The sequence below is a fragment of the Amphiura filiformis genome, chromosome 19 (genome assembly GCF_039555335.1).
Source record: "Amphiura filiformis chromosome 19, Afil_fr2py, whole genome shotgun sequence".
In the NCBI taxonomy this organism is placed as follows: Eukaryota; Metazoa; Echinodermata; class Ophiuroidea; order Amphilepidida; family Amphiuridae; genus Amphiura; species Amphiura filiformis.
Window position 1 is genome coordinate 38,829,996 of NC_092646.1, and position 72,089 is coordinate 38,902,084.

Below are 72,089 nucleotides of genomic sequence, written 5' to 3' on the forward strand. Positions count from 1 at the left end.
CTCGATCACTACCATTCGCAAGATGCTGTGAACTACCAAATTGCAACAGTTTAAAATAGTTGCTAACCTTAAACACCAGTTTTTACACCCAAACAACTAAAGATCATAATCGTACACCCATCATTTGCGCTCGTTTTAGTGACATTAACCCACCACCTTGCCCGCGGGTAGGGCTGACCGTCAAAGTCGACCCTATGGGGTGTGGTAGTTACCCAGCAAACACAAAACGTTTTCGACATCATTTGCAAATTGCTATAAAAGGTTGTCAGAAAACGTTTAAATGTCGGGTTATGGAAAGAGTACATTAATGGTATAAAACGTGTTCATGACATTAAATAACATTTGTTGGTAATTTACTGCACAACAAACACAAATGTTTTACAGAAAACATTTAAATGTCGGTTATATAAAGGGTATAAAAACGTTTTAATAACATTCCAAAAACATTTTTGAAAACTTGGTACAAATCATTCTAAACGTAATGTTATTGTGGGGTTGAAAAATATTTTGCAAAAATGTTTGCCCAAAATATTTACAATAACGTTTTTAAAATGTTTTCACGACCTTTATATAACCCGACATTTAAATGTTATTAAAACGTTTTGTAAAAACATTTTAAGAACATTTCTGTGTTTGCTGGGTGCAAATATTTTAACATAGTGTTATTTAAGTGTTGACAAAATATTTGGCCAAAAGTGTTTGCAAACATAGTTTACAATGGCATTTCAAAAACATTTTAAAAATATTGTTATAGTGTGTTTTCATACAAAACGTTTTAAAACGATTTCATGACCTTTATATAACCCGACATTTTAATGTTATTAAAACGTTTTTACCTTAACCAAAACCCAAAATATAACTTATTTAAAACGTTTTAAAAACGTTTTGGTGTTTGCTGGGTAGTGAGGCCCACCATCGGGCTCTACAGAAAACTTAAATTCTGCTCTTATGCAATTATGCTAAGGGATATAGAATTTAAACTTCTTTTCTGTTTAGCAGAAATCTGGTAGAAATCGCATCTACGTGGTAATTTAACCGAAAATCGCTTTTGCCTATACTTTTGTAAAAGGTGTCCCAATAAAACTAGAACCCTCATTGTGCCGACTTTTTCTCCTTTTTCAGGAAGTTATTCAAATATACTTTAGTATGTTAAGAAAGCTTTAATCATAAACTTTAATAAACCGAAACAAATATTTCAATCGACTCTTTTGAAGATATGCTCTTTTAAAGAAATATACACGTTTTTCACTCTGTCCACGGAGGAGGTTTGGCTACTCCAAAGATTGAAAAAGGAGTTTATGTACCATGCAGGAATATCAAACATTCCTCAATGATAAATTTATAAAATAACAACTTTATTTAGGAATGGGCTATTTACCGGTGGGATAATGGGCTACGGATTTTGTTAAGTGTCATTAAATTTTTGGTAAAACTGATGGGATATGGGACGTCTTTTCTATACTTATTATTTTTCTTGGTTATTTGTGCCTTTTTCTTATTACGTTTGTTACTTTTTTACTTTGTTGTTTCCTTTTATTTACAGCATAAGTCATTTCTTTTTTTTGGATAAAAGGTAGCCCTGAAAAGAGCTGTTTGGTTTGTCTTTGATTCTTCTGAAGTGAGTTTACTGTGATCCTCTGCCACCTACCTGATTACCTCCTTGACGAATACAGGTTTCAGCCCATTATCAGGTCATTATTGCATCAATTGCGTTACGTACCATACCATCCTTGTGCGCCGGATACTTGCGAATGCATCAGTAATACGGTTGCGAAGATCTTGGAGGCTAGCTAGTGAATGCGTTCCGAAGCCTTATGTTATTATCTGTCCATATGTCATTAACCGTGTTTTTCATAATAGTCTTTGATGTAGCCAAACCTCATCCGTAGACAGAGTGAAAAACAGGTACATTTCTTAAAAAGGGCATATCTTCAAAAAGTTGTGAGCCAATTAAATAATTGTTTTGGTTTATCACTAAATGTGACTTTATTGGACGAGAGTTACCTGCGCCCCAAGGGAGTAATAAATCTAAAGGAAAGACAAAACCATATTTTATGCACCTTCAAATAATAACACTATTCAGATGAAACGTTTGTTTAAACAAATGTTTAATATGATGTTTTCACATTATCGCTCTTTCTTGGAATAAACATGGAATTAGGAGACGGGATGAAGAGGAAAGACCATTCACCAACAGGCAAAGTCCTGCATTCTTGTTATTAAGTACCAATCGTTCCATGAAGCACACACACACGAAAGCGCTACCCCAATTCTGCGCCCGGTCCGCGCCTCTGTTACCACATTTGAAGAGCTTATTTCCAAACCGTGTTATGTCCACAACCATACGTTTCTCATTTACAATCACAATTTATACTTTGACAAGTTTGAAATTAGCAACAATGAGTTGGACCATCAACAAGCCATTATTTACCACAACAATGGTGGTTAACAATATGCAGACTATTGTTCTCATTTGGGAAACAAAGGCCTCAAAGGTATTGTTACTATTGTTACCTATAGCATCACAACACATACCAATATCGCACAGGTAAATCAGCAACATGGGTTTGTGGATGTAACACGGTTTGGAAATAAGCTCTTCATTTGACATCTTTCGTGTAAGCGTAATAGTAGGCATATCACCTCAAATATAAGCGCAGCAGAAACACGTTATTTAATAATTCTACATTATTGGGCTTTTTTAAAGCATCACAAATCAAAAAACAGAATTGAAATCGGTCAATGCATTGTGATGTAGTGTCAATTTAAAGATGCTCGTAGATGGAATGAAATCCTGCCACAAATGCCTGTAATGACAAAATTGGCACATTTCGAGATTTTGAAGGTTTATTTGGACGCTTGCTTGAAAAAGCAGCATAAATTTAAATATCACATGTTAAATGCCTATCTTTCCTGACTTCGTTAAAGAAAACAAAATTAAAAAATATATCACTGAATAATTATAATAAATTAACCAAATATACAATTTTAGCAATTTCGGCCAATCTGCAGACATATTAAACCTGAAATAATGACCAAGTTCAGCTAATAAATATACAAAATTGATGCCAATAGAAAACCGTCCATGATATAAAGGTGAGGTTTTTTCCCCACATATATGCCTACAAAGTTCTTTCAATTGATAACAAAAAATACACAAAACGTAATTAATTATGCAAATTAGGTAATTATGTATTCATGATATTATTATGCAAATTAGGCATGAGTAATTTTGTGTCTTTTCAATATTTAATGAACGTCTATTCATTCATCATAACTTTGTCAAGTATGAACCTGTTATGAAGTTGAATAAATGAACTGCAGTTAATTACTTAAAATAATACAAAAAATACAAATTTTAACATTTTGACGGTGTCTGGAATATAATTGTATTATTTTTACTGTAAACATGGTATGTGTCACCATTACTCAAAGCCAAATCCGAAAAGTAAAAATAAAAATTCAGTTGCAATGAGACATTATTAACATTTTGTTATCTGGATTAACATGGGAGGACACTCGGTAAAAGCAACCGCGATTACGCTGTACCGCGTATACAAAAATAGCGTGGCCTTGGGCTTACAGCAATTGTGGTTTGAAAAACTACTCCCTGAGAAATATTTTTGATAACGGTTTGTTTCAAAGAGTTTTCCTCAAGTGCTTCATTCGTTGTCGACTGAAATAATTTACATGCTAAGAAAGATTAGTATTTCAGCTAAATGGTGGTAGGTCAGACTATTTCAATAGGCCTATATTTACTGATTTATGAGCGATCTTCAAAAATCCAAAAAACAGGCAGTAGCTCTTAAACAAAGCAATATTTAATTTTGTCGGACTCGATGGTAGCCCAGAAAAGGCTTCACACACCATATATTAAAAATTCAAACAGTTGAGATAAATGAAGCATATGAGGAAATTCATTTTTCGACATGGATGTTTTCTAAAATTGACCAACTTTGAAGCGCGCGCTTTTCAATTCACTGTTATGCTTGCATGCACAGTGCGGCAGAATTATTGTGCAGTCACTGTGATATCCCTAGTAATAGGCACTATAGATAATAAACTCCAATTCGCAATAGAAGTGATGATGTAACAGGATTAACTCCCATAGGAATATGTTGAAACAAGTTTTGAATATATTGCCCTGCACTACAAACAGGTTGCACTCATCACATCTGTATGTCATAAATTGAATACAATACCAGGTCAGCATGATATGAATAGTCCATAATATTTAGATCCAGGTATTTATCCCTGTTCTTTGACATCTAGAATGGTTCAAGAGGTACCACGTGAACGTAATAGTGCTGTGCGATATATTCAAAAATTGTTTTTACCTATTGCTATGATAGTTAATCCTGTTAAATGCACCACTTCTATGGCGAATACAGCTCCATGGTATAGACACAAACGGGGTGTACGTGGAGTTAGACGCGGACCGCGTGAATATGCGAGAATTCTCACCAAAGAAGCACGGGAACTTTGTTTGTTGGTAAATAGTCTACATATTTTTCAGTCTATGCCAAGAATATTGATCGTTTAAAGACAAGTCGTGTTCACACGGTCGGACATAAGTGACTTATTACTGGTAATACGTGACTTACTACCGGTAATAAGTGACTTATTACCGGTAATAAGTGACTTATTACCGGTAATAAGTGATTTATCTTCGACCGTGTGAACACGATTTCAGTGTTCGTTTATAATCATGCTGATATTTTACCGTGAGAACGTTAAATTCAACCTCGCTATGTCACCTTTGTCCATAACAGCGGTCGCCTATTCGCACTAATGGTACCCGGCTCATTCATTCATCATCATTCATATTTATTTTCTCTCAATGGTCAATCCAAATTATTTTCTCTCAATGGTCAATGCAAGTTATCGTGTGCGATAAATCACCGAATAGGACCAGGGAATAAGATTAGATTGAAATTTGAATGTGGATTAGTTCGTGACGAAAATGCGTGACTTAAAATAATGACTTATTACCGGTAATAGTGACTTATTACCGGTAATAGTAACTTATTACCGGTTATAAGTCACTTATGTACGACCGTGTGAACATGACTTTATATGACTGTTTAGCACTGTTTAATAAGGACTGTCTCTATTTTGTTTTTATTGGTTGTTAAAGTCAATATATTTTGCATTAAGTCGACTTTAAATATTTGTCAGTTGTCATGATCGTGTTTCTACTTTTCATTGCTGTGGCTGTGGCTGCGGCTACGGCTGTGGCTGCGGCTGTGGCTATCACTGTCGCTACTAACAGGCAACTTTCTGCAAGAGAGAATGCAGCAGAAACTGTTAATAAAGTATGTACATAATGTGATTTCTTTCTTTTCTTTTTACATTTTTTTACAGTGGGACAGTCTTTAAATTCGGGACAAACTATACCAAGAATACTATTCCAATTCAAAATGACTAAGACTTGAATAGCGAGGTCACCGCCGTGGGTTAAGGATATGGTTCGAGATTACACTCACATTGATACGCATTGGTCACGTGTCATGAACATTTTCCCGTGAAAATTTACCCATTAATGTTGACTGACAATTATCTGTTAAAATATATAGATTTTTATGCCAACATTTTACTCACAGACTATCTTTTGAATAAAGTGCTCAATCCCAAAAGGGAGAGCGTATGCCAGTATTAATAGGCCTTGACAAAAAAAAATTGTGATCAAATAACCTTAACATAATATTACTTTACTCAAACTGAAAAATGATGTATGTTCTGCCGAATCATAGATTTGTTATCGTCCGAGTGGCATAGGTAGTACAGAGATTGTATTTGTCCCTTAAAGGTTAGCAATTAGAGACCCCTCTTGGGTTTTAGTATTCACTTACATTTCATTTCCATGTCCAACGACTACAATCGGTTTGTCTTCAAGAGCGGCCCTATCTTCGGCGTTTAGAGCTGCGTAGGAAAGAGGTAAATTGTTCATGCTTAATATAATAAGTTGTTATCTTTGGTAGCATTAAAGAAATAATGTGTGATTTGCATAAAGGATAGATTCCTATTTAAATGTTAGTTTTCACTGATAGTTACTGATCACATTATCCCCTTTTAATTTGGAGCCAAGCAAATGACACAAGACGAATAGCGATATGCATACAACTTATACGGTACGTCAATGATTCAATGATTCAATGGTGATAATTGTTTATCCAGGACTCGATCAGTGAGCTCAGAATAAAACCGGAGATATCGGAAGTGTAGTCTTACTTTCAGTATTTTGAAGACTGGAACTAAGACTACACTAAGATTTAGGGCCTCATACTGGCGAAGTGGCGTAGTAAATCGGAGTAACTACTATAGCAATAGGTGAAAACAATTGTGAATATATCGCCCTGCACTACAATCAGGTTGCACTCATCAGCTGTGTATGTCTGCAATCATAGATTGAATACAATACCGGTCTTTTCAAAGATACTAATCTTACTTACAAGTGCGAGTGATCAGCATGATATGGTTCAATGCAGAGGTATCGCGTGAACGTACCAGTGCAGCGCGATATATTTAAAAATTGTTTTCACCTATTGCCATGTCAGTTAATCCGATTATTACATATTAACTTCGCCAACGTGGTATACACGAATCCAATTAACGAGGCAAGTGATGGTCAGAATTCAGTCGGCCATTACTGGGTCCCGTCTGCACCAAATTGGTGTTGTTACTACCCAATTGGGTGGATTAAATCCGCTTAAAAATCGATGTTTAATTTTATTGTATTGTAAACTTTCATCATTCTTTTGTCCACGCGTAACACGGGTGATAGAATGCAGTTTAATATCCCGCCAAGGCCACATCATTTCACATTTTAGGTGGGATAGACCTAAGGGGGACCCAGCTATGGCTGCCATTGAGGTGTAGGAATGCGTGAAATTGAATTCGTCTATATGCGTGATAGAATTATACCGTCTTCTCAAGGTCAGTGTGATTCAACTCACATAGTGAGTGAAATCAAATGAGCGTGCTGCAAACATGCGAAGGCGGTGGAGACTAAAGTTATAGTTCACGCATGCGTCAGTAATATATATTTGAAGTTTAGCATTGTTTGTAGCCACTCAGTCGTCATCGCCCTTATGTATTATCACTCTCCCGATATGAGTAGCAAATAAATTAGCAACTGCAATAGGCCTACAGCTTAGATTTATCATAAATTGAACAGGGCACCTGTCTCATCATACTATGGTAGAACCTCTTAAAAAACGCACGACAAAAACTATGGGTGAAACAAATATGTTTTCCTACCTTGAGCCGGATCCGGATATGACGGAGTTTGTTCATCTTCAGCGCTGGCCAAAATAGCTAGAGCCGTTACCAAAATGGCGGCACAAAGTTTTGCGTTCATTATAAACAAAACTTGCTTGGAAGAAAAATTATAGCGACTTTACTCTTTAATTATCTCGATATTGTTGTATTATAGTTTTCAGCAGAGAACTTCAGCGGTCTATAAATTTGGCGCAGTTTATGGCGTATACGAAAGTGGAATTCTGATTGGTTAATTGAATGACGTCATCATCACATCGGCACCTCATTCGCTGGTCAAGCTGCGTAGCAACGCGCGACCCTGTTCTTTTTACGCGGTAATCAGACAGGGCGGACGGACACCGTCAATGTAATTTGCTGAATGGTGTAGTTCTCAACAAATGTTATAAAATAATACAAAAGGGCGGGAAAATGGTTGCCTATATGGAGACAAATTATTGATATTCACACAATTGATAACCAGCTGGTGGCAATCTAACCAACGGCGTAATAAATGAAAACCTGAGCGCAAGAAGACCGTAAGTCCATTTGGCCCCTCAACATGTATACACTAAAGTTACGTATAGTTTCTTAGGATGGTTTTATAATGTTTAATACATGTTCCAGGGTGAAAACATCATGTAAGGTTGTGAAAGATTTGTTTTGGCCCATGAACATGTATAAAACATTACCAAACTATACGAAACTATACGCAATTTTAGTGTATACACGTTGGGGGGCCAAGTGGACTTACAGTCTTCTTGCGCTCAGGTCTTCAAATGTATAATAATTACAATTAAAATGCGAAAAACGATTCTAATGAGTTGTTTATAAAGGTTTTAAAAGGGTGAAATGGTAGTATTTGACTATTTCTGAAAAGACAGGCTTATAGATCATTCCTACAATTGGCAATTTCCTACCTTTGATAGGACGAATGTAACGAAAGCGGGGACAATACGGATCTCAAGTAATTATAAAATATCGAAAGCGATGACAAGAAGGGTATCACGTTATTAATATACGGGTAAATAATCCAGTGGCGGCGTCAGAGGGTGGCAAATTTCCCCAGTTTGAACTTTTGCCCCCTGTTTCCCCCATTAAAAACCCAAAACTGCGAAAATTACCACTTTTTACAGTAATTTTGAGGAAAATTTGTCGATTTTGCCCGCCCCTCCCTCCTGAAATTCACTTTGCCCCCCTGCCCCCTAAAAGATTCCTGGCGCCGCCACGGAAATAATCACTAATCACGTAATTTCGATTTTCATTCCAAAGACATGTCATTAATTATACGCACAAGTACTAAATATTACAAAATTTTAGGGCAAATTTATAAAAAGTTTATCTAGTATCTACAACAAATGTCTGCCAATTTTACGCTATACTGACAACGCAAATAGTGATAGATTTATCCTGGTTGCAGCAGTTATTTTATATATTGAGACCGCTCGTAAAGTCGGCAAATTGTATTTGCATTGTAAATATATGACCATTTAATATTTAATACCAGCAATGCGGAAAAAGAGAAATAATGTAGCACCGAAATAATGTACCTTTTTGCTGAAGGAGCAAAGTCTTTAAAACAAACCATAACCCAGCTTCTGGATATCGTTTGAAGTCAAATGATATATCATTGTAAAGCTTATGATATATATTTTCTAAACACGGAAGAAAACAAAATTAACCAGGGGTCGACTTTACGAGCGTTTCGTGGTGGACGGTCACAATTAAGCATTATCATGATTACATAGAATTCTACTTAACTTTGACAGATCACGACACAACGCACAGATAATTAAACACATGACATGTTTCTATATTGTTTATTTTCTCCTGTGTTTCATATATTCAAGACACAACTTCTTAAAGATACCACAACGATGGAGTCCACACTGCTTGGTTGTAACATTATTTAATTTGAAAAGTAAACATTACTTACTTCTTAACTTAAAGCCATATTATAACATTTGCTGAGGAGAACGCCCTCAAAAATTTTAAATTCTGGTTTTACAGGATTGTGGTGTACTTTAGTAAACAAAGATACTCTGCAAAAATCAAGACTTTAGGTGCTGTAGTTTTGTCAAAATCCGAGATTTTGAATAAAACGGCGCCGGAACCGTCGTTTTATTATTACGATGGAAATATTAGTCGAACACGTATACAGAGTACGTACATGGCGTGTGGAACACACATACACACACCCCAATGAGAGGGTCGTACCGTATTGCAACCGCTGGAGTAACTATTGGCACTAGTAGTAAATTCCAATTTTCTATGCTTTACCTCACTTGTTCGGCTCAAAATTAAAAGGGGACATATCTGACAGTAAAAGCTAACAAACATTTTATGGAAAATAAATATTAATCTATTTTTACAGAAATGTTATAATATGGCTTTAAATCTTTGGTAATGATAATATGTTACCTGATATTTTAACATTATTTCTGATACTAATATCTTTTTTCATTTACACATTAAGCTTCTATCTATTTATATTATACACATTATTATTATTATCTGTGTAGGGCGCTAATAATTGAGGGCGTTCATTATTTTGATTAAAACATTAATTTTGTTATTGTGGTTCGCTTGTGTCATGATTTAGCAATTTTTTTTGTTTGTGTTCTTCATCTCATTTATAATTTTTCCTTTTGTAAATGGACCATTCAATATGCAAATTAAGCTTAAAATAAGTAGCGCCCTCAATGTTCTAATTTAGTTAATAATGACACACATTTCTATTGAACCAATGTACAAATGTGTACAAATTTGAAGTATAACAGTGGACATATTATTGTAAAAGAATTTTTTTTTGGCTTATTAATGAAGGTAAATGAAGGTGATGTGGTTTGCTGGGTAATCTTTATATTTGGTTGTACAAAATGTTTGTTTCAAATAAAGTCTTAGCAGATAATATTGAGTCGTATGAAGAAAAGACACGTATTTTCATGCAAATGTAAATATCTTTCGTCGTTGCTGGTGCACCAAATCTTATAAGGTATATTTGCCCTTATTTGTAGGTGACATTCCAATGTATTACCATGCCGTGTTTTGAGAAGCTACCATTTATAGAACCGAAGAGTTGAAGCATAACTTGAATAATGAAAGACCTTCGTAGTAAAATACAGACGTGACTTATTTTGCGAACTTTGCTGTACACGGTATAATATAATATGAAATTAATTTTATGGCATATTTGTAATGTTTACACATATCCCCACTTACACCTAAACGGAATAAGTCAAATTAGTTGTGTTTGTCAGGTCAAAAAAGCAATTACTTGTTTTTAGCCAACAACCTTAGCATTGCTTAGGGTGCTGTATACAGGACAAAAAAAGGTTCTAAGTTGCACGTTTTTTTCTAAGAGTGAATATTGAAATCCATTTGCAAGTTAGTTGCCTCAGTCCTGCGGGGCTACTGGCATTTATGTTTTTAGTATTATGGTCCTGGACCACTAGTTGCGGACGAAATTAGATACTTGCATTATAAGTGAGCAAACGTTTTTGACCAGATGCACTCCTAGAAAATACGGTTCTTGGGTGAACCTTCAGGAGAAAATGGTTCTTGAAAATTGAAAGAACCCCGAAATGGTTCTCTCAGGTTCATCATAGAACCATTTAAGGTTCTACATACAGTACAGCTCAAGTTAGGTTCTACTTTATAGGTTACAGTTTTTCTAAGAATGTGTGTCTCATTATTTAACCAGAAAATATACATTTATATTTTTATTATGTCACGAACTATTTAAATAAATCACTATCACGATGGTGATCATCATGCTTGTCTTCGCATTCAATGGTTTTCTTCACGACTTTCCTGAAATAAATAGAACAAAGGCATAATAAAATACGATGTAATCATGGATTAAAATTCAAAGTTGGCTCACTCTTGACCAGATACGACTAAGTGGCCATCCAATAATAATATGAACCTCGCAAGTAGGGGAGAGTGTTTTGGCAAGCCAAATAAGGAGGGTCGGGGAGGGGCAAGAGATAGAATATGGCGCAATATGAATAGAACAGTAGATCTAAATCATTAAAAATTCATTAATGTTTATTTCCATGTCATGTCATCCTTGAAGTCAGCCCTCCATGCCCATCTTGGCTAGCCAGTTCCTAATTGTTTTGGTGTTTGTTTTTTCTGTGTTTTTGGTTTAAGTTTTCTTTTTATTTTGCTGTTTTGATGTTTGGCCTCCCTTTAATTTATTGCTTTTGCAATATTGGGCTGTGCCAGGCCTACGGGCCGAATGGTATAAATAAATAAAAATAAAATCAATAAATACTCCCGATTCCAGAAAATACAGCACCAATAATTGTTTGCAATTTAACAAAATATTAACTTGTTTGGTCAAATGAGACATTATCTACATCCTAATCCTTTAGTTAATTTTAACTGGCAATTAAAGTCGAATTTTAATATATTTTTAGGGGGGAATAGGTCAAAAACATGCAATTTTGTATGTTTTTTGCCATATAGTTATCACAAAATTCTAAGACTTGGCACAAGTCAAAGCATTCATAATCTTTACTATAGGCTAAGAGTATGCACATTATTATAATATTTTTGCGTTATTTTTGATCGTTGGTTAGGGGAAATATTAGAAAAGGTGTTTTACAAGAATCAGAATACATAACTTGAAATTAGTCTCTGTACAAAGTATGGCGTTTTAACATTTGAATTTAAGTGTCAGTTAGAACTAACTAAAGGAGTATAATTGGGTTATTTTTCACTTGTCAAAAGAGGATAATATTCCCAGAAACTTAGTGCTGTATTTCTCTGGAATTAAGAGGGGCCAATGCATACATTATATTGATGCTGTCCTGCTCTTGACATCCCAATAACAAGTCATCAAAATCACTGCAACTGTCTAGCTCCTAATTAAATCTATACACTACTTGCATGGTTCCGCCATTATGCATAATGTGCGAGTAGAGCCTCGAACTGACAGCACACATGAATGAGAATCGAACCAGTCATATTACATTGTGTGTAAAGTTATGCAATTATTTCTTTCATGTGATGTCTGTTCGAATAGTTAATTGACTGAAATTAGTGCGGAACACGTGTACCCAACTACCAACAGTCACGCCATTAAACTGATTGCAATTTTGGTTTGTCACCGATTCGTATTCAAATTGGACTAACAAAGCAAGCGAATGTAGGGTAAAATAATAACTTCAGCTAGCGAAAAAAAACGATGTTTTGAATTGAGACAATTGGAAATGTGCTTCGCTTACTGAATCGTATAAAACTGAGCTAATTATTATTATTATTATATTATTATTATTATTATTATTATTATTATTATTATTATTATTATTATTATTATTATTATTATTATTATTATTATTATTATTATTATTATTATTATTATTATTATTATTATTATTATTATTATTATGTCTTTAAATGATTCTCTTACCATTCTATGTTATTATTGTTGCCAAAAATAAACACCGGTGCCATTCCAGGGTCGAAAAGATCTGCAAACTCCTCTCCCGAACCATGAAAGAAATCCGCTAAATCTGTCAAGTATATAAAAGATTCAAAATGTCATTCAATGAGGCTTTAGTGTGTTGTCAAGCACAAGACATCCAAGTTTCGACACGTCAAACGTAAGGTTCTTATATTTTGTCAAAATTAAATTTCCGACGATCTTCTTTCAGGGACACCCTGCATTACTTTTTTTAATGTTTTGATGTTATTACTATACCTTGATTATGTGTGGTATGTTATTTGATTTTAAGCGGCTTTAATCCACCCAATTGGACAGTCACAACACCAGTTCCTGACCATGACTTGGCTCGTTGGATTCGTCTATAGCGCCTTGCCCAAGTGCAGAACACAATGGCACTGCTGCATGCTTGAACTCCCAACCTTCCGTTTGCGAGATAGAACCCGTCCCGCTGCGCCACCGTTCCCTGAATGGGTGACTCCATTTGAAATCTTCACCCCCTTTGTGGAGATTAAGATCATGTCTTCCACAGGGGGTGTATGAATTTCAACTGGAATAGCCGATTTGCCTACTTCTGCAGACTCCAACCAACCGACACAACAAAGACCTCGTGCACGACGTGGACCTTGCCACAAGTCCGGTAAGCTATTACCCATTTTGAGGACTTGGTAAGACAACACCCCGACAAACAGAGGACTTTGGACTGAAGGTGTGCATATGGGGTAGGGGCGTGCGCAGTCTTGTCTTTCAGATGTTTTTGCATGTTTAGGTAACCCCTTTTCATATTCACACTCCCTGTGTGGAAGATCAAGGTTATATCTTCCATACTGGTTTTCAACTATTACAACGCAATACATGTAACACAGTGAAATCCTTCATTGCCTTTTCAAAAGGTTAAATTTGCATTGTCAGTATCATTATAAACACATAGATAACACGTCAAGTTACCCCTTTACCATATGCCCTTGATCCCCCAGCCACCCCATGTCGATGCATTTATACAATTACACTCTCCCCCTCCCCACCTACCCACAATATACACACGCATTGTTAAGCTTAACTTCACAATACAAAGAATGACTGAAACAAAGCACTTACCATCTCTTCCGTTGTTTTCATGTTTTTCTTTGTGTTCCTTGTGTCCATTGTTTCCATGGTTTTCTTTGTTTTCCTCGTGTCCGTTGTTTCCATGGTCTTCTTTGTTTTCCTTGTGTCCGTTGTTTCCATGGTTTTCTTTGTCTTTTTTGTCTTCCTTTTGGGCACAACTTTGTATTACGAGAACCGTAAAAATGAAGACAACCAACGTATTCTTAATCTTCATGTTGTTTCTCCGTTGTTAAGCTTATTCAATTTATTTCACAACATACTTGCAACCATCTTTGTAATTTGTGTAAAATAATTATATAGGTTATGATACTACAATAAATCTGTCAATATAGCGAAAACAATATCAATATTAGACTTAATCCACAACACGTGTTGTTTTAATCGATACATTTAAACTCTATCATCAATAATTAGTGATATGTTTTTCAGCAAAACATCACATACATACATTTAATTAATGTTTTTAATAATTACTCAATCATATGGCATTGTCTAACATATTAATTCCCTAACTTTGAATATCAAGATAACCAAGATATTTTGTAAAGAATTGTAACAAGTCCCTTTACTGGAGCATAACAAAAATATCCAGATTTTACAATGGGTATGAATGATTGTCGAATAGCTAAAAAGTATAATATTTGTATAATTGTTATTATTATAGTGTTCTGGTGTTTCTTTATATTTAGATTAAAAATCAATATCAATACATTTAACAATAAATTCAACATTAAATAATACTTTTGTGCAATGTGTTTTTTTTTTGTTTTTTTAGTTTCTTGGTTATATTGTCTTAGTCAACGTTTTGAAGCATTTAATCAAAATCCGCATTGCCCTCAAGACAACTGTTATATATAGTTACTTTACGGCAAGGGTCTTAAGGTATATAAGTTGAGAGGCTTTGTAAGTAGTTGCTTGATATTGCGGCTCTTCTGTCTGAAAAGAGGGCTTTACTGGCTCAGCCTTTCCATTTTCATGGTCCTCATAATAAACATCTCAAACAAAGTAACTAACCCCCCTTAAATAATGACCATTAGTTAAAAAAGGACTTATTGTATTACAAATCTGTAAAATGCGTTGGAAGCAGAATTTATTTATGCCCATTTTGACACCTCATTTCATACGATAGCCCAGAAAACAATAAAACACCGGTCAATTTAGTTAATGTAGTGAGGTCCAGATTTGAAAGTTGCACTTGCATACAATACAAAAACACTCAGATATCAATACACAGATTTCCTTCCATTACACTGAATGCAAAATCAATACAATTTACTGCAACTTTCAAATCTTGGGTTACATTGATTTAAATGTACGTCAATATTTAGTCAATTGCTACAAATATGATAAACGTGTAAGGTTACACGTGTAAGATTGCACCTTACACGTGTAAGGTTGCATCTTATATGCGTAAGATTGCATCTTATACGTGTAATTTTTAAATTGACGAATCACAGAGTAAGAAATCACAAACAACCAATCATCTCATGCGTAACAAACTTCAACCAATAATTTGTAAAGACGTTTTGTGATTTATAACACCCACGACTTCTTATACGTGTAAGATTTGTATTTTGTGAATGACGATACGTAATATTATTGGCGGCGTACCTAGGATAAAGAGAGCTCGTCAACAAAATCGTAAACGAGGCATTTTCGTAATTTGTATGAGTGCTACAATGTCCTGTTTTTTATGACGAATCTATGTCAGGAATTGTTCCGACTTTTTTCAGTTATCTAGAGTCAATAAATAGTCATATAAATTAAATTTCAAGAGGTGATGGTAATATAATCACGTTTGCGAAAACTACCGCGATGCAGATCGATATCGAGTGTGATATTATTCGACACTCGTCGTACAAGTCAAATCGGAATACCGTACATCCCTAACAGGCAATTCTTACGCGTATAAGAAATGGCATTATGCAGTCATGTCTACAGCAGAATTCACCACGACCTTTGCAGGACTTAAACCCCATTAAACCAAGATATGGCTGGAAAGGTCACCGTGGACGTAAGTGCACTATGGGTGGTGGCATTGTTGTGGGATACTGTGTAAGTTGCAGCAATAGTGGGGTACAATTTCTTTTAGGGGTATTAGAAATATTTCCCCAGAAAAAACACTGGCATATTAACACACATAATTCTGACCCCACAAGAATCCCAGTGTAAGTAGAGGTGCTTATGTATGTGACAACACCACAATAAGAAATTCGATTCATTTGTTTCCAAAATATTATGTCACTTTATTCATTACAGCCGAAGCTTAATATATTTTTACTTTTATTACTTCATATTTGTGCAGTTAAAGCAGGCTTAATATTGTTTTGAAGATCTCTTTAAATGACCATTATGCGATGTTGTTCCCCTTTATTTAATAGATAAACATAGGAAGTTGTAATTAAAATTGTTACGCCTGACTGAAAGTAATATACTCATGATTGATGAACTGCAGACCTAAAAAGAGGATCCTTTTGTGTTTCGCACAATAATCATGGAAAATTAAAATAACTAAAAGAGCAGCATTGTCATTGTAATATGGAAAATCTAAATTCTCCTTAACTTTTCCTCACGGTTGTTTGATGACATGTAGAACTGTATTCAATTTTAAGCAAAGTGGAACACTGATGGCGCTATTAATCTTAAATCTTCTTTTGTTTGCATCGTAACAAGGGATAGACACTTGTATAATGCCTTTAAAACATAATACAAATGACTGAGTAGCATATAGCAAGGAATTGTTCAAACTACATTTTATCATGAAATGAAAGGAATAACTCATATTATTGAGCTAAATTGAATTTAAAATATAAGTAAATAGTGCCCTCAGTTTCCACACAAAAATACAATTTATAGAATAAAAATTATTACAAAAGGCAGAAAAAGATGAAAAATTTGATAAAGAAAGTTAAAAAAAAAATAGCTAAAAAAACATATTAGCTGTTGGTATTGCAAAGGTCTGGAATTGAAAATTATCTAATGTTTTGTTTACAACATTGATCATACAAATGATCATACCAATCACCCGTGTTCCCAGTGTTTCCATAGATATGATGACGATTATTATAATCAAAGACCGAATTAAAAAGACGAATTTGCGTCTGACGTCAGGGCAAAGGCGCAATGTGATTGGTTGTTGACCTACGCAGTAAGGCATTTTTGGTATAGTTGACAGTCTAAACTAGTATTTTTAATTCGGTCTTGAATTATAAACGTCCATACTTATTGTCGAGGGAAGGGTACATACAACACGTTCAAATCTTAATATAAAGTTTTTAAATCTGAAGAAATTACTTTTTTTGCGCCTGGAACATTATCTTGGACGATCTAATTTTCAACTCAAATTTTAGAGATTTGTAATGAAAATAATGCTTTAGATTTGACCATGTATAATTGGGAATTTTGTTCTATAGCTGTATCTTGGTTTAGCAATGAGGTCAGTTAAGGGGGTACTACACCCCTGCCCAATTTTGTGCCTATTTTTGCATTTTTCTCAAAAATTATAGCGCATTGGCGATAAGTAAAATATGTATATAATAGGGGCAAGGACTACAACTACTGCACTGGAAATTGTATTTCAGCACAGACAACAGTTGTGGAGTTACAGTCAAAAATGAGGGAAAACCAATATTTGGTCAATAAATCAATAACTACTTGCCTTGAGTTGCTGAATTTTCAGTGCAGTAGTTGTAGTCCTTGCCCCTATAATATACATATCTTACTTGTCACCAATGTGCTATACTTTATGAGAAAATGCAAAAATAGGCACAAAATTGGGCAGGGGTGTAGTAGCCCTTAACCTTCTTTCCAATACAAATTACCAATTAATAAAAAGGACTAGACATACACATTGCAAGTTGAAATACTTTTGTAATATTTCAATATTCATGTTTTAATAAAATTGTGATCCGTATCCTCTCATGTTAATCGTCCTCAATTACACAATGACAAAATTTTCTCCCATCTTTCTCTTCCTCACTGTGTTATGTTTCGTTCTGCAACAAAAAAAGAAAGAAAATAACAATGTTTCAATAGCGACAAATCGTCGGCCGCGTCACATACTGACGTATTTGCAAAATACGCATTTCGAGAAAATCGAAGTTGAAAATTTAAAGATTTTCATTTGCTTCATAATCTTGATTAAAACATTATTGTCGATTAAAACCAGGTTAGCAGTAACGCGAATATACTATATTTTCAATATAATTCACTTATTACTATCAGAGCATAACGTATTCTGCAAAAAAAACAATATTAAATAAAATACGTCACTATGTGAAAAGGACTAATGAAAATTTCGCTGTTCAAATGACAAAATACGTCGCGCGAATACGTCAGTATGTGAAACAGTTGCGCAAATACGTCAGTATGTGAAAAGGACAAAACAGTGATTTTATCGTGTAATGACAAAGTCGCGCAAATACGTAGCGCAAATACGTCAGTATGTGAAACGTCAAATCCTTCAAATTGCAGATACGACATACTGGGCTTGCGCAGTATAGGTGATCGGCAAATACGTCGTTATGTGATACAGACATTTCAAGGTTTTGTAAATACGTTAAATTAATTAATATCTATAAATTAAGCCACTTTGAGGCATGGTTTTTGGTGAATATATAGAGTAGAACATAACAAATTAATATACCAAAAATGTCGAATACGTCAGTATGTGATACGGCCGACGAAATGAGTGGACATTCCTCCTGAATAAAATAGATTCTTCAAAAGGACCATTGACCAAGTTAAAAATCGATATTCTGACAAAACTATGGTATAGCCTCGAATGATGTGCTTTAGAAACTTGTGCAACTTTCATTAGAGAATTGTATTATTTTGAAAAGCTATAAAGTTGACACCAAAAAAGCTCACGGGCGAAGTTCAGGATTGTCAAAATCGAAAATAGACGACTAAATTTCACACTTAAGTTTAACACCAGGATTTAAAATACAGGGTGTAACAATAAAATTTGTACAATTTTGAAAATAGAATGACACAAGTATGCCGCCTATTATTTGGTTTGATATTTATATGTCTATCAAGATAATTTCTTTAGCCACCAGACACGCTTTGTTCTAATAAAATTGTAGGTATACAAGTGAAGATATAGCCAATTATGTAACCTAGTCTTAAAACCGCTTGGGCCACTTTTGTCTAAGTGTTACAAAAGTGACTGAATAGAGTTGAACCAAGGACCAGTTGGACGGTGCACTTATGATAGGTCGATTTAAACAATGGGGTATTCGAAGTGGTAGAAATGATTACATAATATAATATTTCCTTGACTTTTTGAAAGTAACAACTAAGCACTGACATATTAAGCTCATTTACTAGGAATCGTGGCTGCAGCTCAACACCTTCAACTCCAATTCACGTTGGAAGACCGTATTTTATGGTTGTGACATTCGGTAGCACATGGAGTCAAGCAGAAACCATAAGATTGTTTATAGCTCATTTTTTAAACTCACGTCTTCCATCAAGGCATACAATTACATAATTCGTCGTCCGTATTCCATAGTGGCGTATAGTGGGGCGCCGCGAATAAACAACTTTTCGAGAAAATCGGGTTTGAAGAAATGCCAATTTAAAATCGAGTTGTGTAAATCAGAGCGTCATTATATTTTGTAAATGATGTGAAATTTCTGTAGTAAACTAAATAGATTTTATTGTTATATATTTTTCAAAAGAGATAAATACATACTATTGCTGGCAAACTGACAATAAAACTATACGTCACTATGGAAAACGAACAAAACGCAATACCCTAACATTACGTTAACCGTACGCCACCTCGGTCGCCGTGTAATCCCTATGGCGATACTTTTCGTCGTTCGTATTCCATAGTGGCGTATAGGCCCGATACGCGTACGCCACTATGACATACGATGTTTTTCATTTTGCCGATATTTCATAATTATAAAATGTGTATAAAAAGTGGCGTATGGTCGATACGCCACTATGGAATACAAAAATGTCACTTTGTAACTATACGCCACATTTAATTAATTAATTACTAATTAATTAGCTAATTATGACTGATGAGACTTAGAAAAAATGAAAGAGAACATCATTAAAAACATATGTGCCAATTTTCAAAAAAATGACCAAAAATCACTATACGCCACTATGGAATACAGCCGACGAATTATAACTATGAGAAGTATGTAAAATTTGTTGACAGAAATGCTGGCAATAGTGGTCGCCCCAGAACAGCTAGAAGACCAGCTGAACCGAATTTCAACTTTTTTTATTGTTCTGTACTTATGAGTAGGCATGTCCACTAAAAAGTGAAGTACTTTTAAATTGATTCAGACCTAACTTATTGGATGGGAATTGATGAAAGAAACATTTTGGCGTTTAAATAATCTTAATCGGACGTTTCATTCCAGAGATATGGCCTTTCGAGTGTCACGGTTTTATATAGAGCTGGTAGAACATGTTAAAAAGTTAAAGTCCAAAAAGGAATACTAACAGAAAGTGCAACTTTAAGGTACTTTTTCTTAATGTATTTATTAACTATCTTATCTGGAACATTACATTTGCTTATAACAACATGAAAATAAGATCATCCTGAAAATTTAATCGATTTTGTTGACATACAACAAAAACTATAAGACCTCAAAACCCATGGTTTGTTTGTTGAAACCTCAAGCATGATCATAGATGGCCGCCATGGAAAATATCTCCATAGAGGAGATGAACAATAAGTGCATTATTTCAAATGAAAAGCGGTAGTCTTAAACATTGTTCAATCTTTTAAGGTCAGCACATTTTATCTTCAAAAATTATTATATTTCATCATGGCATAAGTTTGGTAACATTAATCACTACCAATTTTGAGAAATTTGCTCCAACTCAAAGGTTATCTTTACTACATTGAGCAATACACTGTGTGCATGGAAGCCATGATGGTCCCCGGTTTTTATACTCCCTATGAAATGGACATGGTAGTGAGAAGTGCACGGGGAAGTGCATGATTTGAGATGGGCCGCAGTAGGCTTAAACATTCTTAAATTTCTTAACATCCTACACATTTTGTCTTCATAAATAGTTAAATTTTATGAGTATGTAAGTTTGCTTGTCTGATTCACTCCAAATTCGGAGATAATTGCGTTTGAACACCTGATGCACGGAATGGTGTCACTTCAACCTGTTGTAGTTCTCATCTCATTAAATTTTTCATTAAAAAGGTTGATCTCTTCATGCAGGAAGGTCCTCTCTATTTACTGACCAAACAGGAAAAAGTTTGGTGAATGTTTTCTGGTGGAATCAGGAATTTCTTGAAACACCCTGATATAGGCCTACATTTGGATCAAAACAAGTATGTACGCCATTTAACATGCCTGGGATTTCTTGTATCGATCAGTTTCTCCATAGACAATACGTGTGTGAGTGCACGCACACAGTAAATGAAAAATCGTTCTAGTGGAAACTGTATTGAGAGTGGGCATCCCTATTATGAGTGCAAAAACTGTTCTCAGTTTTACCAATGATATCTCAGGGATATGAGAAATTACTTTATTTATCAGATAATTTTAAAGAAATTTCATGACTTCATTTATAGATTTTAAAGAAATATCATATTATTATTAAGTTCATGTTAATTATATGAAGAAACACCACTTATAATTCTTTTGTGTCAGTTCAATGCACGAAAAGCACAATCTACGCGGTTCAAACTTGATATACGATAACATGGCAAAAGTGGCCCAACACGTTTTCTGGACGATTTAATTAATCGGACATAACTTTTGAATCCAAGCTAGTAAAGAAACCAACTAAACGTCTTCTTTTAGCCAAGATATTACTGATTCTAATTCATATAACATTTGTGTCGTAACTCTTTTAGTTTTTTCCTGATAAGTCAAAATGCAATTGTACAAATTTTATTGTTACAATAATTGTTATTCACATTGATATTATAGTATCAACCATTCTGATATTTACTGAAATAATGAAAACTATTGCTTTTTATTTGACCGAGAATTTTTTTTTTTCAAAGTGAAATAGTGTAGCTCACAATTTCACTCACATGAACACTGAGTGAGCCTTGTATAACAACATCCAGCGAATGAGTGTGATATTTCTAATGCTTTTATCCTGAGACGAATATAACTAAATATTCGTCTCAGCTTTTATCACTGTGACTATTGCTGTCACAATTTAATATTATGACATTACTCCATTTACTTGCACTTACATTCTTACTCTGTTGTCGTTACCGATGAGAAGGAAGTTGCATTTATCTGCTTGAAATTGTTCATATCGATGAACATCAGGCTCTGAAAATGAACATGAATAATTATTAGGATCCAACATTCCTGTACCCCCACCGGTATTGAACCCCGGTCCCATCGATTACTGGTCAAGCGGTTTACCACTGCGTTACCTGAGTTCACAGCTGGTAAATGAACAATCTAGTCATGATTGCCTACAATACTCTCTCACTGTGTCTTAATCGTGGTGTCGGGTTCAATCCCCACATGGTCCTGATTTTTTACTTGTTAATTAAATGGGAGTGACTAGAATGACACCCTAATTCCCTTGAGACCATTGTAATCAAAATCTGAGCATTATTTAATTTTAGAACCTTGTTGAGCCCAAAATTTGACCTTTGACCTATTTGCCTATAACTCAAGGAAAAGGTCAAACTTTACTCTTTCTGAATCTTTATTTGTGACGGTCTTTGAAATTTTACTCCTACAAAAGCGGCCATCTTGAACTTATAGAAATTAGATACTGTTCCACTGCTAACAATTTTTTTATTTTGATAGATTTTAATAAAAGCTGTTGCGAGATTGATGCAAAACAGACTGAAATATAATGGTAAATCATTACAACACAGAAAACTTAAAACTCACCTCCGTGGCTAACCTCGTTCGAACTCCCACTTACTACTCCTTTCTCAAACAATGCAGCATATGCTACAAAGGCAATTGTCACAGCGATAATCGTCAACTTGGACGTCATGGTTTACTATATAGATGTTGGCATATATTTCTGATATGATTGCTTCGTATTTACCATATAAACATGGTGGATTGATAGAAATTCTGCTGGAACAACAGAGATGGAGTTGATAACAGATGTTCATTCCGTTATTGATAGGTTCGATTATTGATTTATTGTTTTAGAATTCAATGATTCAAACAACAGTATAATTAAAATTATGTATAAATTTCCTAAAAGTGAAGGAAAAACAAATTTTAATCTTTTCCCAGAGTTGCACTGGCCTACTCTGGGAAAAGCTTAACATTTGTTCATCCTATTAACCCAGAGAACTAAGTATGTAATAATTTTCAAGTGAAGGAAAAGTCATTAAAATTGTAATTAGGTATTTTTGAAATGACAAAATTCTCAAAATTTATAGTACCACCTTAACCGTGGACGTCTCGGATTTTTTTCTATCCAAGCGAGGACTCTACTCCATACAAGCAAACGCGGTCATGGTCTTTTAAAAGTGCCCTTTTTACGTGCTTATAAGTTATAAGCCTCCAGTCAAAATGACTTCAAACTTTATTTACAAAGTATTGCGATAAGGCAAGTGGGATGGGTGTTTTATTTATTTATTGTCCGAAAACACAATATGAAAATTGCAAACATTTGCGCTCGACTAGTCCATCAAATACCAGAATGCATCTTCATTGTGAGATAAAATTGCAAATTTTGCGCTGAAACATTGACAAAAAGTATGCCCCCCCCATCTCAAATTTTACTGCTACCGCCGCCACTGGTCTCTCTATTTATGTTTCGAAATTAAACATCTCAAATTAAGTAACTAACCCCCCTTAAATAATGGCCATTATTCAAAAAGGGACTATTGTATTACAAATCTGTAAAATGCGTTGGGAGCAGAATTTATTTCTGCGCATTTTGACACCTCATTTGCCCAGAAAGCAATAAAACACCGGTCAATTTAATGTAGTGAGGTCCAGATTTGAAAGTTGCACGTACATACAATACAAAAACACTCAGATATCATTCACATGATTTCTTTCCATGATACTGAATACAAAATCAATATTTACTGCAACTTTCAAATCTTGGGTTACATTGATTTAAATGTACGCTGTGACGTCAATATTTGGTCAATTGCTTAAAATGAAATGTCAAAATGTGCAGGAATAAATTCTTCTTCTAACGCAATTTACAGAATTGTAAAACAATCGCCCGTTTTTGAATAATGGTCATTATTTAAGGGGGTTAGAGACCTTTTTTGAGATGTTTATATATTAACATGTAATGATTACATATACTTATTTGATACCATATAATTCGGATATTTTTGTTGTTGATATTCAGTTCTAATCGATTCATTATCAAACGTGTGATGTTTATAACGCATTTATGATTTGCAATCACTTCACGTTGGGATCAATAAAAAGTGCAACATGTGCATCGTTTCATTCATGCATGGATGAAAGTGTTAAAGATCTGTTAAAGTCTCACACTTTCTCCCGCTAGAATTCAATAAATGTGAACTAGCGGTAAATGTGCACAGTAACAAACTGACTTACGCAGTAATATAGTATTATTATTATTTTGAAATAAATCAGCGAAGTGCATGCACAAGGAATTCAATAGAAAAAAGTTTCTTTTGGTGATTTTAATAACTCTTTCGGCCACGCAATATTTTGTAGAAGTTTTTGGCAGCATATGTTTACATATTAATAAATTTAATTGATTTAATTGCACAAAACAGTCGCAGAGGTGACATATTCTCGGATTAACTTGATCAGTCAATAATTGTGCTATTCCGTTTAAAATCCCCTACCCCTGTGGACGATTTGGGAAATATTTTATGTATGAATTTCAAATTTAATGAACACATAAGGCAACTCCATTTGAATTTCATACACCCTCTGAGAAATAATCAACATAAATCTTCTATAGAGGGAGGTATGGTTTCAAATAGAGTTGGATGTGCTAATTCTATTTGAAATTCGTACTCCCCTGTGCATGCTGTGGAAGATATTGCCAAAATCGATCTCAGGGGGCGTGTGGATTTTAAATGGAATAATACAATATGTTATATAGCCCCTTAAATATTTAAGCATTAGACTGGGTTTCATATGCGTCCATTTTACATGTTTTAGCTATTGTTTGTACCGTTTTCACAACACATGTTTAGAGTATGAATTGATTGAAGGATGAAACATTTTAAAAACCTCGGAAAGTGTCAAACCTTGGATTAATTAAACATCAATAAATACGCAAAAATAAAATTTGAAAATAATATAATTAAAGGTTGGCGACTCGATGGACAATCTCATTCGCCCGTCACTTGACCCCATCATAAAGAAGAGTTCAGCGTCAAAAGAAAGCTCAGATAACCCCTGTAAAATAAATTTTGCTTCGTAGTTTGTTCAGATGGTTTGAACAAAAAAGTGATAACACATACTTCCATTACAGTGTATGCAGTCTAATGTCTTTTGACAAGGGGTAGTCTTCAGTGAACAGCTCTTTTTCAGAGCCAACAAACCTTTAAACTTAGCAGATAGGTGAGATCTGCTTGTTTTTGTAGACTCGGCGCAGTCGTCAGCGAACGACTCTGTTCAGAGCCACAAAAGAGCCTTTAAAGTTAGCAGATAGGCAATGTCTACTTGTTTTCTGTTGACAAGGGGCAGTCATCAGTGAACGGCTCTTTTCAGAGCCCTCAGTAGGTAAGGGCGGCATACATGTACCATTCTTAGGTACTTTGTCCTGAAAAAGTCAGAGCTACTCCTGGCGAAAGCTTGAAAGTTCTAAACTTGTCCGACGGGGAACCCGCTAAAAACCCATTAATTGGAAATGTTCTTAAAACGTTTTATAAACTTTATATAATCCAACAAATAAAACTTTGAAAAAGAGACAGACATGTTTGTTGTGCGATAATATCGGACCACCTAAGCGTACCTTTCACACTATATGTTTATATCACGTGCTTGTCACATTAATCACACATTGAATTAACAAAACAATAGAATATTGTGTTATATTTTCGGATTAAAAAATATATCGATAAACTGAACATAAAAACATATATTATGATGTGATCAAGCAAAATCAGTCGGAAGTCGGAAATATTGATTTTGAGACATAGCCAAACAAAGGTAGTATTTCATTTTGTTTCCTATTGTTTTGTAAACTCTTTAAGGTTAGCAAAACTATTTTAAACTGTTTCAATTTGGTAGTTCACAGCATCTTAGGAATGGTAGTGTGCTTTGGCAAAAATTGCATTGATCATTTCAATGTAGAAGAATTCAAATATCACAGATATACTTTTGTAGGACCTGTGGTTCTTGAGTTATGTTGTAAAGAGGGCTGAAACAACAACACTTTTGTATACCGTAGATAACTCATTGACAACAATAAATCAAGCAAGTTTTCAAAGTATATGATTTGAAGAATGAACTATTGCAAAACATCAAAATGTTAGTTTTCAATTATATATTGTTTAAGGGGTATAGTTCATACAAGATCTTTGTCTTTCTTTGTTTATCTTCCTTTTTTATTTATTTCTTTCTTTGAGAAATTCCAGTTAGAAACGAGGGCGTACTGTACACATGGATTATACCCCTTAATATAATGAAAATCGATTTATTTTTTTTGGGTGGCTTCGACCAACAATACATCGTGTACCCTCAACTGCTCATCTCAGACTAATTTTGCTCGATCACACCACACATATCGCATTTTAGTAACCATATAATTTCATCATTGATTAGCGGATTGTGTGGGAAACAAAAGTTCAAATGTGTTATTTGCACGGATTAGTGTATAATTTGTCAATATTTTACATAATAGCAATTTTGAAAACAATAAACTAACTGCGCCATATGACAGCTTTGTTTGCTTTAATATTTTTATAAAACGTGATCTCTCCATTTCTTTAGTTTACCCCAAAACTCAGTCGAAAAATTTTGTTCACTAATTAGAAGCTCCTTCATTTTGACAGTCACAATTTTTATGATTTTTATGATAATAAAACAGCAATGATTAATATATAATGACAAAAACATAATAACAATAATTACATTCAAACTAAAGTAGAGGAAGCGCACATGATAAATAAACATAAGAGAAGGCGACCATGAAACATCGTCATGTAACGCTTCATGTGTCGCCCTCTATTTTGATGCTTTTATATTCCCAATACATATTGGTTCAGTGAGGGTGTGATGCAGGTCCATAAGAACACTTTGAAGGTAAAATTCAAAAACGGCTTAAAGGGTATATATTGCTCAGACAACATCATATCATTGGCAAGCTAATATGTAATGCGATCAAGCAAAATCAGTCGGAACTCGGCAATATTGATTTTGAGATATAGCCAAACAAAGGATATATTTCCTTTTGTTTCCTATTGTTTTGGACATTCTTTAATTGCCCATATCTTTGGCACTGGTTGTTCAATTTCAATAGGGTTTTCTGTAAAATGCAGCTTTGTAAATGCCTCTTACTAAAGAAAATTAAAATTTAATATTTCTGAGTTCCGACTGATTTTGCTTGATCGCATCACATATTATGGGGACAATGAAAATGACTCCTTTCTTGAGAAAATACGTCGTTTAAAATTGATATTCCGCAAAACCCAACTGTAAGCGGTGAGTTCCTTCGAACGAGACAGATTTGATCTAGAAACTACAGTGATGTCATGATATGAATATTGCCATTTGAGAGAATGGACTGTCAACACTCTCAATGCACAGAACGTATACTGTTTTTGTTATCAGAAAAAACTATGAATCAAGTATTACAAATTTAATGGTTTTTGCACACATAGGTAAAATCAGACCGCTTCTTTATTATATATTAGTAAATTGTGATATTACAATTCCTATGTATATTAACTTGTTGAGAAATACTTAGATTAAAATTATATTAGATCAATTTCACTGTACGTTCAGGATTTGAGCATGAAATATCAATATTGCATTTATTATGCAAATAATTTTCATGGCCCGGGAACTAACCTTTTGTTGTCCTTGCCCAATTTCACGTGATGAAGGTAGCGCATTACATACATCAATGAACATCAAAAGAGCTCTCCGAGAGATCATGTGTATGTACTTCTCGTGAATATTATAGTGGTGTCCTACACAACCACTTTGGTTACGCGTAAACAAACTGGCTGCGGAGGAGACTTCTGTTCATATAATGTACGTCATCATTCTGCTGCAATCAATTTCGTTTCGAACGCTCAAAAGGGCCGTACGAGCCAGCAATTTACCAACACAATTTGTCTTCACCTCCACCGCGGTTGAGGCCTCAACTTGAGGGACAGTTGCTCAGTCCTTACCCAGGTCGCTCGTTTCACACCTCGCTCAAACCATCGATGCACGCGATGCGATGCATCACAACCCAGCTGAAGACAGAAGGTTTCAGGTTTCGTCCGTCAAAATAGATATATCAGATTGAGCGGATTTAAATTAAATCTTAATTTCAACATACCCAGATGAATGAGAGTCTACACAGTTTCAAATAGAGTGTTGCTGACGTCTAGATCGATATCACGACGCGATTTATTGACAAACTTCTGTACTGTGGAATAACAATTAGGTTTTATAAGTCACCAATACGTTTGCAGCAATAATGGACAAGTAAAAGTAAAACAATGGGTGCACAATTGATTAGAACACCAATGTTTTTGCTTGCTAGTGGCTCTAAATACCCTCCTGAACAACAAAACTTTGATCAAAATCGCAGGGTTTTTCAATTTTTACCCCTAGACAATGGCGAGACCAACATTTGACATTTGACCTTTATGCCCATAACTCAAGATCTGTACATCGGAGATAGGTCAAACTATACTTTTTTGATAGTGAGAGGAATACAATATGGTTTGTTTTTTTATCCATATTCGTCCCATTTTGAAATTTGAGCCCTGCATTAGTAGCCATTTTTAATATATGCAAATTTCCATTTTTCCCATGTGTCCTTTTTTGGATATGTTGTTCGGGAGGGTGTTTAGAGTCACTAGCAATCAAAAACATTGGTGTTCGATTTTTGTCTAGCTGAAACGCAAAATTGTCTCGTCTAATACTACTAAGGGAAGATATTAATTACTAAGGGAAGATATCTCAATGCGCTTTAGGGCATTTGCAATAGTAATAGGCCCGGGGTACAATTTCCAAGAATTTTTCGAGCGTATTATTTAAAAGGTGTCCCGCAGATATGTGTCAAAAATGGCTTGCCCTCCCCCCTTTCGGCCTGCCTAAATGGCGCCCCCCCCCCCCACCTTTTGGCCTGGTCGAAAGTTATTGCTCCTAATTTCACCCTCCTTCAGGGATCATAATTATTGCACACCCATTTACTCATGCAACACCTTATTCTACTGCACAACAATTACAGTTGTTCACATCCCTTTAGTATAATGTTGTTTTAAGAGTTTGTTTAATCCGTTATACTATTTTCTTATACTAGTGTGTTTATCGAATATATTAGGGAGTTCCACGGAATAAATTGATGCCAGGGCTAAAGAGTTTTTAATAAACAGGCGGCATTCCACAGTAGTATTCATCGTTAGCTTCATTCATTGTGATCGCCATCCTTGTGGTCGTCATCCTTGTGGTCGTCATCATGGCCATCATCCTTGTGGTCATCCTCCTTGTGGTCATTACCCTTACCGTTGTTATTGTAATTGCTGGAGAGATAAAGAAAATAATAACAATCCCTAATATTTATTATATTACCTCCACGACCCATTATTCGTAATCGCGCACTGTGATTTGTTGAAACGCGTCACGTGAAAGACCATTAATTATCATTCTATTAACCCCACGACCCATTATTCAAAATCGCGCACTGTGATCGGCAGTCGGCAGTAAAACTGTTTAAATAATGGGTTCGGCTGCGCCTCACCCATTATTTATGTTTTTACTTCCTCGGACACATTATTTGCGTGTAAAGGAGAATGCATTACCCTTTATTTCTTAAATAAAGTGGCCAGGGCAACGAACTTTATGTTCTTCTCGCATCACAGCGCACAGCAAAGCGCGATGCAGTATATTTAGCGTTGTTACGCATTCTACGCAAAGCTTTACGCTTGGTTACGCGGTCTGCAATACTCGCTATCACTTACGCTTTGGTTACACGCAGGCGCTCCACCTTGAGGTAAACAACTTGAAATATTTGGGCAAAAAATGTGATATTTTCACTTTAAATCGCACTATTTTGTGGTAATAGAATAGAAATAAAGGTGCAACATTATCCTTTACACGCAAATAATGTGTCCTCGGCAGTAAAAACGTTAAAATAGTGGGTTCGGCTGCGCCTCACCCATTATTTACGTTTTTACTGCCTCGGACACATTATTTGCGTGTAAAGGATAATGCTGCACCCTTTATTTCTTAAATAACTGCTTCATAACATCGAAACGATACATCGCGTTTTTCAAAAGCGATTTGGTGTCACCTTTTCCATTTGAAAAAAAAGTCTGGTAATCAGTGCTATAAAAACAAGCAAAGGGCAGTGTATTAATCAATGCTTTTACCTAGCAGAGGTCAGTATGAGTGCTTGAAGTGTTTGTATCGACTAGTTCGAAATTTTAGTTAAATCTGGTACGCTGAATCTGTTGTCTCAGTATTCTGAGATTAGGGACCGTTCACAAACACTTGTAAGGGGGGGCATGATGCAAAAAAATGTTATCGCGAAAATTGTTCGCCCCCCCCCCCCTTTACAGACCTCGAAAATGTCAGGGCCCCCCTTTTTGACATGAAAATTATGGGTCAACCCCATAGAAAAGCATATAAACTCAATTTTTCCAGGAAAATTTGTGGTCATTGTTTTCAGCCCCCCCTTTAGGAGGGTCAAAAATTTTCAGGGCCCCCCATTTTGCATCAGGCCCCCTTACAAGTGTTTGTGAACGGTCCTTTATAACCCTAAAAATTGCCCCACATGATCGTACGGGGACCGGGTTGGATTTACCACAGGGCGCGATCTAATGGGGCCAACATTTAAAGCAAAGATAATTAAGTTGATAAGTTAAAATGTTCACCTTCCTTTGGCCCGGTTTTAGGCCACAATAATTGTCCTAATTTTGCCCCATTTTAGCATTAAAATCACAAAATAATTGTCACGCGCTTCTCGCGCATTTGTCTAATTACACTTCCAAACAATTCAAAATATGTGTATGGTCCCATGAACCACAGAAATGTATTGTTTGTACGCATGGAACCTATAGCAAAGACAAAAAACTCTGCATGAGAAACAATATTTCGCCTTTTTTGTTGAAATTTTTAAGCATGCCAAGAATGATGATTTCATTCGGATTTCTAACAAAAACGCGTGCCAAAATAAACGAAATACTTTGTTTAGATCATACGTAGTGTTTATAGTAAAAACTAAATTGAATTGAAATAACTGAATATTTTAAATGCCATAAAAGATTGTAGTCCCTTTGGATTTGTAATTTTGTATGAATCCGAGAAGCCGAGTCAATCAATTTTTATTAGCTTAAAGTACTATTCAGTGATCCCAGTGAAGGTGCAAAGAAACTGTTTATAAATTACCTAAGAATAAGTCATGAAATTGTCATTGGGTATTTTGGCTGTGCAAAATTAGGTAAAAACAGCAGTATTGACAACGTTAAGGCTCCATTCAAATCCGTATAGTTTTTCTACTTAAGTATAAACATTACAGATTCATTTAAAATGTCTCATTTTGTCTTCTTTCTGTTAAAAGAACACTCCGGCAATCACAACATTATGCCTTATATTTAGAAAATTGATTATCAAGTCCGAATCACGTGGTTTTATTTGAAACAAATCATATTGACAATAAAAACGAATTAATACAGCCGTCTCTCAACACGCGATATTCACAATTCCCGGGCGCTGATATTGTCAAGTGCAATGACGTCCCAGTAATACAATGAAGGCTGACAACAATTGAGCACAAATAACCATGACGTCATTGCACTAGAAAATTTCGGCGCGGGAATTTTGAATATCGCGTGTTGAGAGCCGGGTGTTTTTATTAGTTTTATGGTCAATATGAGTTTGTTTTAAATAAAACCATGTGATTCGTACTTTAATACACATCCTTTAATACACAGCTTTTGGCTTAATCACTGAATATACCTTGAGAAACAAACTAACTACAAGCTCTATGTTTGTAATTCTTTATTCAACCATTCGATATCGATTTGTGACGAAAATATGTGAAATGCGATGATAGAAAATGAAGTACGGGAACTTTAAATTATTTTTATTAATTTTTCTTTTGAAAATACATGCACCTATCTTCACTTACATATTATTATCATTACCAATGCTGTACACGACTGGTTTTCCGACCCCTGTAAAACAATAAAATAATAGCTAGAACATTTATTCATATCAGCAATATGTTACAATAACTGTTTTCATTAGGTTTCACTGCCTGAACAGAATTGACCATGTCTCCTCCTCCTCTCACCTCCTTTTTCGACCAAATCGATAGTAATAACTCTTATAGTGAGGGATTACTATTTAACCACAAATTGCCTCAGGCAAAACTCACTTCCTGGGAACTAAATACCACACAAGGTCATTTTAATGTAACACAATGACCCATGTGTGTCATATAATGCCTCTAGCTATAATGACAGCCTGTTGATCTGGTCAATTCATTGGCAGATACTAACCCCAGGAGGGAATTCAATTTTTGATCAATTTTCTTTAGGTAGTAAAACGTAATGTTTCAGACTCTGTTGTTCATGGTAATATCAATGAGGGAGGTATTCATCCGTATTTCGAGTGCATGTACACCTTCACACTACTTCGGTCCAGCCCGGTGATGTCAAATTTTGGCTATTCCACTTAAAATCCACACTTCCCCTGTGGGAGATTGTGGAAATATCTTCCTCAGAGGGAGTATGAATTTCATATGGAATTAGCACATTAACCAACTCTATTTGAAACTCACCATCCCTCTGTAGAAGAGAGTCAGGTTGAATCTTTCTCAGAAGGTGTTTCAAATTCAAATGGAGCCGCCTGATGTGTTCACTTCATTTGAAGTTAATTATGTGCTTTACAGAGTTGACCCCCAAAAAAAAAAAAAAAAAAGCTCATGGGGCAAGTTGAAGCCTATGAAAATCGACAATGTTACACTAGAAGCCTAAATTTCACACCTAAGTTTAACACCACGGTTTGAAAAAATATACAGTACCAATCATTATAGTTTTTTATACATTTACCGAAGAAATGAAAATCGTTGCTTTTCATTTCAACGAGAATATTAATTATGAAGTGAAGAGGTGTAACTAAACTTTTTGCTCATCTCAACACCGAATTAGTCCGTTTCCATTGCCTAATTAAGTGACTGAGTGGGTCTCGTATAACAATAGCCATCGACAGACTAGCATTCTGAGTGTATACATTGCACTGGGAAATACATTTTGTGCACTTTTTTCCTGTTAACGGGGCAAATAGAGCCAACACCGTATGCCACCATTGCCTGGTTATTTGTACGTCAAATTTAAACAAAGGCGAAAGGTGCCATGTGCACCATTAGGCGAATCTTTATGGGTAGTCTCCAACAGAATTAGTGGAAGTTTTTCATTATCTTAAGTCTTACCTTGTCCCTGTCCCTGTCCCTGTCCCTGTCCTTGTTCTTGCCCCTGTGCTTGTCCGTTGTCACCTTGTTTTTCCTCACTATCAGCCTTATTTGAGTAGAACTGCATAATAAGAACTGTTATCACGAAAAATACAGCAACTTTTTTCAACGCCATTGTAAGTCCTGTCGAAACGATTGTATCCTGCTACTTTAAGTGCTAAAATGTTATACGTCCACTGTGTACCGAATTGAAATGATCAACTGTTGTTTTATTTTATTCCTCGTTCGTATACTATCTGATTAATAGATATTGATAAATATGATAGTTTTTATCGATCAGTACCATCGATCGGATAAATATAAACCACACCTGACACAATAATAATAATATGTACACTTGTAAAGCGCGCAGATCCGCAATAAACGCTCGTGGCGCATACAGAGCAAAAACAAAATATACCAGCAGGAAAAATGGAAACAAGGAACCATTGCAATCAACAAAAGAACATTTCAAGATACAATGATACCAATTGATATTAAACCACTGATATTAATTCTGAGGACAACTGTTGATTGACGTTAATTATAATCTTTTTTTTTTATAGTTTTATCTTGTTCTATTTTATTTCATCTGTGACTGTTACTATGTTTTTAGTGTGAACTCTGTATGGTGTTTTGTTGCTGGGCTGAGGGGTGAGGGGTGGGGATTGTGGCGGTGGGGTTGCTGCCACCGGGACCGTCCTCGTTTTGCTGAGCGCTGAGATGTGCAATTTATGCATCTCAATAATGCATAAGTTTGAGAGTCGTCTTTTAGGCGCAGAAAAGGGAAGGGGTGTATGGGTGGTTTCTTGCAAAAAAAATAATATCCGGTTAAAAGCATCAAAATTTGTACAGATGTTGCTTTTGATGTGCTGAACATAGTGTGTATGCGAGGGCCAAATTAATTAACTTTCAAGATGGGGGAACGGTCATCATAGTATATAAGTTCAAAAAAGTATGGGTTGACTTGTCACTGACGTACCAGTTCTTGCGTTATAAGCAGTTAAAAGTTAAAATATGCATAATGACACTTTCCTGGTTACATTTTGGGCTCTGCAGGGGCCAAATCTGAAACAATGCTCTGAAATTGTTTCAATTAATATTTTGGCACAATCAATTCTGGCAAAAATAGGCCAAGGTCTGGAGTCAAAAATAAGCCCTTACGTTACAGGTTTGTCAAACTATACTTGTTTGAACCCTTCATTATAACCGGGGGAATACTTTGATGGGACTTTATAATAATTTTGAATTTCACCCCTTTATAAATTATGATGACCCTTTCCCACCATCTTGGAAAGAAGTTGTCTTGGCCCAATTTCACACATCCATGTTCAGCACATCAAAAGCCACAACAATGACGCTCTGTCAACCAGACCCAGGCGGCGGATGACATGATCGAGCCGGCAACTTGTGAAACCGCCCGGCCGTATGGCTTTTTCCAATGTAGTCGGTTACTTTTGTGGGGTTCATTATCGAACCCCAACGGTTTTAGCTTGTATTTATATTATTTATCAACATAGGCAAAATAATCCCATTTACTGAATTTAGAGAATGCAATGCGGCCACCACCTGACCAGACCAAAAATGCCGTACTGCACAGGTCAGCAACCAATCACGTCGCGCCTTTGCCCTGACTTCAGACGTAAACTAGTCTTTTTAATTCGGTCTTCACTCATACAGTGATGGCAGCGTTCGTCATTTTCTGCAATTCCTCTTCTCCGAAGAAGGCATTAGATAGTGAATACGTCATATTTTACGCACTGATAACCAAACATGGACCGTTGGGAGTCATCTTTTCTGGTCAGATGTAGACGGGAACTAGTGTGTTTATCTATGGTTAAGATTATTATAATCCTTTGTTTCATTTTTCCCCTTCTATGTTTCGTTTATAACATTATACAGTCGGGTTGAAGGGCGTGGCTGTTGGTTGCGGATGCTTTTGTTGAAGTTGGTGTAATTAATGCAATGTGTTTGTGGGATGTAGGGTGTATGGGTGCACTCCCCCACAGAACACAAATGTTTGTGATTAGTGTCGTTGATTTACATTTTGTAACTCGCAGACAATAGCCAAAGAAAAATCAGTTCTTTTCGTAACGTTTTTTGTAATATGTTATAATTACATTCTTAGGAAGCCACTGATGCATACATAGTAAGAGTGTGATTCATACATCTGTTAACAATTCTGTCACATACTGTAGGCCTACATACCTCTCATTGACTATATCGCGCTGCACTATAAGCAGGTTGCACTCATCACCTGTGTATGTCTGCAATCATAGATTGAATACAATACCGGTCTTATCAAAGATAGTAATCTTACAGGTGCGAGTAATCAGCATGATATGGTTCAATGAAGAGGTACCGCGTGAAGGTATCAGTGCAGCGCGGTATATTCAAAAATTGTTTTCACATATTGCTATGGTAATTAATCCGATTATTACATAACTTCGACAGCGTATAGGCGTATCGAATGAAATAATATTTTAACAGTGTGGGTACAATAACTCTTTTGTTATATTATGTCAGAAAAATGTCACTGGATGCATAATTATATTAGACAAAAACAAAACAATATTAATCCATGGATTAGTTATGGTTTCATCCACTCGTTGAAGGTTTTGCAGGCGATGTGGAAGGTTTAAACGTTACGACACCATTTTTACTAGAAATCTGAATTCTTGTTGTAAGCCCTACTTAGCTACAGATACCCTATCTGAAATACAGGTTTACATTTACTAACTTAAATTAGCCTATTCGCTGGCGAAATTATGTAATAACCGAATTAACTTCCATAGCAATAGGGTAAAACATTTTTAATATCGCGCTTCACTACAAGCAGGTTGCACTTATCACCTGTGCATGTTTGCAATCATAGATTGAATACAATACCGTTCTTTTCAAAGATACTAATCTCACAAGTGCGAGTGATCAGCATGATATGGTTCAACAGCGTGAACGTACTATTGAAGTGCGGTATATTCATTCAATTGTTTTACCCTTTTGCTACGGTAGTTAATCCGATTATTACATCACTTCACCAGCGAATATGACTGTATTTTACCTAGGGCGCTGTTTTTTTAGAACAATACAAATACGTATTTATCATGACTACAGTGACGCGACCTCAATGGCCATCATTTCTATTCACTTTGTGCATTGAAGTGAGAGAGAATTGAATAGTTGCGTGTACGTCACAACCACAGAGGAGTAAGATAAAACAGAGCGCATACCACCAGTCAAAGTCTCCGCCTCATCCGATAATGAGGGCCGATTGTTCCGTGAAATGCGACAGGCGAGACTGCTACGCAATTACCGCGTATCTTCATTGTCTATCGCGTAATCGCGAAAGTACGCAACGCTCTATCGCGTATACGCGAAGGCACGCAGCGCTGGCGTGATTGTTAGACACGGCACGAGCGAACAATCGGCCCTCATGAATATGCGAGAACTTACACCATACAATACACGGGGACTTTGACTGGTGGTACGCGCTCTGTTTTATCTTACTCCTCTGTGGTCACAACAGAAATCAACACAATAGAAATTAGCATCTCATGAATGCACAACCATTCTTTTAGACGTAATTAACTTGTAGCTGGCCCTACTGATGCTTTCAGTAGCCAATGTGATTAAATATTGCGCACCACTTACGTGCAATACCGTAAAACCCCGTCTACAAGCATATAGAGTGCTTCTGATAAAAGCTAAATTAATCCAGACGCCATTATGGAATTTGAGCAAATAAATTTTAGATCCAAGCACATACAAACACGTATTATTGTAAGATCAATCTATTGTATTGGCATATTTACGCATGTATCGTATTACTTGAACTTTCATCAAAAACACTATATATGCTTGTAGATGGGGTTTTACGGTATTCATATCCCATTAGTATTATAGTGTTGTTTCAGTATTAATTAGGTTTGTTTAATCCGTTATACTATTTTCTTATACAAGTGTTTTTATCAAATATAAACATTATTGGAGATCCACAGATTAAATCGAAGGCCGTGCTAAAGAGTTTTTAATAAACAGGCGGCATTCCACAGTAGTATTCATCGTTAGCTTCATTCATTGTGATCGCCATCCTTGTGGTCATCATCATGGTCATCATCATGGTCATCATCCTTGTTGTCATTACCCTTACCGTTGTTGTAAGAATAATTGCTGGAGAGATAAAGAAAATAATATCAATCCCTAATATTCAATAAATTCATGATCGCGTTTGTAAAACAGTATTAAAGTCGTGAGTCACTTATTACCGGTAACAAGTCACTATTACCGGTTGTAAGTCACCTATTACCGGTAATAACCTACTAATGTCCGACCGTGTGAAAACGACTTTAGTTCCTTGTGCATAAACATCGAAAGGATCCATCGATAACCCTTGCATTTTTCAAAAAAAAAATTGGTAATCCTGGTATAAAATCTGGTGTGTCAGACAATAGAGTTGCTGCACATAGTAGTCCTCAGCAAAAGAGTGTCGAGAGTCATGAAATCCTACATCTCCACTGCTATGCGGCCCGTTAGGACACAACTGGTGCACCAGAAAGATAAATGTGATCTGCTCAATACTACTCATGATGCAGTCATGTCTACAGTAGAATTCATCTCGACCTTTGCAGGACTTAACCCCATTAAAAGCTATTAAACCAAGATAACACTCATTGAAACAGCTCAACTGATTAAATCGGATCTTCTCTGGTTGTGCACAAGTGACTGTTTTCATGTGCGATATCGCAATAAAGCTGGTATTCATAGCTTCAGTTGGGTAACCGATTATAAAGGAAACGAAAGGAAACAATGTTATGTGTGGCTTTGTTCACGAAATCAGACAATGGCGTGCTTTTTGTAAACCAGCATTCTTGAAAATGAGCAACATAATGATTTTTGACTTAACACGGTTTGGAAATAATTTCTTCATATTTTTGGTGTTATCTGTCGTTTACATGTCCTTCCTAAAACACAAAAGTACGACCCTCTCCAAACACCTAAATTAGCTAAAAATTTAGGACATGTTACAAAACTATACTGTCTAGAATTTTAGAAGAGTACTTTTAATATTGGCCGGTTATTTTTCACACAGCGACGTTAACTAGGCAATGTACTATTGCCTATAACATTAACTAAAACACCAAAGTACGAATATTTTTAAACATCTAAATTAGCTAAAAATTTAGGACATGTTAAAAACTATATTTTCTAGAACTTTAGAAGAGTACTTTTAATATTGGCCGGTTATTTTTCACACAGCGACGTTAACTAGTCATATCCCTATACTGTTAACGTAGGGCTATTTGTAAAGGTCACGCGTCAATGGGAAAGAGCACTGTGTATTGTGTATAGGAAAACGGACAGTAACTGCAGTATGTCATAACATGCCAATTTCAAAAAATGTATATCAGAAGGACATTCTTCGTATTCAAAAATATGCAATTTGGGGTGTCTGATGTGCTCTCAGGTCCCACAACAAATACCGTGATTTTACAATCATCCGCTATCCATTTTTGCCCAATATGGCGTGGAATGCGATGATAGAAAATTAATATGGGAACATTTGATTAATTTGTCTTTTGAAAACTTACATTATATTCTTCTTACTTACATAGTATCATCATTACCAATATTGGACACACCGGTACCTCCTACGCCTGTAAAAAAACAATTATATAATTGCTAGGAAATATATTCATATCGGTAATATGTTACAATTAAGTTTAATTCTATAGCGGCTTTTGGATTGTCTTCAATATTATGTTGTTAATGGCAACATCACTGAAGAAGTGACTCAGTTCCTCCAGTGCATGCACACCTTTTCACTAGTTCGTGAATCAGCCAGGTGATGTCAATTTGTGGTAAGGCTGAGTTGATAGTTTCCCTGGATACCACAACATCCAGATATATTTTCATTTTTATCCCCTATTGTTTTCCTTTCGTTTATTGTCGAGCAACTTTAATCCCGATTCCAGAAAAATACAGAACTAATTTTGGGGGATTAAAAATATTATCTTGTCTTGCCAATTAAAACATAGCTAGATCCCAATTCTTTAGTTAGTTCTAACTGGCAATAAATGTCAAATTTTAACATTTTGTCCACTTTTTGGAAATAAGAGTCAAAATCTTTTCGTATGCTGTGACTAATATAAAGTCTTGCATTCTAATTTTTGGAAAATCCATTTTCCAATATCTGTTATAACCGAGTATCAAATTTAACCAATAAAACTAAAACTAAATTTACGAGCAAAGTCATAACCTATACTCCAAATTTTGAATGCTTAGACTTGTGCCAAAACTAGAATTTGACTTTTATTGCCAGTTAGAACTAACTAAGGATTAAAATTAGTTATATTTCATTTGCCAAAACAGGATAATATTTTTAATCAAAACAAATAGTTCTATATTTTCTGGGATAGGGAGTTAGAAGCAGTAAACCATCCAAAGCTCTTCGTAGTAGCCTATATCATACTGATTCAAAATTGTCAGGTCCTCATAGCAAAGTTTGTGGTATCAGGTCTTCCATGTCAGTGCATTTTGCTGTTGTGTCAATTGGACAACTGTTTGGTTACAGACCAGTGTTTAGAGTAGAGTATTGAAGTAATCCTGTGTGCAATTTTTGTTCATTTTTATGGAAAGGATTTTAAGATATGACCTTGTGAAAAATTATAAGTTTCTTTTTTAGGCCAGTTTCAACCAATGTATAATTCTTTAGGCCAGTTTCAACCAAATGTATAATTCCAACTATTACATATGGGGCTGAGACATGGACGCTTACTGCAAAAATGGAAAAGAAGCTACAAGCGGCACAGCACAACATGGAACGGAACATGTTAGGGATCACCTACAAAGACAGAAAGACAAACAAATGGGTTAGAGATCAAACAAAGACTCAAGACATCTTAGAAACAGCCAAACACAGGAAATGGAATTGGGCAGGGCATATCAGCAGAAGAACAGACAACAGATGGACTACAGCAATTACTGTATGGAGACCGATGGTGGGAAACAGAAACCGGGGAAGACAGTGCAAGAGATGGAGAGACGAGATAGATCAGTACTGGGGAACAGTAAATTGGTTCAACAAGGCAAGAGATAGAGCTACCTGGCGGAGACATGCTGAGGCTTTCGTCCAGCAGTGGACCGATAATGGCTGATGATGAACCACAAACTTTGCTATGAGGACCTGACAATTTTGAATCAGTATGATATAGGCTACTACGAAGAGCTTTGGATGGTTTCTTTTTGAAGCCAGTTTATATACATGTACTAAGGACTTGAAAACATTTTGTTTTATCAGGAATTTTATGTTAACAGATTTTGTGTTAAAGCGTTTCCCCATTATCATTCTGATCATTGACATGTTAGTCTGTTTGGGCTATTGTACTTTATATATAAAAATATAAAATATAAAAATACGAATTCGATTTATACCATACCCCAAAACGTTCCTGACAGATTACCGTTACAGAGATTCACGTAATGGCGCAGATGGGCTCCCATGACATAACTGGAATTTTAGGCACAAACTAAAAGTGCCATTCCGTAAAAATGCCACCATCAAACAAGGGCACAGACCCTTAATAATTCTTGTTGGAATTTTCAGAGGAGGGAGCTCGATATTTGCAGGGGCCAAGATTGACTACATGTTGACGTCGTCAAACACAAAACTATGCAAAATAATTCCAAAAGTGTATTTATGTTATCAAGCAATATGTTACAAGTCTAGTTTTCCGTGTGGCTACGATATGTTATTTGTACGTGAAATTTACCCAAAGGCAAAGGTGCCATGTGTGCTATTAAGCGAATCTTTACGGGTAGATTCCAAAAGAATCATTAGGGGAAGTTTACATTATTTTAACTCTTACCATGTCCCAGTCCTTGTCCCTGTCCTTGTCCCTGTCCTTGTCCTTGTTCATGTCCTTGTCCATGGTCATCTTCTTTTTCCTCACTATCAGCCTTATTTGAGTAGAACTGCGTGATAAGAACTGTTATCACGAAAAATACAGCAACTTTTTTCAACGCCATTGTAAGTCCTGTCGAGATGATTGTATCCTGTTGCTAAAGTACTTATGCGTCCGCTCTGTACCGGATTGAAATTATCAACTGGTTTTTATTTCATACCTCGTTGGTGTTGCGCGATAGATATTGATAAATATAATAGTTTTCATCGACCAGTACCATCAGTAAAATACAAAAACACCTGATGCAATGGGCTATTCCAGTTAAAATCCACACTACCCCTGTGGAAGATTTTGGAAATATCTTCCACAGGGGGAGTATGTTTTTCAACTGTAATTCGTCAGAGTTAATCATTTTGAAACCATACTCCCCCTGTATTATGGTTTTACCTATATCTTCCACACCTGGAGTAAGTTTTTCAAATGGAAGTAACCCAATTGTGTATTTTATAAAAAATTTATACTCCCTCTATGGCAGACTTTAGCTAAATCTTCCACAGAGGTGGTGTGGATTTTAAATGGAATAGCTCAATGATGCAATTAGAAAATCCTGAAACAATTGATACAAATTCTGAGGACATCTGTTTAATTGACGTAAATTATAATCCTTGTTAATCCATTTTTTGTTTTACCTTGTTTGATTTGATTTCATTTATTACCATTTTACTATGTTTTGGGTGTGAACTTAGTTATATGGTGTTTTGTTGCTGGGCTGTGCGTGATCGAAGCACAGAAATATTGTTAATCCTTTTGTTTCTGTTTTATATTGTATTATTTTGTACGCTTTGTTACCGTTACTATGTTTTGGGTGTGAAATCTGTTGGAGTGTCCTTGTGTGTATTTGTTTGATGGTGGGTTTTATGTAGAAGAGCAGAAATATGAATGTAGGTGATGTACGGACCCTTTAATCTTTGTGGGGGTGGGGTGAGTGGTTGTTTTCTTGAAATAACAGACATATTTGCTTTTATAAGTAATATCTTGTGGAATATCAAGTAAGAAATAAGCATTTGAAAGCGCCAATTATCTAGAAATAATCTAAGCCGTTGTAAAAACATGAAAAATATATTAGAATATAATTTGAAAAAAAAAATGGTGAAAGTATTGTGCATTTTCAGGAAAAGTATCGAAATTTGCACATATGCAGCTCTTGATGTGCTGAAAATATCTGTATCATGAGGTCAAATTAATTAATTTTCAAGATAGGGGAAAATGTCAATATATTTTATACAAATTAAAAAAGTATATTTTAACTTATCTCTGACGAAAGCGAAAAACTTTAAAAGTCACATTTTGGTCTCTGCAGAGGCACCAGAGCACATCAAAACCATTAAATTAAAAAAGTTATTAAGTTTGCTTAATCCGGTATAATATTTTATTATACAAGTGTGTTTGTCAAAATATAAACATTACAGGAGTTCTTCGAAATAACTAATTTGAAACCCGGGCTAAAGAGATGCTGGACAGATGCATTCCACAGTAAATACTAACAGAGAAGGAACTTCTTAACATCTACTCTGGTATTATAGTGGGGGTGGGGTGAGTGGTTGTTTTCTTGAAATAACAGACATATTTGCTTTTATAAGTAATATCTTGTGGAATATCAAGTAAGAAATAAGCATTTGAAAGCGCCAATTATCTAGAAATAATCTAAGCCGTTGTAAAAACATGAAAAATATATTAGAATATAATTAAAAAAAAAAAATGGTGAAAGTATTGTGCATTTTCAGGAAAAGTATCGAAATTTGCACATATGCAGCTCTTGATGTGCTGAAAATATCTGTATCATGAGGTCAAATTAATTAATTTTCAAGATAGGGGAAAATGTCAATATATTTTATACAAATTAAAAAAGTATATTTTAACTTATCTCTGACGAAAGCGAAAAACTTTAAAAGTCACATTTTGGTCTCTGCAGAGGCACCAGAGCACATCAAAAACCATTAAATTAAAAAAGTTATTAAGTTTGCTTAATCCGGTATAATATTTTATTATACAAGTGTGTTTGTCAAAATATAAACATTACAGGAGTTCTTCGAAATAACTAATTTGAAACCCGGGCTAAAGAGATGCTGGACAGATGCATTCCACAGTAAATACTAACAGAGAAGGAACTTCTTAACATCTACTCTGGTATTATAGTGGATGCCATGTAGGTAACATAACTAAATAGGTCATGTACCATTGTGGCATATTGACCATGAGCACTTTCATGTCTTTGAGCCCCTCCCCACCCCCATAGAGCCAAAAAACCTGACTTTTGGCTTTTTCATTAGTAACTCAAGAACGATACGTCTTAGATAAGTCAACTATTCAGTATTATACACTTCCTTAATTCTTATGACTAGCGGAATACATTGGAATGGTTTTGAACACAATTTGGGCAAGTTTGAAATTTGACTCTGTGTAAAGTTCGATGACCTTTTCCCGCCAAAAGCTACTCCGGTTCAATTGCTATCGGTCATTTTTGTGTAGCCCATGATGTCAACTATCTAGTCTCAGTTCCAAGCTGGATTGTGCTCATTCGTCACGAAGGAGAACAATGCGACTGGAACCAAGACTAACTAACATCTGATCTGGTCACTAGTGGGCGAAGCGCTTGAAATTTAATGGCCACCGACCACTAAAGGACAACTGAACCCATAATATCTTGACTCTACTTTCAAAATGAGACTTTTTCGTGGTGAATATTAGGGGCGTTGCATGACCGTCGTGACGCCGTAAAAAAATGTCAAACCATGCGTAATAGGTGTGCGTTTGTATCAAAAAGGCAAATCGCAATCTATTTTTCTATACGGCCAATCTCACACGCATTTCAATGAACAATCTGTACGTATGAACCGCGTGTATGAATGAAGTCAAATTTTCACACCTCAATGTTGCTTTATTATAATGGTTTCTTAAAAACAAAAAGGACCATATTAATAATTAGACTTTCCTTCGTAAGTTCATTATCCTTGACTCTCATGAATATATTTTAATGGACAAATTGATAATGATTTTCAACGGAGTCTCCACACTCCACGTTAATTTTGTACGTGCAAAATCTTCAAAACTGGCTAAATACGCGACCTCGCTTCGATACAGGAGAGTGGTTTTGAATAGATCCGTGGCGTGGGCGTACGATCACGGCGTTGAAATCGCAAGCTCTCTATTCTATTGTATATAGTAGCACCGCCGCCGGCATCCACTGCCTATATGATACGATACATCTTCTTTGATCAGACGGTAACTTTAATTTGATCATACATAATATAAATCGTATCTCACAAATGCACATATTATAAACATTTTGTTGTGAATCGATCACAAAATAGTTTGTATTGATTTTTCTGTTCATATTACGTGTCAGATGTGTCACAAATCCAATGCAGTTGTGATTTTTACTAGTTTTATTACCATGCCGCCCACTAATATAATGCAATTGTACTTTTTTAATGGCACCGATCCAGTTGATCTCAATACCCATTTTCCGTACTCGGTTCGTAACAGTGGTAAGCCAGGTAATTTCATTGTCCTAAGAATTAAAGATCAAGCTAACTTTACTTTCTTTTAATAATGCTCCAATACATAATGGATTTTTTTGCCCAGCTCAATCAAAGAAATTAATAACCTTTTCCACTATCGAATTAATTAATTCGAATTAAGGTTATTAACTATTTCCAACTGTTGCGATTTGGTAGTTCACAGCATCTTGCGAATGGTAATGAGCTTTGGCAAAAACTGCATTGCTCATTTATTAGCGAGCATGTAGAAGAATTCAAATATCACAGATATACTTTTGTAGGTCCTGTGGTTCTTGAGTTATGTTGTAAAGAGGGCTGAAACAACAACACTTTTGTAAAACGTACATAACTCATTAACAACAATAAATTAAGCAAGTTTGCAAAGTATAGTATTTGTAAAAGGAACTTTTGCAAAACATCAAAGTATTATTTGTCATTAATATATTGATCTTGATAATGAAAATCGATTTTTCGACCAAAAAATACGTGTACCTTTAAACAATTCATTGAATGGGCATGGGCAGCGCCATTAGACATGTTACAAGACTACCATGTGACAGGTGATGGACCATACACACACAAAAGAATAGGCTTTTTTTTGATAATTTTCATCAAGGTTACTCAAAACTTACCTAACTAATTTATTATACAGCAGTTTTTCATATGTTATGAAAAACCTGATTAAAAAAATATATACCGACGAAAATAAAAATCCATCGACGGGAAGTCTTGTTATGCTCTCACAAACTTAGAAAAAAAATCTGAAAATCCCAAAATTTGTAGACTTCCTGTCTACTGGCAGTAATGGCTACTACCAGTGCTAACATCAATGAATTGTTCAAAACGAATTAATAAATTCGGTATTATAGACTGGTAAAAGGTATTTTACTGAGCAAGTTAGGCTAGCTATTAAGCACAACACTCTGTATTACAACAGGTATTAGCTTCTTTTGATCATATTTTGGCATGTGCAATAACTTTTTATATTTTGGAAGTGCTTCAATTTATGCATTGCTTTTATGTTACGCCATTTTTTATTTGCCTCTAGGCCTCCGTGGCTGCTTGCTTTTGCCCTTATAAGGATCCAATGGAATATAGTATTTTCATGACTTTTGGGGGGCTATCATTGATACTCGTGGAAACTGTGCAGTAGATTTTACATTTTTAGTGTGCAATCTATTGAATGCTTTTCTATGTAATTATGTTTTTGATTGAATAAAATGCAATATTTTTCAAAATTCTGTTTTTTACTCGATTATATTGTACTTTATTAAACCAACATACCCCGCAAAAATCAAGACCCTAGGTGGTGTAGTTTTGTCAAAATCCGAGATTTTGAATAAAACGCACTAACCGTCGTTTTATTATTACAATGGAAATATTAGTCGAACGCATACGCGATGTTCATAACACAGTACGTACATGGCGTGTGGGACGGTGATCGTACCATAACACGACCGAAGGAGTGATACGTATTGGCGACATCGGCACTGGTAGTAAATTCCAATTTTTCTTTGCTTTGCCTTAATTGTTAGGCTCAAAATTAAAAGTGGATATATTTGACAGTAAAAGCTAGCATTTCATGGCAAAGAAATACTTATCTACGCGTATTTTGTTTGAAAATGTTAAAATATGGCTTTAAGAGGAAGTAATATTTGCCTAACTACAAGGCTGCTCCTTTAATATGTTATATAAATATTAATTGACATAATGGTACCGTAAAAGGGGGTAACCATGGTAACTTTGACAGTTTTTTTTTTGCAGATCAATTTGCCAGTTACCTTTGGTTTCCTTTCAAACAAAATAGTTTCCAAAGAATTAATTTCTGATTATAATATATAGTGTTGTTGGACCACGTGTAAAAAGTCAAATGCCAAATAATGTTACTTCTGCATACCAAAGTAACCCTCCTTCTATATACGGTACTTTATCTACTTATTTCATTAAAGTATTTTTAATTCATTGATAAATGGAGTATTTGTTGATCCTATCATCCTCCTTTTATGACATTTTTCAGATATTCACGAAACAAACTTTCCCAAAATATCAGTTGATTCCAATTATTTTGGCGTTTACTAGTTATGCATGATTATTACTGCTCCACAGGCCAGTGTTGCAATTTCGTTTTGGTACACCAGAACGTAATTAAAATTTGACGATATATATTTTTGCTGAACTAATTAATCTGCAAGAATTTTTTCTACATAAACATTATGTAGCCAGAGGTTTCGAGTGGTATAAAAATCTCAACTTTTTTGAGAAAAGTGGGAGGGGGTGAGGTTGTGGATCACGAAATGCCCTTTTAATATACTTTAATATAATCTTTTCAACATCAGCTTTACTTTATATCGCTAGATCTAGATATTAGAGCTACAATCCAGTAAAAAAAGATTGGCACACTTTGACTGTATTTTGGTACATCTCTTCCCCCGCTCCCCCAATTCAATGTCTGATCAAGCCATGTTGTCAACAGGTCCGTGAGACCCTCCAACATTGAAAGATGGGGAGTGGGGAAGGGTGGGATATAGGGGGGAATCTGTACTTCACATATATTGCATGCATGTTTCACTTGCCTCTCCAATTTTGATAGGGCACGCATTTCCATTGTTTAGTGCAAGTGTGCCAACTATTTTTTTGCTGGATTGTAGATATGTGCTCATCAATTGTGTTCTATAGAGCTTCTAACAGTCCAGTCATAACCACGTGTATTTAATGATTGCCCATATTAAACAAAATAATTTTAGGTATTTGCATCATGATCATCATCATCATCGTCGTCATCGTCGTCGTCTTCATCGTGGTCGTCATCGTCGTCGTGGTCATCCTGCTTGGAATCGTCAGTGTGAGTGCCAAAGTTTCTGCATGGAATAAAAAGGTAAACAACAAATCAATTATCAAGCTTGTAAACTTGAATTTATATAATATATAAACACAGTATAGAGAGTGAAAAACACACTCTTCAAAAAACATAGTGCGCTACACACAGGCACAACACCTAGACGTTGATCCACACTTTACAGGTTGTCGCTGACCACTACAACCCCACATCATTCCATAAACCATTTTGGTTGTGGTATTCTTCACTCGCAGAATGAGCGTCATTTTAGGATACTTTTTTATTCAGAAAGGAGGTTTATAATTTTGTTCCTTGTAAGTGATTTTTGTTCTTATTGTGGGTGTAAGAATAATAAGGTCTTTATCCTTTTTTTTATATTTCAAGCATCGGTCACAAAATTAGTTTCGAAGTTAAAAGCTTTCTATACAGAACTTAAGCAAAATTGTACGTTTTCTTTTACACTTTTGTTATTGTAGAAAATATGTGACCTGCTACCACGAAATGAGCGTAAAGTCGCAATTGCAAGTTGGTAGTTTCGAGACGCCCTGCCTACTGCGTTGGTGTTCTTTGTTTTATACGCATACTGCTGGTTTGTGCAGGTGTGCGGCAAACAAAGAACAACAACTCAGCAGCCAGGATGTCTCAAAACTACTTGCGACTTTACGCTCATTTCGTGGTAGCAGGTCACATATGCTTTATTGCTTAGAAACAATGTGTTTAGAAACATAGATAACTACTAAGTAGTAGTTTGAAAATGCTGAACAGCAATAGGCTTTGCTTGTCTTCTTATTGCCCGACCAATTCTTCTAAACAAAACTTGCAGACATAGTCTCGTTTTTACTTTCCTTTTGTTTATAATTTTGGGGAAAATCCTCTAGATAGGTTGTAATTTTTCCGTCACAAAAGAAATCAGAAAACAGACAAATTTATTGAAGAGAGCGCTAATCGACAGACTCCTACTTTTTTAAACGTAAAACAGGTGACATGGGCTTCTTTTTAGACCGAATAGGCAAAAAAATTACTTATCATTAACTTACAAGACATTTTTAATTCCCGCTATGATAGCGTGTAACCCAATTACACTTGGCTTATCTGCAGCAAGAAACAATAGAAATTATATATTATATAAATATTAATATAAACAATACTTTGCTCGTCTTTTTGAACTTTTTTTTTTCAAATTCATACATCTTTGTTTTAACATTTTCCTAACAAGAGAAAGTAATTAGGTGTCAAACAAGAACTTTCTTTAAAAACGATGACGCCAACTTTCTTTAATAACAGATGATGGATGATGAATTATATATTTTGTTTTATGTGTGGACTGTGGAATAATTAACCGGGTGGGATACCGTTAATAATACCCAATGACGTACTGGGAAATACCGTGAAATACTCAAAATACCCAAAAATGGTTCCAGTGTGTAAATACTTCAGTAGTTTGCATCGAACTAACGTAGAATGGTTGACCGGACCAACTCTAGCCAGGGAGGTAGCCAACATAATTTAGGTCTTTATGCAGTAACTATTACCAGCAATTAGTAAATATTTATACTAGGATTTGGGCAGGTGACCTTGTCCTTACAAATCATAACGTTCTTTACGAGAACTTGGCGAGTTGGACACTTCATTTATCATGAATTATGTTTTGCCATAAAATGTTGAGCTTATTGTAACGTTTTATGAATAAATCCAGATGTATTATTTTCTCTTAAAGTTAAAGTATAATGGAGGCTGAAACAAAACTTTCCAAAATAAAAAGAGTAAAGTTTCCGCACTTCTCTGGTTTCCGAAAACAGAACACATTAACCCGAAACTAAATACTTGACTATTTCGTCCCTTCGTGGCCATACAGACTCCAAATACCGTATTTCATGTAGCATATTCGATGCAACATATTCTCGTTATTTAAACTTTTCCCAATCTATTTTCAGTAATATTTAACTTCTAACGAATGTTTGATGACGTAAAATCGATGGTATGTTATGTCTGGTGGAAATATGTTATTGATTTTCATCAAACATTCGTTAGAAGTTAAACATTACTAAAAATAGAACGAAAAATAACGAAGACATGATGCATCGAATATTCTTTACCACTAAAAAGTCTGCAGCGGCCCTTGCCCTCATCAGGCTTTGTCTGTATACCATCAGATTTTTTAATATTGGGTTTTTTTCTTCCATATAATATAGCGGTAAGAGTCTTTTTTGCATACTAGCCTTTAGAGCCCCTAAGCTTTTATTTGTCTCGATATTTGTGTGCAAATACCGCTTGGTCATGGCCCCTCTGACGCACCTTAACCCGACCACTTCATACGCAGATTACGCATACTCCTGTATGTCAAAATGGCATACAGTATAGAGGTTATCCACTTCACTCATGTGTGACTTCTAACAAAAGGCACTGGTTCCCGTAGTATTCCTCATTCAAACTAATTCAATGCACGACCTCGGAGTTACCTGCATGACTTTGGCGGGCTATTTTGAAACAGTCATGGTTGCACATGCAGGTTCTTCTTTAGAATGTCCTAAACAAGGTATAGCAGTCGTTGATAGGACATGCAGCTTATAGAACATGGATAACCTCTATTGTCTATATCTTTCACATTATTCACGTTTATTTATTGGCTCACAAACAGAAAAGTCTTCTTAAATTGTATTAAATACATTACTTACCGTTCGATTTGTCCTGATCAGGCACGTCTGTGTCATCATTTGCATGTCCATGTAAAATGAAAAGAACGATGAAGACAAATATTGTAACTTGAGTCTTCATTTTGACTATTCCATAAAAAAATGTTTTACCAGTTTTGGTTAATCGGTAAAAATAGTTGTCTTGATATCCCATAAACACACATGTAAATCTACAGAAAAAACAAATATAACACAAAATTCAATAGCAATTATCATTTAATCTCTTACAGATGTCGTTTTTTAGCAATATTTTCACACTGTTAGATGGGTTTGACACCTTTGTATATCGTAGAGAAAAAAATTGGGTCAGTTTGAGCACAGTGCTTTGAATGACCTTTTTAATGACATTTCTCTTGAATTAAAAAAATGCTGGCAATGTTAAAACTTTTAGTAAGCAATTCAAGACATATTTAATGAATAAGACTTGGTTGTAATTTCATATACATGCTTCTTTAGAGCAATTAATGTTTTATTTTTATAATTATGCAGTTGTTTGTTTGCTATGTTATGCATAATGCCATGTGTTTTTAGTTCGTAGATTTTCCGGTTCCCAAGATTTCCAATTTTTTCCTCTTTGAAAATGCACGCCTTTTACACTGCACCCATAATTCCTGACAGGAAATTAAACAGGGAATGTAAAAGTGATATTAGTTTCCCAGTAGAAAGGTTGGTTAGGGAGGTAGTGGAAGTTGAATAGCAATATTTTCCATAAAAATGTTCTATCTTCAGCGGGATATATTATTCATATATTGCTGAAAAGAACATCACATTTGAGTTCCTTGGGTCAAGACCTTTAAAAAATGTATTCTTTTGGTGTACCCAGTTTAAAACGCGTGGCCATATAAAACCCATAATTATATTATATTGTTCGGCCATTTCATTGATGCTTAAATTCATAGGCCAATGAGGTAACGTAAACATTATAACTCCACGCGGGGGTCGACTGCTGCAGACGACAAGTTTCAAATTTTGTTTAAAAAATTCAAAAATTTCAGAAATGTAAATTTCCATGACCATATTTGGAATCAGCATGAAAAATGTATTAAAATGAGTACAAACAAGCCTAGTATTGGTTCAGTGGTTCTTAAGATAGCTCCTAGCTCTTGATATTTTGAGAAAATATTTCAAACCTTGGACTTTTTATGTTGAAGTCTATGGCATTAAAAAAATCTAGCTTGTGATAGTTGTTTTAGGGGATGACAACTTCTGGCATCCTTGGCCTTTTAATCGTCTCTTCCATATCATTTTACTGTTCTTTTTTCTTTTTTTCTTTCGTGTATTTTTATATTTTGTTTGTTGTTTGATATTGATTATGTGGAAAATAAAGACTTACAGATGTCAATTTTTTAATAATATTTCCCCCTTTTGATGGTGTTGATGCCTTTGTATATTGTAGGGAAAAAAGGGTCAGCTACTTTGATCACAGTGGTTTGAGGGACCGTCGAGTTTATAATAACGTCACTTGGCGGGAAAAACCTCATATGTACTTTTTGCCCTTGAACATTCATGAAGCAAACAATTCAATATAAAGTATACACCTACAAGGTTTTATCCATTTTCAGCGGCCAAAAGTAAATATGCACTTTTGGCCCTAGAACATGGATGAAGCAACCTCTTCAATTTAAAGTCTACACCTACAAGGCTTTATCCATGTTGAAGGGCAATAAGTACATATGAGGTTATATAGCTTTATCAATAAATTGATAATAATTCAATAAATCATTATTGGAATTATTAATTCATCAACAGATGGGTTATTATTATTTACACAGTGGCTTACCGCGTCCGACCAAGAGTATTGGCAAGTTACCCATACCCTGGCTCATCAGTATACTTCGACTATATTTATAAATACGTATTTATAAATACGCATGTAACCACCTCCGCGCTGCCGTAACAGCTTTTAGACAGTAAGTCTCGAAGTGACCTTCTACATAGCGGGTGGTCTTCCTGTACATTTGAATGCAAAGGCGGTAAACAACGCGAGATTGTGCAGCAAAATTTTCTATTTTGTCTCAAAATTTTGTGATTATATTGTAAACGTTTCCGTCGATAAATATTTTTTCCGTTTTATAATATATTACAAATTCGGAATCCCCTCATATTTAATAATATTGCTATTCAATTAATAGATAAATTTGATGATATTATCTACAGAGTTCCTATCCCTTTCTGTATAGTGGTCAATGCATGAGGATTTGGTCACACTTGCTGGTCTTGGTATGTCGTGCCCATGGGTCACGTGCGTATTTATCCATTGATAATAAGTACATGTACCAACATTATCTAAATGACTTCACTAATCTAAGTGTGCGATTTGCAAAATTAGAATATCATAGGACTCAAGAGCAAAAATCAATATATCGGTGGGTTACACCAAACCCTCTCCCCTTACTCTCTATATAGACGAATCCAATTTCACGCATTCCTACTCCTCAATGGCAGCCATAGCCGCGACGAGGAGTCCAGTGTTTACTCAGAGGCTGTATGTCTCAATTTTGGCCCAGTGAAAATTATTTTTGTCTCACAAAAATTTGTAATGCTGTATTACAATTAGTGAATTTGGGGAATTACTGGGCCAAAATTGGGCCAATTTTGGAAGAAAATATTTCATTTGGCGCACCCAATTTCCAGAGAGAGTAAACACTGACGAGGACCCAGCTATCTCACCTAAAATGTAAGACGATGCGGCCTTGAAGGGTATTATAAAATGCATTCTATCACACGTGTTACACGTAGACAAAAGAATGATGACAGTTTACAACACAAAATAATCTAACATCGAATTTTAAGCGGGTTTATTCCACCCAATTGGGCACTCACAACACCTGTTTGGTGCATGCGGGGAACAAAATATGGCCGACCAAATCCTGACCATTACTTGGCTCGTTGGATTCGTCTATAGGTTTTATCGTCTACCCTAAGGTGGTAGGACAAACAACATTCGCTAATAACATGACTGCAAGACGGTAGTCCCAAGATTAGCTTAAGTCATTCGGTGGCTGCACCACAATATTCCTATTGTGACCGTCTGCACAGGTACACCGTCGCCAAGGTACCTGATTGATACACATACAGTACCAATGCTGCTACTGCACAGGTCCCACCAGCAGTGGTTCTGCACTGGTACTACACTTGTAATCCCCTGTTACTGCGTAGTAAAGGCCAAGTACCTTGGCGACAATGTACCTGTGCCAAGGTACTTGTGCAGGCGAGTCTGTCATTATTGTATAACGCCGTTTCTGATTGGCTATTAGATCTTACATGAAATAAAATAATAATTTACGTAATATTTTTAATTAAATTTACGTGGATAGTCTAAACTATTATGCTAAGGTTCCCCTCCCCGCACAGCACACTAATGGAATTGTTTTACTTCAATATTTTATACCCACCAATGCATACCATAAAAATTAGTGCATGGTACCTGGGTGGAGTAAGGACTTTGTTAGGATTTTACCACTAAGCCGAAAAGTAAATGCACGTAAATGCAAGATTGTTATTAGTTTACATGTCTGGTTTTTATTTTGTGTGTTAAAAAAATGAGACGAGATGTCACAAGAAAATTCTCAAAACAAAATATTTTGATGTTAAAGGCTTAATGTACGATTTCCTTTAAATTTTAAATTTGTCATTATATACTCAAAATGCTGAAATAGTACTATATAGTAATAATTATCGGGAATGGTTTCTGTCCAGTTTGAGCTGAAATAACGAGGTAAACACTGCTTGTTATTTTAGCCGTTTAACACGCAGTTCTATAGGAGGACATAAAGTCACAATTTTTTGAATTATGACTTATGTCGAACTTTGCTCTGTTTACCTACAAACACAACAAATTTGGCTGATTCCATTTAGGTGCAAGTTGTGACATGTGTAAACATTACAAATATGCCAAAAATCAGGTTTGAAAAAATTAACCAAATTCATATTATAAGATCGTACATTATGACTTTAATCCGCGATGTTATAAGGCCCGCCGATTACGAGCTGACCAAAGTATAGAGATCAAACTTGAAGACTTGACTCTCAGTAAGTATGAATAATAATTGATCAGTTATGATATCAATGCTCTGTTCACGTGTACACCCGTAATAAGCCCAATCGCCATTCTAACTTCCGGTTTTTGAGAGCAGTTTTGGGACACTTTAACCTCTGACATATCGGGAAAATTTACATAATTATTATTAATTTTCTTATTATTGTCACAATTTTGATCATTAAAAATAACAAATAATTAATTTATAAAACACAAATATTTTTTATATTTGTTTTAAATATTGTAAAACATTTTAGATTATATTTTGTACGTACAAAAACCCAATATTTCTGAATTTTCTGAAAGGTCAAAGGACAAACTGTCCTAAAACTACAAAAACTGTCCTACAATGCATTGCAAACTTCCAATGCCGATTGGGCTTATTGAAACTATTGACATCCTACTCTGGACACATGTGCTCTGGGTAACGATACATGTTTGTATAATCTTTGCTCCCCTTTGCACATGCACATTTTCGGGAACCCAATAAGCCCAATCGGCATTGGAAGTTTGCAATGCATTGTGGGACAGTTTTTGCAGTTTTAGGACACTTTGTCCTTTGACCTATCGGGAAAATTGCTGTAATTATTAATAATTTATTTATTATTGTCATAATGTTATCATTAAAAATATTTAAATAATTAATTCATTTAATAATAATGTTTTTTAAGTTTGTTTTGATTCTAGTAACAATTTTAAATTATATTTTGTACGCACAAAACCCGAATTTTCCAGATAGGTCAAAGGGCAAAGTGTCCTAAAAAAACCGGAAGTTACAATAGCGATTTGGCTTATTTGCAAAGTCTAGATATATGATGCGAGTATAGCGAGCAGTAAATTCTGCATATTTGAACGTTTCTGTAGTGTTTTAGTGCCAAAAAATTCCTGTCCCCTTTTGACACGCCAACCCCAGCCCCCACCCCATTTACCCTACCCCTCATTGCACAGCCCATAAAGATCACATATTCCACAGGGGGTCTATGGATTTTAACTGGAATAGCCCAAGATGGGTGTCTTGATCATTAAGTTCAATATGGGTATGGGTACCATTATTATCCAAATTAATTAAACACAATTTCAAAAATTATGACATGTGTCATGGTATGTGATATCTATAAAAGGCCATTATCTCACAAAAGGTCTGTCATACCCGGGAGAGGCACTCACTAAAAATGGGTGACGGAGAGGTGCGGCCACATTGACCCCATTTTTCAATGCCCTCTCACCCTATGACCCCCTTTTTTGTTTTAACGAACTCCCTCTCACCCAGTGCCCCCTTTTTTTTGTTTTCCTGTCACCAGAAGAGCCCTTTTTCAAAAATTGTAGGAAAATTTCTGATAATCTCTCACCAAACGACCCCGTTTTTTCATTATCATCTTCAAATTGTTTGAACATTTTGTATCAACTTTTATATTTTGACCCATAATTTTCCCCAGTCTCGCGGAAAGATCCCTTTTGGGGGGGGGGGATATTTCCCAGTCTCACGGAAAGACCCCCTTATTGGGAGCTTTCTCACTGACAGACCCCCCCCCTTTTTCGGTGTCTAGACTTTCATCGAATGACCCCTAGTTTTGAACTGTTGCCCACACATCCCCGTCACTTCCAAATCGAGTTCACCCCGGGTAACCATGTTCCTGATTTCATTTTCGAAATTTAAATTTAAATTTATTCCAAAATAACTAAAGTATTTACCTGCTAGCTCCGCTGGTGGTCTTCATTGCCATGGTTACAAGAAATAAACACACCTTCAAACCACCTGTTACAAGCACAGTGTCATAAATCCCGCGTTGCCTGCATTCCATAACACCCTTCCGCATGACACCCAATCGTAATTAAACGATTTCTCACAGCAAACATTGTTGACGAGTGGTTAAAGGCCCACATTGGAATATATTATTCCATCATCTTTATTCAAGCAATTTAAACATACAAATTTAAAAGAATAAAGAAACCAACAAACATCCAAGACAACTGGGGCCTTTACTGACCACCAGGCATGGCGTGAACGAAATACAAATTACACGTACACAATCATAAAAACACCTAAAAGGATACAAAAAAAATATAATTTATTTTTTTTAAAAAGGTTAACCAACAAATTAATGACATTGATCATCAGGCGACAGATACGCCACCCTGGTAGGCTATGTGAGGATATTGACATTCCACTCTTTTTCATGTCTGGCCTGAAAGATGGAAAAAGAAGACGTGAGAGCCATTTTGGAGATGTCATTCCTCAGATCTTTGTTATAACTGGTATCTACTGGTCAGTGTATACTCTCATTTCCACCTTTGTTGTTTCTAGCTGTTGCTTTAAACAGTAATTAATAGGTCATTATCAATCTGAAGACATGGTGTTAAGCGGATACGAGTAGGCGACCAGTTCGGGACCACCTGTTGAAGGCGGGTTGTTATAGGTGAAATTAATTACACCTTTTAGTGTGATTGAACGGTTTCTGCCAGCAATGCTGATGACGGGCAGATGAGGATGGCACAATTACACCTTAGTTGTGACGTGAGAAAAATAGCAGCAGAGTAAAGTGGGTCGGGTTCACGTAAATCAGACCTTTTATATAACCGAGGGGGTACTTCCTCCGTTTTTGAATTTCTTTTGTTTATGGTTTTTGTTTTGGGGTGTTTTTTGTTGTTGTTGCGTTTTTGTTTGCTTCATATTGCAGCAAACAATATGATCAACAGCCAGGACGATAATTAATGATTGGTTCAACTGACAATTGGCATGATTAGATAAAACAGGTTTGGAGCAATAACAATCATGACAAAGGTGGGAATGTTAATTGGACTAAGTAATATGGACCTAAAAGAATTTGACAACATGCACTCAATTTGGAGAAATGACATAAAACAACACTAATGTTTGAAATAAGACTCATGTATGTCAGATTGCCTTGATAATATGCGAGTACCATAATTTTGTATCAAAAACAATAACTAAGAAATCAATTTCAAACATATGACAAATTTTATGTGCTATCTATTGAAGGCCTCACAAAATAAGCTCTGCTATGTTTCTGGCTTGGAAGGATCAGGTTACATTCTATACTTCCGGATTCAGTGTTCCATTTAGTGATTTAAGAGATCAATTTCAGTTTCTTATAGGATAGTAAAATACATTTACAAAGATGCATTTTGCAGAAAACCCTATTGAAATAGAACAATGAGTTCCAAAGATATGAGCAATTGAAGACTTTCCAAAACAAAGAGAAACAAAGGGAAAATATTCCTTTGTTTGACTATATCTCAAAACCAATATTTCCGAGTTCCGACTAATTTTGCTTGATCGCATCACACATGTTTCTTCATAATGAAGGACTAACTCACATCACATGTTCCTTCATAATGAAGGACTAACCACTTTTTGTTAGCTAAATGGCTAAAAGTGGAAACTACGGCTTTGCCATCCCACTCAACTTTTGTTTCCGTCGCCATGGTTACAAGATATAAACACACCCTTAAGCCACCTGTTTAAACACAGTGCCATAATTCCCGCGTTGCTTAAATTCAATATCGCACTTTGCTGTAATCAAACGATTTCTCACAGCAAATATGTTGACGAATTGTTAAACAGTCTCTTCAACGTCAAATGTAATTAACAGGTTATTATAAATCTGGAGATATGATGTAGAGAGGATACGAGTAGGAGATCAACTCGATCACCACCTGTATAAGGCGGGTCGTTGTAGGTGAAAGTAATAAACACCTATTGGTGTGGTTGAACGGTTTCTGCCAGCAAGGTTAGAGGCAGGCCCTACTTTTTTCCCAGTCTCACGGAAAGACCCCCTTGTTGGGAGCTTTCTCACTGACAGACCCCCCCGTTTTTTTTTTCGGTGTCTAGGCTTTCATCGAATGACCCCTAGTTTTGAACTGTTGCCCGCACATCCCCGTCACTTCCAAATCGAGTGCACCCCGGGCTACCATGTTCCTGATTTCATTTTCGAAATTTAAATTTAAATTTATTCCAAAAGAACTAAAGTATTTACCTGCTAGCTCCGCTGGTGGTCTTCATTGCCATGGTTACAAGAAATAAACACACCCTCAAGCCACCTGTTACAAGCACAGTGTCATAAATCCCGCGTTGCCTGCATTCCATAACACCCTTCCATGACACCCAATGGTAATTAAACGATTTCTCACAGCAAATATAAGGTTAGAGGCAGGCCCTACTTCGCAAATCAGAACTATGGAGAGAGATAACAGCCGGTATAACAACAATCACGAGGGAGTTGCCGTGACGAGGGAAAATAGCAGAGGAAACTAGATCGGGTCACATAAATCAGATATTATTTTCCAGTGGGGGCACTGCCTAAATTTTCAGTGAAACCCTTTTTAGGTTCATTAGGTGCAAGTGGTAATTGGACGAAATACGATTGAAAAAAGTGGTAATTGGACCAACAATGGACCAAGTGGCAAATAAGATAAAATCATAATTTCTTTAATCGTGATAAATTGGGAATTGGACAAGATAGCAATTGGACCAATTGGATATGTACTAAATAGGAATTGCTTTCATTCAATGTCAATTGGACAAAATGTTATTTCTAACGGTGTCCCCCGGAATTTGATTTAAATCATTACATTGATTCAAAATCAAATTACACTCAAGCAGGTGTTAAGGTTCTTTCCTTTATAAAGTCGTTACTTTGTGGCAATTCTCACACTTGATAAAGCATATACGTTGGCATCTGATCGTACACTTTTACTCTGGTCAAATTGGTTCAAACAAAACCACACAATGAAGACACAAACAGTTATTGCAGGTCTAATTCTTATGACACTGTGTTGCGTTGTACACCATGGAGAGGCGGTGCCAGCTCTAAAGAGAGGGAAGAGATGTGTTTGCACAGGGACTCCTGAACAACTTCTTGATGGTGAATGTAAGTAGGATTTTGTTCTTACGAATAATCGGTATGTCATTACATCACGAGTAAACACTACAGTGTGGTCCAAAAATAACAGCTATTCCTAATATTATTACATATTTTAGATATGTATTTGTGTTAAAATATGTGGTGAAAAATTGAGAGAAAAAGAAGCTAAATTAACAAAATGGCAGTAGTTTTACCTGAATGGGTGGAAAGTCACTTTGTCCACACGTAATTCAATGGGATGTATCCGATTACCATCGCATTGCGTTAGGTATACATATAGGCCTATAATTGGTAAGCACGTCGGCTTGTCATTTAAAAATGCTAAATGCTTTATATGCATGAATGAATTAAAAAGAAGATTTTAATCCCCACTATTCATGCTAGATTTAATAATGTACCTGAGCTTTACTCCCGTGATTGACAAAGAATTATGAAATAAACAAAACGATCACAATTTGTTTTTAAATAACTTTTTCATCAAATACTCATAAAAATGTTCATCAAAAATATGCAACAACAATTTGAAAAGTCATTCGTGATATGTGAGGCTAACTGTTGCGTCTATAACTAACTGTGGAGTATTAGGCAGGAGTTTGGCCAGTTCTATTACGTCTACTCCGCCCTGTTAATTCGCGACATATACGTGCGGCTTTGTGTTCCATTCCCGCTCTACGCCATGCAACGTTTTGACGCGAAATCGACCAATCGGATTATCACTGAATTGCTATAATTGTTAGACGATTGAATTAGCCAATCAGAACCCCGCTTTCGTGTTTACGCTTTGTACGCTTTTAAAATTTACCCCTGAAAGTGTGACGCGTTTCAATTAAGTCTACAATGTACGATATTTTCAAATGAATTTGGTTAATTGTTTTTTTCAAACCTGACAACTTGAACCTAAATTGGAATCGGCCAAATTTGTTGCGCTTGTAAGAAAACAGGTAAATTTTGAATTATTACGGCAGGCAACTCAATTGAGATACTAAATCCCCCCATAGAGCTCCACGTTAAACGGCGAAGATTTTCAGTGGGTTTTTCTTGCATGTAACGCTACTTGCATGTAACGCTATGTCGGCTTATTTTTAGAGAAAACCTTCCTGGCAGTTAAAAGAGCCAAAGTGGATACATAATACGAACCATGACCATATAAAGTAAAGTGTGCTGAGGCTTGTGGATCAACGTCTAGGCGTTGTGTCTGTGCGTATCTTTATATCTATTCAACACACAGTTACTTCTTATGTAGACTAATTATTATAGGTTTGGGTGGGGATTTTAACATTCTGGAAACGAATTCGAATTCACGCAGCACGTCTAAAAAAATCACTGTTCTTAAGTACACTTCAATCTTCTTGTCACGAAATTATTTTCATTCAAACCTAATTGGGTAATTTACAGTGGTTCTTTGGTAATATTATTTATCACGATCTATTATTATTATTATTATTATTATTATTATTATTATTATTATTATTATTATTATTATTATTATTACTATTATTATTATTATTATTATTATTATTATTATTACTATTATTATTATTATTATTATTATTATTATTATTATTATTATTATTATTACTATTATTACTATTATTATTATCATTATTATTATTATTATTATTATTATTATTATTACTATTATTATTATTATTATTATTATTATTATTATTATTTTGTTTCTAATTTGACAGGTGGAGCTGAATGTTTTATGATGCAAATAGGAATTGGCAACCAGGTAAATAACAAAAGTAAGTACCATTACTGATAGAAACGTTGCTGTAACCATTATAATTCGACGTGATCGCCGCATACTCCCGAATCATAGCTGACTATTAACCGGTCTTTTTTTATATATACATGCACGACTACGATATATCGACTGTTTTGCGATGCAAAGTATGTCACTGTCGCTGCCCGCGCTCGGCGAATCGCGTTGTGCGCTTCACGGGTTATATAGGGACGGTTTATAGTAAGCTCCTATTCGTCATTATGCGGTCACGACGATTTTTCGCCCTTTGAACGGATCCGCCATCTTGCTACTAAAACGAGGTTCCCCTGCAGCTGCGTCACGTGCGCAAAAAGTGCATTTTTGTTTCTCTCGCTTTTCTAGCAACGCGCCAGAAGGCTTTTGCAAAGCGTACGCGGCAATTAAAGCACGCGTTTGACAGGCGTAAGCACACGCAACACGCACTTTGCAGGTAGAAACTCGTTTTGAAATGACCGTGCTATCGGCGAATTACATTTTAGTTGTTAGAGGGGCCAGTTTGTACGTACAATGGCATTCAGAAAAGAACAGCATTATCTTTCAGGTGGTGGCCGCATTGCATTCTCTAAATTCAGTAAATTTTCATTGTCAACCGTATAATTGAATGAGATTATTTTGAAATTTTAAAACGCTTGAAATATCACAAACAAATAGGCCTATGTTGATAAATAATATAAATACAAGCTAAAACCGTTGGGGTTCGATAATGAACCCCACAAAACTAACCGAGTATATTGGAAAATGCCATACGGCCGGGCGGTTTCATAAGTTGCCGGCTCGATCATGTCATCCGCCGCCTGCTATCTTTCTCTGAATGACGCAAGCGCCCTGTTAATTCGCGACATATACGTGCGGCTTTCTGTTCCATTCCCGCTCTACGCCATGTAGTGACGTTTTGACGAGAAATCGACCAATCGGATTACACTCAATTGCTATGATTGTTAGACGATTGTGTTTACGCTTTGTACGCTTTTAGAATGTACCCCTGAAAGTGTGACGCGTTTCAGTTAAGTCTACAATGTATACGATATTTTCAAATGAATTTGGTTAATTGTTTTTTCAAACCTGACAACTTGAACCTAAATTAGAATCGGCCAAATGTGTTGCGCTTATAGGAAAACAGGTAAATTTTGAATTATTACGGCAGGCAACTCAATTGAGATACTAAATCCCCCCATAGAGCTCCACGTTAAACGGCTAAGATTGTCAGTGGGGTTTTCTTGCATGTAACGCTATTCATTATGTCGGCTTAATTTTAGAGAAAACCTTTCTAACAGTTAAAAGAGCCAAAGTGGATACATAATACGAACCATGACCATATAAAGTAAAGTGTGCTGAGGCTTGTGGATCAACGTCTAGGCGTTGTGTCTGTGCGTAGCGCACTATAAATCACTACGCTTTTTTCCATATTATTCGCGTTTTGGAGTCCACTCGATGGGACAACAACAGGAAATAATTGGAACTGTAACGGTATTGTAAATGTTTGGAAATTAAAGCGCTGTAAAAGTAATAATTTGTAAGAAAACAATCATTGAAAAGCGTCAAATATGGCGGGGTTGTTTTTTTTGAGGGGGGCTTTAGGTGAAATATTTGACTACATTTTGGCATCATACGCATAGATGGCATGCTCTTAAATATATTTTTATGGTGGTAAACCGTGTACTTATTATTACAAACGTGAATTGTTTTTAATGATGTCAAAATGATGTCAAATTGGTGTTGTCGAAGATCCATCGGAGATTTAATGATTCCATTGTGGCGGAGTCCATGGTGTCAAGTTGGTCAAAATTGAAAATAATAACTCCAAAATAGCGTCCATGTTATTAAATTAGAGTCAAAGGCCCCTACGCGTTTAGGAGTTAAAAGGTAAGACACCGATGCTGTCTCTCCTATACTGCGATCAGCGCGTAATCAGCGGGCCTTATAACATAGCGGATTAATATCAAAATATTCCATTTTGAGACTTGTCTTGTGACATCTCGCCAGAAGCATCACGGATTATTAATTCAAGTCCTATACTTTGTCTACTTTCTTTAACACACAAAATATAGACCAGACAGGTCAACTAATAGCATTCTTAACGTGGGTCTACTTTTCGGCATAGTGGTAAAAGCCTGATATTTCCCGCCTATTACGAGCTGATTAAACTATACACACTTTTGAAGGAGGCTATTCCAGTTGAAACCCATACACCCCTATGGAAGACATGAACTTATTAATCTTCCACACAGGGGTGTTGATTTCAAATGGAGTCACCGCATTTGAAATTCACACTCCCTGTGTTGAAGATTAAGGTTATTTTCTCCATAGCGGTGTGTGGATTTAAACTAGAATAGCTCATATAATCTGCCTAATGTATTTTTACTCTGATCAATTTGTGTTTCAGAAAAATAAATACAGCACCCACAGTTACCGTCTACTTCCACAAGATGGCGGATATATTTGCAATAGTTTCCAGATTGATTCGAGAGTTCTACTTTTGTGCCTATATTTGCTACCAGGATTGTGTATGACTGCTAAGACGGGATATTATCCCAAAATGCTGCTAAAACAGACTGTTGAATTAAATATTTTAATTATATAAAGATATCTAAATTGTTTATTTAAACAAAATAGCTTTCAAATTTAACATCCGGGTCATTACATGATTTTAGGTCAAAGGTTAGGTAATGTCCATAACCAACACTTTTTCCTTTCTCTTGTACATGAAGCAAGTCATAATAATTCTAATATCGTGACAAGGAAAAGACCAAAAGTATTGATCCATTATAATACTAATTGAAGACCTGAGCGCAAGAAGACCGTAAGTCCACTTGACCCCTCAACATGTATACACTAAAAGTTGCGTATAGTTTCTTAGGGTTTTATAATGTTTATTACATGTTTCAGGGTGAAAACATCATGAAAGGTTGTGAAAGATTTGTTTTGGCCCCTGAACATGTATAAAACATTACCAAACTATACGAAACTATAGGCAACTTTAGTGTATACATGTTGGGGGGCCAAGTGGACTTTCGGTCTTCTTGCGCTCAGGTCTTCAATTACTTTGTGACTTGCTTCATGTTCAAGATGATGAGCGAGGGCATAGTGTTGGTACCTGTACCTTGTCCCAAAATTGTGGAATAGCCCATCTGAGGAATAAACCAGGTGATAGCTGATAGACTTGCGTTAGTATTATAGTTAAGACAATGTGCCTTTTCAAGTTTCCGGTTCTACATAACAATGACGTTAGTCACTGTGGTCATGATTTCTCTAAAGTCCCATATTTGATTGACATATTCAATTGACATGATTGATGCGTTGGAGAAGACGTGAAAGCACCTTTTGTACTGATGACAACCCAACACGGCTACGCGGGCGACAAATTACTTAGTCAATATGAATTACAAAATACGACGTTCAGTCATGAAAATAGATTTAAATAGGATGGAAAACTGGGAAACTTAAAAAGGTCATATGTCAAACACATGGGTCGTTGAAAAAACGAAGGGGTGGCTGATCAATGTATACTGTCTGCTGGATACATGTAGTATAGACGAATCTAACGAGCCAAGTGGTGGTCAGCATTCATTCGGTCATTACCAGGTTGCATCCGCACCAAATTGATGTGGTGACTGCCCAATTGGATGGATAAAAGCCGCTTAAAATCGATCTTATATTGTATTGCGTTGTAAACTTTCATTATTCTTTTGTCTACCTGTAACACGGTTGATAGCATGCAGCTTAAAATCCCCGCCAAGGGGCTACATTATTTCAGGCGGGATGGGCCCCAGCAATGTGTGCCACTGAGGTGTTAGAATAGGTGAAATCGAATTCGTCTATAAAGCATTTCAATTGTTGTCTCCGTGACTGTCCGTAGCTATGGACGTCCTAAGTTTGCCCGATACTCGACTTGTTCGACAAGATAAACCATAACCCTACCCCTAACCCTCACACTAACCCTAACCTTAAAACTAATCCTACTGCGCTAACCCTAATCCCAACCCCAACCATATGGAAAGTCAACCTTTACACTAACCCTAACCTTAAAACTAATCCTACTGAGCTAACTCTAACCCTATGGAAAGTCAACCCTGACATTAACCCTAACCTTAAAACTAATCATGCTGCGCTAACAATAACCCTAACCCTAATTAACCCTAAGGAAAGTCAACCCTGACACTAACTCTAACTTTAAAACTAATCCTGCTGCGCTAACCCTAACCCAAACCCTAATTAACCCTAAGGAAAGTCAACCCTGACACTAGCCCTAACCGTAACACTAATCTTACTGCGCTAATCCTCACCCCAACTCTAACCCTATTGGATGTCAACCCTGACACTAACCCTAACCACGACACTAATCCTACTGCGCTAATCCTAAACCCAACCCCAACCCTATGGAAAGTCAACCAACACTGACACTAAACCCTAACTTTAAAACTGCGCTAACCCTAACACCAACCCCTAACCCTATGGAAAGTCAACCCTGACACTAACCCTAACCGTAAAATTAATCCTACTGGGCTAACCCTAACCCAACCCTATGGAAAGTCAACCCTGACACTTACCCTAACCGTAAAACTAATCCTACTGCGCAACCACAACCCTATCGAAAGTCAACATTGACACTAACCCTAACCGTAACACTAATCCTACACTAACCGTAACTTTATTGTAAGTCATGAGTGATCGGGTATCTGTTGTTGATCTCGACAAGTGGAATAATGCGGTAGATCAGATTCAGATTATTTATACTACGTCGTACTTTGTGGCTCTATACCATACAATAAAACATTTTAAATCACATAAAAATGCAATGCGCCAACCTTACACTGAGAGATTTACAATAAATTGCAAGTTCTTGTCAAAACATTTTTATGTTTTATGGTGTTTTTTAAAGTGTTTGACTCTGATTGTGCCTTTCAAAAATTCGCGCTTCCGGATTACCATGCGGCATAGACCCAAAAGGGCTACATTAAAACATTGACTAAGGCACAACATCTTTTTTGGTCCTATACCGCTATCGGTGCCCGAAGAGGTACCCATGGCAATTTTTGACGTACCCTAATCATTTGCACAGTGCATTTGTTTGTTTTTTATTTAAATGAAAAAAAATAACACTGCAACTGTTACATTTTATGCTTGATACAATTTATTATATCTCCAAGGAGTGATACCTAACCAGGCACCGATAGTTCTATAGGACCCAATTGGATGTGGTGCCTAAACTAAATGTCACAATTTGGCATTTTAATCAAACGGTGTTTTTTATATTTTCAACAAACCCTTGATTTTGACCCAATGATAATTCCCAATCTTACTTTGTGTGACTGCATACAATAATGGGTCCAGTAACGGATTCAGGTGATTCAGAAGAGTCAAATAATACAGAATAACGGGGCTGGTGGTGAAAGTTGGACAAAATATTTCAACTATAAACTAATACGAAAGATTATGGTAACATAAACCAAATCAACTTGTGCAGTCAAGTTAGCTCAATCGATAAGGCGTTCGACTATGGTGCGAGTGGTTGCGGGTTCGAACCCTGGCGGTGTAGTAGTACGATCTCGTGGAAAAATTGAGTTAGCTTGAAATTCCCTGGACAAGGAACTTACTGCTAATTGTCTCGTTGTAACCCGTACGAAACTCGGGGAGCTGATCCTGGTTGCGATGGTTATATTGTGGAATGTCTAGGGTGTGCGCTCTTGTAGCAGCAAAGCCCCTGCTTTGTTTTTAAATGGTTTATGGAATGATGTGGGGCCGTAGTGGTCAGCGACAACTGTGAAGTGTGCTGAGGCTTGTGGATCAACGTCTAGGCGTTGTGCCTGTGCGTAAAGCACTATAAATCACTGCGCTTTTTTTTTTTAAACAACCGATGTCAATGCTGGTTTTACTTATCGACTTCCAGCTCGCATGCTTCCTCCTTCGCTCCCAGTCGTAGCCTCACTTGACTTTATCACTTGAGTTTGTTACGTGGATTGCTCAGCAATAATGTTGAGCAATTTGGGCTCACTTTTGCAATCCAAGAAAAGCAATCGTCAAGCAAAACTAATATAACTGGCAGAATCATGAATATTAAAAAGAATCTCTGCCAATGTTTTGATTCTACGAATGCTGTAGATGGCTCGATCTATTCAGCGACATCCCAAGCACTAATTTCAACGGCTGCTCGTATCACACGTGTCTGGATGCTTCCTCGTCAGTAGCTTCTAAATTTTTTTTGTCTCTGCTGTTGATGCCCAGTTATGAAAAAAATAATAATAACATATAAACACACAAACGCATTTAGCATTTGGATCTGAGGCCACCTACAAGAAATTCGGTTGTAAGCCTAAAAGCAAAGCACTGACCAATGGAAGAAAGGAAATGAGAAGCAAATTATGAAGGCTAAAGAAAAAGGTTCTAAATTGTTATTGTCCGGTTCGTTGAAAAACAAACAGGAAACAAAGCGTACGTTTGTGAAGGTTGCCATCCATCCGGATATAATTTAATTAATAATTAAAATTGAACTCTTAAAGCTATTCAACTTGACCCACGTAAGTCCAGTTGAATATTTCAATTATACATTTTATATAAAGAGATTATTTTCATGTAAAAGCATTATACGGTACACAAATATCACAATCTAAGTATCATCACTGTGCGATTTTATTGAATATTCATTTTTGTTCATTCATATTCTTGAACAACGTGTTTATCACGATCGGAAGCCACAATGCACTTAGAACCATTAGGAAACGAATTTGGAGAAAACCTTCTGTTAATAAAATACTATGCTGAGCTACCAGCCTGGGTGGCTCACGACGCTCCAGTAATTTTAGATGATTGAGCTCAGTAATACAAGGATGTCTTCCAATTCAGGTCTTGCTGCTCAGCGAGTGTTTGTAATTATCAGGAGGTTTTCTCCAAATTCATTCTCTAATGGCTAGTCTACTGCTGGATATTGTTATGAAATGAACAAAATTTTGAGTTTAAATGTGAGAACAAAATCATAATGCTTGATATTTTTCCAAATCCTAGTGTTAAACTTAGGCCTGAAATTCAGTGTTCTAGTGTAGGATTTTTGATTTTAACAGGCTTCAACTTGGCCCGTGAGCACATCATTGTTGGCTATATATCACAGTTTGACAGAATTTACGTTATGATTTCAACATTCTCCACTTCCGATTGATTTTTTTTTCAAAATCAACGCGTAAATATACCCATGGATGAATGATTCTGCAAGCCACAATAGATATATCGATTATTTCTGCAGTTTGCTTTCGAAATACAAGTATTAAGTACTGAGTTGGACATTTCAGCAGTCTGAAGTGAAAAAGGGTGAAATTAAAACAGAAATTCTGACAAAACTGTACTAGACCCACACGATGTGTCTTACATAGGTGGGAAATATCTTTCTTTAGCGAATATTATTAGTTTGAAACGCAGAAAAAATAATTCCGAAAAAAAGCTCACGGGCGAAGATAAGGCCTATAAAAATCAAGTCTTACACTAAAAGACACAATTTTATGCCTAATTTTAACACCAGGATTTTTTTAAATGGTATATCCAAGAACTATGTTTTTTACTGACATTACTGAAGAAAAAAAAATTATTGCTTTATATTTGACCGAGAAAATTAATTTCATATCAAAAGGTGTATCTCTGAATTGTGCTGATTTCGACAGGTATCGACGACTTTTAGCGCGACTATGCATAACAATAGAAGCTGGTCACTGGCGTACTGAGTGAATATTGGCTGGTAAAAGTTACCGGTACTAGTGCCAAAAATTTTAAGGTACAGCCCTGCACTGATGTAATATGAGTATCAGAAATAATCCATCAAAACGGTATATACAGTAAGCCAAAAAATTAAGGTACCAGTTGTGTTCAGCCCTGTATATCCTAAATAAAGATCAAAACAAGCAGCTAATACCTGTACTTTTTAGCTCTGATTTAAGACCCTATTTATTGAAATTGGTTGAGAAATAAAGAAAAGGTGATCTTAAACGTAACGAAGAAACGAAATCAAAAGTTGCACTTTTGCGTTCTACTCAATGAAAGCACGACGCTAGTTTTAACATGCCAATCAATGGAAGTATGGTGCTAGTTCTCTTGTTCGCGAACGCTTTGTGTACAAATCAATAGGGAATGCAATGGCGCAAACTGCAACTTTTAAATTGGCATCTTCCTTGGGTATTTGGATCGTCGTGTTTTTATTTCTAAAACAATTCCAACAAATGAGGTTTTAAACTCGAGCTAAAAGATGCAGCTATTGGCTATTGGTTCCAATTATGACATATCTGCCTTTGTTCAGGATATACAGGGGGTGAACGTAACTGGTACCTTAATTCTTTTGCTTACTGTATATATTCACAGGCGAAATGCCTGCACTGTAAACTTGAATGTCTCAATATTAAACGCATAATTATGTAAACATCCCCATACGTTCCATTGTTACACTTTTAAACACTTCTATGAGTTTAGTTTCAAGATGGATAAACACCATGTGTAGTTTATAAACACATCAAAGAGTTTAAATTATAAACAGCATGCTTAGACAATTAAACACACATTTACACATTCTGTTTAGATTAACATCAATACATTTATTGAAATAAACACTTCATTCCAAATACAAACTAAACACCTCTACGTGTATACAAGTTATTACACTTTTAAACACTTCTGCATGTTTATACTGAGTGACACTTTCTAAACACTTGACTATATAAATACATCGTGGTGTTAGATAGCCATCAAGTGTACTTGATGGCATGGTGACACGTACGCTAGAAACGATCTTTAAATGTACGGTCTTAGAGCTGAACGGGCAGAAAATGCTAGTGTATTTGCTTGAATTTTTTTTATAAAATCCATGGTGTTAAATAGCGTTTGCCCTGTGATCTATCATCCGTGGTTTTGTACGACAAATCCCGCTGGTTTGCTAGCTTTAAAATGAGGCCAGTTATCGATCCGTAATGAATAATTCATATTCGACCCCCTGATCATGTTAATTAAGGTTGATATACGACGCCGTTAGTTTTGCGAACTTTTCCTCAGACCCTGCTTTCCTGTTCAATGAGAGTATAGCGCGCCCTCAATACATCAGGGCCCAAACGACCTGGTTTATGAAAATGGCGGACGGGTATTTCCCATCAGGCACCAGTGATATGTTTTTCAAAGAATGTCTACTAATTTGATATGGGAATGACTTTTTGTAATAAAAATGTCGAAATTAGGACTTCTTGTCAATAATACGAAGGAAATGCTTGACAGATGCAAGGTATGAAACCATCCCCATGTCAACGAGGTCAAAGAATGTCCTCTGATTTTTAGTGGGTGGCTAATACAATACAATGCTTTTTCCACTTCAAACAGGGATTAGCGATAGTAAAACAAGACTGGAGCTGTATGACAAACAGTTCTATAGACTATAGGTACAAGCTTATTATCCCCTTCAACAATAGGATTAATGATTGGTTTAGAATGTGATTGGTACTAGAAAATGGGACATATGTAGCACCCGACTTAAGGTACCTTTTTTTGTAAATTTACCATGATGAAATCATTGACATCAAAATCATTGTACATGATACATGTATTTCATTTTATAGCAGAATGTGCATTAAATTTTCAAATTGCCCCCCCCCCCCCACTCCGACTGCTCTAGGGCTGCCATTGGATAATACCATTCAAATGATTTTTTTGAAGTTTAACGTAATATTCTTTAGAATTCACAGGCGATGGAATCATCGAAATCTTTTGCGCATTGTTTGAGTTCTTTAGATGTAAGCAACTGCTAACAATACATATCCCGCGCCATATCCGCTTGATGAATATCACATATCCATCACGAAAGTTCTGATTGGTAGCCGCATAGAGTATACTGTTAATGGAACTATTAGTGTGTGCCAATGCAATGACGAGAATCCAGGCCCATTGTGGCCAATTCCCAGAAAAGTCAAAGAGTAAGGTAGCGGCAAATGGCGTCCACATAAGTATAAATGTAACCCATGTAATTGTCACAGTCTTCAGCAATCGCATATCGTTACGCTGAATAGGCGATGCCAATTGGCTCTGTAAGCGCCGCGTACTTTTTCGAGCAAAACAGAAAATGCGTATATAACAAAAACCAGCTATACCCATGGGGATCAACAAACCAAGTAGCATGAAGCATAAGTTATATCCATAGCTTTCCGTATGGTCGGGTGTGCAAACATAAGCCTTTGGGTCGTAAACATGTCTTCCCCATCCGACGAAATTAGGGAGATCAAGCATGAAGCTATACATCCATATTGAAGCAATTATAAAAGGAACGGTTTTCTTGTTATAGATCTTCTGATAATGCCTATTGTGGCATATCGCAATATATCTGTTCAGTGATATCATAGACATGCTCCATACGGAACACACGCAACTTACAGTGCAGATAACTGCTAGTGTTTCACATACTTCTGGATAATTTTGATAGAAACTGTTGTGAAAAATCCCAACTGCCGTGAATGGATTGGTAACAGCAGAAACACATAAGTCAGCAACTGCTAGATTGCCCACAAACACAATACTTAATACTCTAAGCTTCTTATGCACAATAATTGCACCAATGACAAGAAAGTTGCCAATAGTTCCTGTGAAAGACGATGTCACCGTCACCAACAAATAGAGCAAGATTTTGGTGTTAAATGAAAATGCATCTGGCGGACTAGTTTCGTTGGCAGATATTTCAACAAAATTTGCTGCAAATGTAGTCGAAGAATTGATTTCCATGACTAAAGAAGGAAGGGTGTGTAAAAATAGCCACAAACGCTTAGAAGGTAAGGTGCGCCCTACTAGTACTTCTGGTCCTAGTCACTCGTTAAAGCCATAATGTGTGATTTGATTTCACAGCGACGCCCTCAATTTTCCTCGGATTTCTACTTTTTGCATAATTATAATGCCCAGTGGTGTACTAAAATACCACGTAAAAGACTAAGCCCGAAATGCTTTAATAACAGTAGAATTTAACTTTTTATATTAAAACCGGGGAGACCCGGTTTTATTCAGAGTTCACCGATCGAATGCTTCTTACATGTCCC

The 72,089-nt window shown here is 35.9% G+C and overlaps 4 protein-coding genes and 1 long non-coding RNA gene across 8 annotated transcripts; all 5 read right to left on the bottom strand.

Annotated features, from left to right (window-relative positions):
* Positions 1 to 2,121: 2,121 nt before the first annotated feature.
* Positions 2,122 to 7,654, bottom strand: LOC140141276 (uncharacterized). Its single transcript, XR_011857389.1, has 3 exons — positions 7,261 to 7,654; positions 5,853 to 5,922; positions 2,122 to 5,280 (listed from the first exon to the last, which is right to left on the bottom strand). It is a non-coding gene; the product is annotated as an uncharacterized lncRNA (long non-coding RNA).
* A 1,409-nt stretch (positions 7,655 to 9,063) lies between these two features.
* LOC140141270 (uncharacterized) lies at positions 9,064 to 14,116 on the bottom strand. The gene is made up of 3 exons (XM_072163079.1): positions 13,808 to 14,116; positions 12,677 to 12,779; positions 9,064 to 11,070 (listed from the first exon to the last, which is right to left on the bottom strand). The coding sequence occupies exons 1-3, from the start codon at positions 14,028 to 14,030 to the stop codon at positions 10,995 to 10,997; spliced, it is 402 nt and encodes a 133-aa protein (XP_072019180.1). The 5' UTR covers positions 14,031 to 14,116; the 3' UTR covers positions 9,064 to 10,994.
* Positions 14,117 to 28,277: 14,161 nt separating this feature from the next.
* On the bottom strand, positions 28,278 to 41,502 carry LOC140141273 (uncharacterized). 4 transcript variants are annotated; one of them, XM_072163083.1, is made up of 4 exons: positions 41,236 to 41,502; positions 38,979 to 39,024; positions 37,478 to 37,540; positions 28,278 to 29,363 (listed from the first exon to the last, which is right to left on the bottom strand). In XM_072163083.1, the coding sequence occupies exons 1-4, from the start codon at positions 41,393 to 41,395 to the stop codon at positions 29,324 to 29,326; spliced, it is 309 nt and encodes a 102-aa protein (XP_072019184.1). In that variant the 5' UTR covers positions 41,396 to 41,502; the 3' UTR covers positions 28,278 to 29,323. The 4 variants fall into 4 exon arrangements, with proteins under 4 accessions (XP_072019184.1, XP_072019186.1, XP_072019183.1 ...); XM_072163085.1 differs by lacking the exons at positions 37,478 to 37,540; positions 38,979 to 39,024; positions 41,236 to 41,502 and adding exons at positions 32,048 to 32,095; positions 33,373 to 33,714 and having other exon boundaries at positions 28,278 to 29,438; XM_072163082.1 differs by lacking the exons at positions 37,478 to 37,540; positions 38,979 to 39,024; positions 41,236 to 41,502 and adding exons at positions 32,048 to 32,093; positions 33,353 to 33,714 and having other exon boundaries at positions 28,278 to 29,438.
* Positions 41,503 to 45,682: 4,180 nt separating this feature from the next.
* Positions 45,683 to 50,528, bottom strand: LOC140141271 (uncharacterized). The gene is made up of 3 exons (XM_072163080.1): positions 50,343 to 50,528; positions 48,705 to 48,759; positions 45,683 to 47,689 (listed from the first exon to the last, which is right to left on the bottom strand). Exons 1-3 carry the CDS (start codon positions 50,512 to 50,514, stop codon positions 47,572 to 47,574), a joined length of 345 nt encoding a protein of 114 aa, XP_072019181.1. The 5' UTR covers positions 50,515 to 50,528; the 3' UTR covers positions 45,683 to 47,571.
* A 20,152-nt stretch (positions 50,529 to 70,680) lies between these two features.
* On the bottom strand, positions 70,681 to 71,830 carry LOC140140572 (melatonin receptor type 1B-like). The gene has a single exon (XM_072162329.1). The coding sequence runs from the start codon at positions 71,779 to 71,781 to the stop codon at positions 70,681 to 70,683; it is 1,101 nt and encodes a 366-aa protein (XP_072018430.1). The 5' UTR covers positions 71,782 to 71,830.
* Between the last annotated feature and the right edge of the window lie 259 nt (positions 71,831 to 72,089).

Excerpts from the sequence above, each read along its gene's own strand:
- LOC140141270 (XM_072163079.1), bottom strand. The coding sequence starts at position 14,030 with ATGAAGATTAAGAATACGTTGGTTGTCTTCATTTTTACGGTTCTCGTA. Across the intron at positions 12,780-13,807 it reads TGAAAACAACGGAAGAGATG|ATTTAGCGGATTTCTTTCAT; the intron begins GTAAGTGCTTTG and ends TATACTTGACAG. Across the intron at positions 11,071-12,676 it reads AACAATAATAACATAGAATG|GAAAGTCGTGAAGAAAACCA; the intron begins GTAAGAGAATCA and ends TATTTATTTCAG.
- LOC140141273 (XM_072163082.1), bottom strand. The coding sequence starts at position 33,506 with ATGGCGTTGAAAAAAGTTGCTGTATTTTTCGTGATAACAGTTCTTATT. Across the intron at positions 32,094-33,352 it reads GGGACAGGGACAGGGACAAG|GGGTCGGAAAACCAGTCGTG; the intron begins GTAAGACTTAAG and ends ATTGTTTTACAG. Across the intron at positions 29,439-32,047 it reads ATTGGTAATGATAATAATAT|CAATTACAATAACAACGGTA; the intron begins GTAAGTGAAGAT and ends TTATCTCTCCAG.
- LOC140141271 (XM_072163080.1), bottom strand. The coding sequence starts at position 50,514 with ATGGGATATCAAGACAACTATTTTTACCGATTAACCAAAACTGGTAAA. Across the intron at positions 48,760-50,342 it reads TGATCAGGACAAATCGAACG|ATAAGCCAAGTGTAATTGGG; the intron begins GTAAGTAATGTA and ends TTCTTGCTGCAG. Across the intron at positions 47,690-48,704 it reads GCGGGAATTAAAAATGTCTT|AAACTTTGGCACTCACACTG; the intron begins GTAAGTTAATGA and ends TATTCCATGCAG.
- LOC140140572 (XM_072162329.1), bottom strand. The coding sequence starts at position 71,781 with ATGGAAATCAATTCTTCGACTACATTTGCAGCAAATTTTGTTGAAATA.